The 72,089-nt window shown below is 42.3% G+C and overlaps 1 protein-coding gene, 1 long non-coding RNA gene and 2 pseudogenes across 3 annotated transcripts; 2 read left to right on the top strand and 2 right to left on the bottom strand.

The window, feature by feature from the left end:
- Positions 1-6,392: 6,392 nt before the first annotated feature.
- LOC148000829 (uncharacterized) lies at positions 6,393-15,408 on the bottom strand (annotated as a pseudogene).
- Positions 15,409-24,640: 9,232 nt separating this feature from the next.
- LOC148000830 (fibroblast growth factor 18 pseudogene) lies at positions 24,641-25,352 on the top strand (annotated as a pseudogene). The gene has a single exon (XR_015638239.1). The product of XR_015638239.1 is annotated as a fibroblast growth factor 18 pseudogene (transcript).
- A 360-nt stretch (positions 25,353-25,712) lies between these two features.
- Positions 25,713-35,020, bottom strand: LOC148000831 (uncharacterized). Its single transcript, XR_015638240.1, has 3 exons — positions 34,855-35,020; positions 27,587-27,642; positions 25,713-25,899 (listed from the first exon to the last, which is right to left on the bottom strand). It is a non-coding gene; the product is annotated as an uncharacterized LOC148000831 (long non-coding RNA).
- A 20,766-nt stretch (positions 35,021-55,786) lies between these two features.
- Positions 55,787-56,734, top strand: Or2t6 (olfactory receptor family 2 subfamily T member 6). Its single transcript, NM_001000534.1, has one exon. The coding sequence runs from the start codon at positions 55,787-55,789 to the stop codon at positions 56,732-56,734; it is 948 nt and encodes a 315-aa protein (NP_001000534.1).
- Positions 56,735-72,089: the final 15,355 nt, after the last annotated feature.

Below are 72,089 nucleotides of genomic sequence, written 5' to 3' on the forward strand. Positions count from 1 at the left end.
TCTGGCAAACCGAATCCAAGAGCACATCAAAACAATCATCCACCATGATCAAGTAGGCTTCATCCCAGGCATGCAGGGATGGTTTAATATACAGAAAACCATCAATGTGATCCATTATATAAACAAACTGAAAGAACAAAACCACATGATCATTTCATTAGATGCTGAGAAAGCATTTGACAAAATTCAACACCACTTCATGATAAAAGTCCTGGAAAGAATAGGAATTCAAGGCCCATACCTAAACATAGTAAAAGCCATATACAGCAAACCAGTTGCTAACATTAAACTAAATGGAGAGAAACTTGAAGCAATCCCACTAAAATCAGGGACTAGACAAGGCTGCCCATTCTCTCTCTACTTATTCAATATAGCTCTTGAAGTTCTAGCCAGAGCAATCAGACAACAAAAGGAGGTCAAGGGGATACAAATCCGAAAAGAAGAAGTTACAATATCACTATTTGCAGATGATATGATAGTATATTTAAGTGATCCCAAAAGTTCCACCAGAGAACTACTAAAGCTGATAGACAACTTCAGCAAAGTGGCTGGGTATAAAATTAACTCAAATAAATCAGTAGCCTTCCTCTACACAAAAGAGAAACAAGCCGAGAAATAAATTAGGGAAACGACACCCTTCATTATAGATCCAAATAATATAAAGTACCTCGGTGTGACTTTAACCAAGCAAGTAAAATATCTGTACAATAAGAACTTCAAGACTCTGAAGAAAGAAATTGAAGAAGACCTCAGAAGATGGAAAGATCTCCCATGCTCATGGATTGGCAGGATTAATATAGTAAAAATGACCATTCTACCAAAAGCAATCTACAGATTCAATGCAATCCCCATCAAAATACCAATCTGATTCTTCAAAGAGTTAAACAGAACCATCTGCAAATTCATCTGGAATAACAAAAAACCCAGGATAGCTAAAACTATCCTCAACAGTAAAAGGACTTCAGGGGAAATCACTATCCCTGAACTCAAGCAGTATTACAGAGCAATAGTGATAAAAACTGCATGGTATTGGTACAGAGACAGACAGATAGACCAATGGAACAGAACTGAAGACCCAGAAATGAACCCACACACCTATGGGCACTTGATTTTTGACAAAAGAGCCAAACCCATCAAATGGAAAAAAGATAGCATTTTCAGCAAATGGTGCTGGTTCAACTGGAGGTCAACATGTAGAAGAATGCAGATCGATCCATCCTTATCACCCTGTACAAAGCTTAAGTCCAAGTGGATCAAGGACCTCCACATCAAACCAGATACACTCAAACTAATAGAAGAAAACTAGGGAAGCATCTGGAACACATGGGCACTGGAGAAAAATTCCTGAACAAAACACCAATGGCTTATGCTCTAAGATCAAGAATCGACAAATGGGATCTCATAAAACTGCAAAGCTTCTGTAAGACAAAGGACACTGTGGTTAGGACCAAACTACAACCAACACATTGGGAAAAGATCTTTACCTATCCTACAACAGATAGAGGCCTTATATCCAAAATATACAAAGAACTCAAGAAGTTAGACCGCAGGGAGACAAATAACCCTATTAAAAATGGGGTTCAGAGCTAAACAAAGAATTCACAGCTGAGGAATGCTGAATGGCTGAGAAACACCTAAAGAAATGTTCAACATCTTTAGTCATAAGGGAAATGCAAATCAAAACAACCCTGAGATTTCACCTCACACCAGTGAGAATGGCTAAGATCAAAAACTCAGATGACAGCAGATGCTGGCGAGGATGCGGAGAAAGAGGAACACTCCTCCATTGTTGGTGGGATTGCAGACTGGTACAACCATTCTGGAAATCAGTCTGGAGGTTCCTCAGAAAATTGGACATTGAACTGCCTGAGGATCCAGCTATACCTCTCTTGGGCATATACCCAAAAGATGCCCCAACATATAAAAAAGACATGTGCTCCACTATGTTCATAGCAGCCTTATTTATAATAGCCAGAAGCTGGAAAGAACCCAGATGCCCTTCAACAGAGGAATGGATACAGAAAATGTGGTACATCTACACAATGGAATATTACTCAGCTATCAAAAACAATGACTTTATGAAATTCGTAGGCAAATGGTTGGAACTGGAAAATATCAACCTGAGTGAGGTAACCCAATCACAGAAAAACACACATGGTATGCACTCATTGATAAGTGGCTATTAGCCCAAATGCTTGAATTACCCTAGATGCCTAGAACAAATGAAACTCAAGACGGATGATCAAAATGTGAATGATTCACTCCTTCTTTAAAAGAGGAAACAAGAATACCCTTGGCAGAGAATAGAGAGGCAAAGATTAAAACAGAGACTGAAGGAACACCCATTCAGAGCCTTTCCCACATGTGGCCCACACATATGCAGCCATCCAATTAGACAAGATGGATGAAGCAAAGAAGTGCATGCCGACAGGAGCCGGATGTAGATCTCTCCTGAGAGACACAGCCAGAATACAGCAAATACAGAGGCGAATGCCAGCAGCAAACCACTGAACTGAGAATAGGACCCCCGTTGAAGGAATCAGAGAAAGAACTGGAAGAGCTTGAAGGGGCTCGAGACCCCATATGTACAACAATGCCAAGCAACCAGAGCTTCCAGGGACTAAGCCACTACCTAAAGACTATACATGGACTGACCCTGGACTCTGACCTCATAGGTAGCAATGAATATTCTAGTAAGATCACCATTGGAAGGGGAAGCCCTGGGTCCTGCTAAGACTGAACCCCCAGTGAACTAGACTGTTGGGGGGAGGGCGGCAATGGGGGGAGGGTTGGGAGGGGAACACCCATAGGGAAGGGGAGGGGGAGGGGGATGTTTGCCCGGAAACCGGGAAAGGGAATAACACTCGAAATGTATATAAGAAATACTCAAGTTAATAAAAAAAAGAAGAAATACTCAAGTTAATAAAAAAAAAAAAGATCAGTTCCCATCAGAGGCTACAGAGGCTAGGTCCCAAATAGAAACCAGAGTTGCTAAATTGGATGCCAAAGCTTGGGTTGTATAGGAATGGAGGAATCCATTTTGCCATGATCTGTCAAAGGCTATATCCCCTTTTCAGGGACACAGATGTTACAAGCTTCTAAAGCAGCACCAGGCCCATTGTCTGATGCCAGTATTCTCTACATTGTTGTCTTTCCCTATGGCAGTGTCAGTGGTGAGCTCTGCACTATGATTTGTCCCTGTTTCCTGGTGTTGCTGCCCCCAAAACCTGCTTCTCTGCCCCAAAGAGAAACTTCAATTCATATAATAAAGTTTTTACTTTGAAAACAATTGGATGGTACTGACTGTTTACAATGAAAAGCCTACAGTGGTCTTCCTGGAATCCTCCTGCTCTAGGAAGTAAGGCTTTTTTTTGTTGTTGTTTGTTTGTGTTTTGTTTTGTTTCCTTCTCAGCATTCATGAACTGAGCACAACATGATCAAGTACAAATTCACATGGGCTGGGAAATGCCACTCTGACAGGTCCAGGGTGTTTGCTGCATTAGGCCCATTTTCCTGTCTTTAAAGGCTACCCATTTCCTCTCTGTTGGAGCCCTTTCCAGACACAATTGCTACCAGACAAAATTATTTGAATTTAAAATTTCCAATAGTAGAGAAAGACAAGATTTTCCAAAAGGGTTTCTAACTACTCTACCTCCTCCAAGAGAGAGGGGGAGGGGTTGGTATTTAGTCCTATTTGAGCAATTCCATGGCCATAAAAGAGCCACTCATGACCATGAGATCTGGACCTAACCCAGACATATGTTTTGATGACAGCCATTCCTTCCTTCTGATCTTTTTGTGTACCATTTGCTCAAGATCTTATTGAAGAGGGGGATACAACTGTGATGGCTATTCTTGCTTTTCAACTTGACTTCATCTGGGATTGACTAAAACCCCAAAATAAAGGGCACATCTGTGAAGAAATTCTGCTTAATCTGAAGTAGGAATATCTACCTCTAAATTGATCTTTGAGTTAGGAAATTATACCTTTAACTCTAACTTTAATTTAGAGATAACCTGGACAATGCCTTCTGCTGGAAGTCTATAAAAACATGGAGGAACAGAATCTCACTTTTTGCCTGCGTCCACTCACCTTGCGAGCAAGTCTATTTCTTCACTGTTGTTAGAGCCCACTTCTTCAGGATTCCAGCAATACTGAAGACTGTCTGAGACATCCAGCCTTCTGCATTAAGAAACTACTGAACTGTTTCCATTAATAGCCAGCTATTGTTGAATTAGCTGGACCACAGCCTGTAACTCATTCTAATAAATTTATTTTCTGTATACAAAGATTCAATCTATAAATTCTGTTAGGGAACTATTATGCCCAGTTCCAAGGGTCCTCAAAGACCACCAAGAGTCAACTTTACATGGAAAAGCAAAGAGTCTTTATAAAAGCTCTAGCCCAGACCCTCAGACGCCTCCCACACACTGGGTTAACACAGAAGTCCCTTGCAGCCCCCAGCACCTAATTGTGTAATTGTGGTTACAGCAGGATTAGGAACTTTCCAACTTGGTCATATATGGTTGGTTGACAGTTAACACTACATAGCACATCGTTGGCTAGTAGTGAGCTAGGTAGGCTTGGGCAATCTTTCTGCGATGTCTGGAATTTTTGGTACTTTATTCCTAAGACTTCATTGGCTCCATCTAGGGGTGGAGAGATCCTTGGAACCGTTTTAGTTTTTCTAGTAACTGAGTTCAGGCTGAGGTCAGACCTAAGTCTGAAACGGAGCTTGTTCTAAGGTGGAGTTTGGCCTCCTAGGATTCAGGGTTCCTCAGACCCCTGACTAATACACTAGACACATAGAAAAGACCTCTAGAGCTGTTTGGACCTTATACGAGTCTCAGCTCAGTTACAAATTCCCAATGGCCACACTCCCTTAACCTGTCTTTCATGAGATGCTCTGACGCAGGTCTTCTTAGTTTCTATAGTTTCTTGACAACAAAATTGAAATAGGAAAAGAAATCTCTGAAATGAAATATCCAGCAATATATTTACATGAATGCATCAGGTGGAGGGATTCTAACATGAATGAGGAAGGGGAAACAAGTTGTCTTGGTTTCTGTGGGTCAAGACCTGGCATCCCCAGCTCCATGAAAATCAGAGGATAATTTGTGGACGGTTTGTTCTTTCCTTTGACCATGTGAGTCCTAGGGAATGAGCTCAGCTTTGTAGAGTTGGAAACAAGTTCGTTTACTAGCTAAGCCATCTCACCAGCTAATCACTGCTGTCATGGGACTGAATAAGCCCTCAATCTATATCAATGTTCTGTGTGTACATCTCTCCATCATTCATAAAAGGAGATTCTTTTTACTCCTAGTTTGACAGCACCAGTCTGTGGACCCTCAGGATTATTTCCTTCACTTACTTAACTCTCTGACACATGGTCAGTCTCAGGAGTCATGTGACTCAGGGGAGCTTCATAAGCATCACCCACTCACCTGGAAGAAACACTTCCTCATATACAGTGGGATCTATTGTGTTTAAAGTGGACTAGAATAAAAAAGAACATATTTCGCCAACAGTCTTGATATATCATCTTGAATAAAGAAAAGAAAAACAGTGTAGCAATGTCGATGCGACAGTCCAAAAGATATGTGAGCAAACTAGTAAACTAAGTGAAGAACCTCTGTGGAGCATGCACAGCACTGCAATGAAGGTTTCTCTTATACCTACGATGAGAAAATTGCCTTGGTTCAACTCGTTAACCCCAAAGCTTGCTTATAACCAGAGAAACTATCTCACAGAAAACTGATGGACGCTGCAGAGAGCCTGCAATCACCAGAGGTGTGCTACATACAAATACAAGTTCTTTTCTTTTAAAATTGTTTATTTTATTTACATTTCAAATGTTATCCCCTTCCCAGTCCCCCCCCACAAATATCCTATCCCCTTCTCCTGCTTCTATGAGGTGCTCCCATATCTGCCCACCCACTCCTACCTCAGCACCCTAGTGTTCCCCTACACTGGGTCATTGAACCTCTACAGGACTAAGGGGCTCCCCTCCCAGTGGTGCCTGATAAGGCCATCCTCTGCTACATATTCAGCTAGAGCCAAGGGTCCTCCGTACCATATTTGGTTAGTGGTTTAGTCTCTGGGAGCTCTGGGGAGTATGGTTGGTTGATATTGTTGTTCTTCCTATGGGGTTGCAAACCCTTCAGCTCCTTCAGCCCTTGCCCTAACTCCTCCATTGGGATCCTTGTACTCAGTCCAATGTTTGGCTGCATGCATTCACATCTGTATTGGTCAGGCTGTGGCAGAGCCTCTCAGGGGACAGTTATACCAGGCTCCTTAGAGGAACTGATCTCTAAAGGTGATCTTCCTGAAGGAAAAACTGGCAGAAGGACTCACTGTCTTCCACAAATAATGCTCCCTGCTAAGTTTGGGACTACCCATAGAAGAATTTGTGATGAGACCTAAGAGACAAAATGCTCAGATCATATCAGATAGCTAAAAAGGGAGGAAGGAGGACACAATCCCCAGAAACTCTAAGGATCAAACCTATTGTTTCATGGGCAGAAGTTCTTGTTGACTGCACCAGAACAATCCCCTGTGGTATTCTTTGAGAGCCATGTAGTTGGCCAGAAACCCAAAGAGGAGAGAGATACAGGTACAGGGAACCCACTTGGCTCCACTACGTTCTCCTACCCTAGGCTCTAACCTCATCACAGAGACATGGGAGTGATGCTGCACCTTTGCTGCCGAGTCCCGTGCTGGATGACCAGTTCTTCCTGCTGCAGCAGGTCCTGGGGCCTTCCCTCCAATCCATCCTGCTCCTATTCATTAGAAGATTGTGTTCTCAGTGCAGTGATACAATGCATACCCACACACAAGCTCCTGGGCACAAGTACATGTATGCCCACATACAAGCACAGAGGATCGCAGTAGCATGTTTAGTTTCCCAGGGGTCTTGACCTGTTTGTCAAGACTGCTTAGCAAGTCCCCAAGGCTGTGCAGACTAGGAGTTGTATCTAGCACAAGACCATTCGATGATGATGGACCAGCCTCTTACTCCTGCTCACTGTTTCTCAGTTGCTCCAAGATGAGCAGCTTCTTCTAAAGGAGCTCTTGTTACCATAACCTGCCTGACTTTGGGTCCAAAGCAATGAGCCTAGGCAACTAGAAAATATCCACAACAAGGAGACGAAGTAAAACTTTTCTCCCTGTAAGGTGATTGTGTCAGGAATTTTTCTGAGGAACAGAAGCTAGCTTAAGGCCAAATGCTTGCACAGTAAGTACCAGTCCATGGAAGGACTTCACCACATTGTACGTTTTCACTCCTTGGCTGATGGACATCTGGATAGTTTCTTCTTCAGAACTGCTCTGAGGACCACTACAACCCTGATAGTAGCATTGTAGACACCTACTTCTTGTTCTGGAATCGCTGGGTCAAAGGGGACTACAGTTCAGCTTTCTGAAGAGTTCTACATGTTTTTCACATGACTATCCCATTTTATGCCACCAGCAATATCTGAAGGTCTTTATTTCTCTCAACCCTCTTTGAGACTGATAGAATGATTTTTAATAACAGCAGTTACAGAGTGCTACAGACAGAACACAGGGCGATTGCTTTAGACAATCAAGAGCCTAAAGAGGCTGTCTGAGACATCCCAGTTCTCACAGGTGACCTATGAGACATCTGCTGTACTGAGATGCAACCCCAGGCAACTCAATCTCTTGAAGAATAAAATCCAGACCAAACTCCAAGGCCAAGGTTAACTGAGCCAATGTTAGGAAAAGCGGGAAAGAAAATGGTAGCAGGCAATGAGGAAAACAACCTGGGATGCTGAGAAGACAGAGTGTGCCACCTGGCCTCCTAGTGGGCAGCCCCTACTCAGGACATGGACCCTTCACTAGCCTCTTTGACTCTCAGGCAGAAGTATTTGACACAGCAGCCTCCTCCTCACCTCCATGTACCACATTCCTTTGATTTCCTCCAAAGAATTTCTTTGCAGATAAATATTTTTGCCTCTACAAACACTTAAATATCTGAGTTTACAGCAGTTTTTGTGTCCTTTTGTTCTAGGGCACTAGGTGGACATGTGGGAATATGGCTTGCTATGTTCAGTGATCGGTGGATGCAAAATGAGCTGATAGAGTCCTTTCCCACTAAAGTTGGTCTCTATCGTTGTTTAAGATGTTTCATGAGCAAGAAAGCATATACATATATGCAGAAACACACAAGTGCAGGCATGCTGTCTTAGTTAGGGTTTTACTACTGTGAGCAGACATCATGACCAAGAGAAGTCTTATATAGGACAACATTTAATTTGGGCTGGCTTACGGTTCAGAGGTTCAGTTCATTATCATCACAGTGGGAGCATGGTAGCATCTAGGCAAGCATGGTGCAGATGTAGATGAGAGATCTACATCTAAAGGCTGCTAGTGGAAAACTGACTTCCAGGCTGCTAGGAGGAGGGTCTTAAAGCCCACTCCCACAGTGACACACCTACTCTAACAAGGCCACACTTCTAAATAGTGCCACTCCCTGGACCAAGCATATACAAACCATCACACTCCACTCCCTGGCCTCCATAGGCTTGTTAAAATACATGAGTCTATGGGGGCCATACATGGCCATAGCATAATAAAAAAGTACATTTAGTCCAACTTCCAAAGTCCCCATGATCTATAGCAGTATCCATTTGATGATTCAACTGTAATCCCCAAATCAAGACAGGAAACTAGCTGACAAACTCCAGATTCTGCATCTACAAGGCAAAGCAGTTTCCAGATCTCCAACTTCTTTTTCATCTCTGTTGACTGCAACAAACTTCTTTTCCTGGGCTGGTTCCATTGCTCGTTAGCAGCATTCCTCAGGTGATATACTATGACTTTGGCATCTTGAACATCTTGGGGCCTCCAAGGCAGCTTCAATGTTACAGCTTCTTGTTCCAATGTCTGGGATCCACACATAATCTTCTGGGCTCCTCCAAAGGACTGAGTCACTTCTGCAGCTCTGCCCTCTGGAGCACAGGTTGATCCACTCCTCTGCTGCTGCTATTCTTGGTGATCATCCCATGGTACTGGCCTCTCCAATACACTGGAGTACTCAACTGTAACTAGGCATTACCAATAGATTCTCTTCATGGTGTCAAGCCTCAAATCCTTTGCATGACCCCTTCAGTACTGAGCCATCAACTGCAATTGAGGCTGCACCTTCACCAATGGCCTTGCATTGCCTCTCACAGTGCCAAGCCTCAGCTGCTCTTCATGACCCCTTCGTGCCTTCAAGACCAATACTGTCTGGGTGACTCTTACACATTACCAAGTATGTCTAGCTGCAGCATAAGGTGTAACCTTGGCTATCTCTGGAACACAGTTTCTTTGTACTCACAGAAAACAGTTTCCAAAAGATTTCACCTCAATGATGCTGGTCTCTTCTGAATCACAGCTAATTTCTTAGCTCCAGCTGACCAGCATCAATTTTCCCAGTAGTCCCTTCTATTTTTACCCTTAAAGCCAGATCACATGGCCAAAGCTGCCATTTTCTGCTGTTTGCTGGACCTGGAACATGGCTCCCCTTATTCTATTACCATATTTCTCTTTTCCGACTCCCTCTCTGCCTAAACTTGGCTTTCTTGGAACTTGCTCTGTAGATTGACCTGAAGTCAGAGATCTGCATGGCTCTGTCTCCTCTAATGCTGGGATTAAAGGTGTGTATCGCCATGCCTGAATTTAAGCTCTTCTTCACCTAGAACCTGTTTTGACCCAGGCTGGCCTTGAACTCAGAGATCTGTTTGGCTTTGTCTCCTAGGATTAAATGTAGACCCTTCAGAAGCAGCCACATTCTTTACCAAAATACCAAAAAAAACCCCCACTTTCAGCCACATTCTGAAATTCTTCTCCACTGAAGCCTCTTGGTCCAGTCTGTACTCCCAGTACCAGCTTCTGCTTAGTTAGGGTTTTACTGCTAGAGAAAACACCATGACCAAGGCAAGTCTTATAAAAGACAACATTTAATCCTGGCTTACAGGTTCATAGGTTCAGTCCATTATCATCAAGGTGAGAGCATGATAACATCTAAGCATGGTGCAGACAGAGCTGAAAGTTCTACATCTTCATCTGAAGGCTGCTAGTGGAAGACTGACTTCCAGACAGCTAGGATAAGGGATTTTAAAGTTCATGCCTACAGTGACACACCTATTCCAACAAGGCCACACCTTCAAATAGTGCTCTTCCCTGGGCCAAGCACATTCAATCCATGACACATGTGCACATGTCCACACACGCGCGCGCGTGCACACACACACACATATTTGTACATACAAACATCCATACCATAATCACCTACAAAATCACACATCTCTATACGTATAGGCAACACATGCTAACTCACACCCGGGAACATGGACCCTTTTTTTTTTTTTTATTAACTTGAGTATTTCTTATATACATTTCGAGTGTTATTCCCTTTCCCGGTTTCCGGGCAAACATCCCCCTCCCCGCTCCCCTTCCTTATGGGTGTTCCCCTCCCCACCCTCCCCCCATTGCCGCCCTCCCCCCACCAGTCTAGTTCACTGGGGGTTCAGTCTTAGCAGGACCCAGGGTTTCCCCTTCCACTGGTGATCTTACTAGGATATTCATTGCTACCTATGAGGTCAGAGTCCAGGGTCAGTCCATGTATAGTCTTTAGGTAGTGGCTTAGTCCCTGGAAGCTCTGGTTGCTTGGCATTGTTGTACATATGGGGTCTCGAGCCCCTTCAAGCTCTTCCAGTTCTTTCTCTGATTCCTTCAACGGGGGTCCTATTCTCAGTTCAGTGGTTTGCTGCTGGCATTCGCCTCTGTATTTGCTGTATTCTGGCTGTGTCTCTCAGGAGCGATCTACATCTGGCTCCTGTCGGTCTGCACTTCTTTGCTTCATCCATCTTGTCTAATTGGGTGGCTGTATATGTATGGGCCACATGTGGGGCAGGCTCTGAATGGGTGTTCCTTCAGTCTCTGTTTTAATCTTTGCCTCTCTCTTCCCTGCCAAGGGTATTCTTGTTCCCCTTTTAAAGAAGGAGTGAAGCATTCGCATTTTGATCATCCGTCTTGAGTTTCATTTGTTCTAGGCGTCTAGGGTAATTCAAGCATTTGGGCTAATAGCCACTTATCAGAACATGGACCCTTTAACACACACTCTCAGGCATACACACACCCTACTGTCCACACATGCATAGACACACACATACATTAACATACACACACACACAAACGCACAAACACAAGCACAATAAAGTATCACAGTTGTACACCCACAGAGATTCACACACATGCACCACACACACAAACACAACACACATACACACATCATATACACACACACACACACACACACACACATACACACACACAACACAACACACACCAGAGAAAAGGTAACTGTGTGATAGCACATTTCCTGCTACATACTAAAGTAGTAGAACCTATGCTGTGTACAGGCTCTAAGATTCAGCCAGACACTGCTGCCCTGGCCTGTACTTATTTCCTCTTCCAGGATCCTACAGGTAAGTTACGAATTCTGCACAGCAAAGCTGGAGCACACCAGACCAACTTCCCAAGAAAGAGGGTTTCAAAAAAAAGCCTCCAGCAAGGTCCAAGTTAACCCATCATAGTCCCCTCACTAAACCTACCCTGAGTCCTGCACAGAAGCACCAGAGCAAGACATATATATGAAGGAAAACCATCATGTTCTTCCTTTCTCTGAGTAATTGAAACTTGTAGCAATTAATTGGGACAAAACAAGACAGGGAGTACCACCTATGAGGGACAGGAGACCCAAAGATTGCTGGCCATCTAGCTCATTGAGACCTGAGCTCAAGGAAATAAGAAGCATGAAAACACTGAATGTCATTATCTGGCCTCCCAACAATTCCACCAAGATACAGGTTGGCACAGACATGCAAACACACACACACACACACACACACACACACACACACACACTACAGAAATCTAAGTGAGCAGAAAGCAATGAGGAATCCACCATGCTGGAGGAACAGTTGAATTTAGACAGTGCACACCAATATTTCAGGAGAGGCTCACAACTCTGCTAACCAGCCTTTCAGGACTAAAACTGACTAGAGAGTATACTGCTTGGTCAGACCATGTTGAGGTAGTTAGAATTTTTCTTTTTCTTGAAGCCTCAAATCTCCACCCTGTCAGAAACCCTTCCCATATCCCTGGAAAGAATTCTCCAGCAGCACTCACAGAAAGCACGACTGACAAGCTGCTACTCAGTTTCTGTCAGTGTTATCCAAGATCTGGGCAGGGTAAAGAGACCACCTCGGGATGCAGGGAATCAGCAGGAGAAAGGCTGCATGCACCTAAAAGGATGAGAATAAGAAACTGCTCATTTGGCCTTTCCACTAGGCTCTCATCCTTTCAAGTTGCTTCCTACCTGTGATCTCACATGACCCCTGCAAACCAAATGAGCTCCAGGCTCTGACTTCATCACTCAAAGTTCTGTGCTACTCCCTAAGTGGTCCCCCACATAGCACCCCTCGGACATAATGGTTTGTAGGGGTGTGATGTGTGATCCTCATCTCCCTCAATGGACTGCAGCTTCTAGCACGGCAGGAGGGTGTGCTGCCAATCCTCCAGTGTCTTGAAAGAGGCTAAGCTCCCAAAAATGCCTGTCAACAATCACAGAGATGAATAGTTGGACGAGGCATAGGTGAATGCCTGGATAAGTTGGTGGTTACATGGGCATCTCTATGTTTATGGTTGGACAGGGGGGCAGCCTGCCTCTCACGTCTCAGCCTACCTGGTACTGCTTGACACACAGCCATAGCACTTCTCACGGGCCTCCTCACAGAGAACTTGCAGTGCAATCTGTTCACCTAGCAGTTTCCTGTTCTCATTCTGGAATATGTTGACTGTACGCGTCAGCTGAGTGTACTCAATCAGGCTGTGAAGGATGCTGAACTACAACCAAAAAAAAAATTGCCTTCCTCTGTCTCCCACTTCTACAAGTACCATCATTCCCTGCAAGGACCCTGGTCCCCAGATAGCCTCAAACTGGAGTCTACAGTAGCCATGTCAGCGTTACCCAGGGGCAGCCTAAATCCAGAGAACAGCCAAATTGCAGAGATACTCAAAGTACTTCTAAAAACCCTGACACCAAAATGTATCCATGTACCTCCAAAAGCAGGAAGTGTCCCCCAGCTGTGCTTATCTGTCCAGGGTATGGGAAAACCATCAGTGGGGAGATGGCAAACCCCTTCTGAGAGAGGACAGAAGACCAACCCATCTATGAGTCCCATGGAACCCAGTTCTGTAAATCTCCTGTCAGAACCCCAGAGACCGCAGGCTGATTGATATTCCCCTCATGATGCAAATCTTTTTCTATTTAGAGACTGCTGAATTGGGCAGGATAATGCTTGTAGGAACACACCAGTTCTTGTACAAAGTCTGACAGCCACAAGGAAGGTGGACAGGGTAGAACCAGAGCCCTCATTTCAGTTCAAAGAAAATAGAAGGACTGAAACAGTTTCTGCCAAGACTCCCAGACAAGCCAGTCACTCCCCAGTAGGATTCTGTCTCCTCTAATTAGCTACTTGTGCTTGTCCAAGGCCTCATGTAACTCCTTGGGTAATTTATACATGTCAGACATCACCTTCTGATGCTTCAGGTTCAACTCTCAAATTCAAAATTCAGCCTGTGGTAGGGCTTGGCCCCAGAAGAAAAAACCCTATGAACACAAGCCTCAAGGATCACATGAATTATGACTGCCTGCTGGACTGCTCCAGCCCAGAAGCCCAATCCAGGATCTTCCTGGTACTTATTAAACTTATTATCCTGGTCCCAGGCCAGTGGAGGTAAGGGTACCAAAAGGAGGGATCTGGGCTGTATAAACTTCCTCACTGGGCTTGAAGGAACAAACTAGCTCTTCAGGAAACTTCCAGGAGTCTGCCACAGGCCTGGGCCCACCAGAAAACTCTGATGACGTCTCTCTTGTCTTCAGATCAGGGATTCTTAACCAGCCTTTCTAGAGAAAAGGCTTTATAAACTCCCCAGGAGACTCCAATATGCCACCAAAGTGAGGACAGGGGCCAAATGCTGCACTGATCAAAGTGGGGCTCCACAGACTCACTGCTGGCATCACCTGAAAACTCTAAGACAGGCTCTATCACTGACTCCTGACTATCTGAAGGATACTAGGACACACACACACACACACACACACACACACACACACACACACACACACACACACACACTTAGAATCCTAAAGAAATAGAGAGATGTGGTATTGTCTCAGAACAAGACCAGAGAGGAGCAGTGAGGAGCTCCAGACTCTCAGTCACTGAGAGGCACCAAATGAGATCTGACCCTTCCTCCTGCTTCCAGGAGCAATCAGACCGCCAGCACTTGCACTTGCTGGGAATTACAAAGATTCACCACAAACCCACAGCACCTAGCATCTCCCACATTCAGTACCCGTCAAGGCCTCTTAAAATGCATGAGGAGAGCTCACATACTACTGCCCTGTTCCTCATACTATGACTGAGAGCTCACACACTGCTTCCCCTGTCCCTGGACCTTTGTCTCAGACCACAGGGCCAGGAGAGACCATGCTGAGTCCCAGGAAGAAGCCTGAGAAATAGTGAATGCTAGAGACACAGGAAAACCCTCAAAGAGCAGAGCAGCTTGCTCCAAGCTCTGCCTATAAGCCATGCCCCTGGCCCAATCAATGTGACTAGACATGTGCCTCACTTTCTACTTCAGTCCTGCTGGCCCTGGAAGGTATATGCTGTCCCAGACATGAATATTTAGAGGACAAGGTCAGCTCATATCTGATGCCATTCAGGTAAGTCCTGGAGTCTCTTGTTCAGGACCAAAGTGTCTGACTGTCTGAGACCTTGATACATGCCCAGGGGAGTATCCCTCTCAGTTCTTGGCAGGAGATACCCATGGGAGGATGAAGTGCTTCAATACCCTAACCTGAGAGAGACACTTTGTTAATCTCCCTGATCCTCCTGGTGGTTTCTTTGCCAGAATGAAATTGAGGAGCTCCCAGCACAGCAGCTCTGTCAATTTCTGGCTCTCTGACAAACTAACCATCAGAAATCTTTTTTTTTCTGGGTCTTCTCTTTAGTGACTCAAAGGCTCCAGTACTTAAGCTGCTCTCCTGGAAGACCCAGCTGACGCCCACCTCCTCCATGACGTTCATCACTCCCTGCCCAGGACTCACTGTGCCTCCCCAGGACCATTTATTTTGTGATCTTCTACACCAAGACTGAAGGCCAACTTCTTTCTGACCCTCACTGGTCTCTCCATACTTTCCATTTTCCTTGCCAAATAGCCTGCTCAGCCTTGCCAACATGTCTTTGGGCAAAACCTTTAGGCACTGACTGAACACCCCAAGAACATTTGCTGTTGCCACAATACTGGTGACACCACACAGAACACCAAGGGCTCTCCAGGATACAGTAGAATGCCCAGGAGGACATTGTATAGTGCAGTCCACTCTACTTACTAACTAGCTCTTCACCAAATACCAGAATCCAAACTTCCCTTTCTAGGCCACTTCCCTGAGACACAAAGAACACCATTTACCACTCTCCCTTCCAAAGCCAGAGAGATCTCTGTGGTTCATTAGAATATTTTTACTCCTTCATATATGGATGATAGTGAAGACTCAATTTTCAAACACAGCTCAGGAATGGCTCTGCCCCTCCTTAAGATCTCTAATCAATACAATGATAAACAAATGTGGAAAATTAAGTCAGGATTATGAGGAAGAAAGATCAGTCCCCTGAAGTGAATATCAAGGTAGAGACACAGCTGTTACAATGTGGTGGGGTAATGGGGATTGTGGGTGTTCTGTCAGAACATAGCTAAGTCCTATAAACAATGATCAATGTTCCCCAAATACTTCAGCAGAATGCATTGCAGCCATCAGGATGTTGGCAAAGGTGTGATGACCTATTGATAGGTCAGGCTAGAGATACATACGGACTGGTGCTCCCCAGATGAGTCCTCAGACACCAAGAGCAAACACAGAAAGAGTGATGGTGCATTTCTGCACTTGGGTTTAGGGAAAGATGATTGGCTAATGAAAGGCTAGCCAGGGGTACGTAAAGGCATTCTCAGTGGGAAAATCCAACGTGCCACACTTGTGGAGAGAGTATATGCTGTGTCACTGATATGATGCTTCACCCTCGGATACACAGAAGCCAAATTTCTTGACCTGCAGCCACTTGTGACAACACATATGCCCTTAGGAAAGGTGACTCAGACAGCTTTAAGGACAATATCGCAAGTATGAGAAGGGCAGGCAAAGGGCACAAGAGAACAGATTCTTGGGGCTCCTTTCCCTCAGCTCTTTACCTGAGCCCTACCTCACCCTTTTAAATTTACTGACAGCCCTGGATTGTAAATTCTCCAGGATTCTGAAATATGGCTTCAGAAGTGTACTTGGTGGACCCCAAAATAAATGAGTGATGTGGGGTGCACGGTGTCTTTTCAGATGTTGTATCACACTGACAAGATAATGCTAGATAATTAGCTATCTCTGGAATGCCAAATTCTAGAAGTAAAAGGCCAGGGAATGCCCTACATGCTACTTTCTCTAAGCCCAAACCTGACACACTGAAGGGTGTTAGACAAGTAATTCAACACAAGACTGCCCTAGCTGGTTCTGAAAGCCCAGTCCTTAGTCTGCCACCCTGGGGATGTCAACTCTCCCATCTGTCTATAGGGAGGTGGCTGTCCCACAATTAGCTGGTTTCTTCTGCCTCCCTGTACAAACTGACCCTGGAGACAACCTTCTCAGACTTACCCAGAGCTGCACAGGATGTGGTTTGGCTTCACAGTCTTCAGTCATGTGCTTTCAGAAGCCAAGAAAAAATTGATACTGTGTATGAGCTGTCAGGTAGTATAAGGACGCCAAAGTTACTTGCCAAATCATTCAGATTCATGTTAATGAATAAACCACACTAGGGCAGAACATGGTCAAAGTGAAAACTTAAGGTTTTTTTTTTTTTGGAGAGTCAGTTGTGTTAGATGGTGTTTTGGTGTGGCAAAAACATGAAGAAGTGTTTTCCTGAAGTAGACACAGGTACGAGACTAAGGCAGACTTGCAAAGAAATGTTTCACGGAAGCAGACACAGGAGAGAGGAAATTTTGCTAAAACAAACACATGAAAGGACATTGTGCTGAAAGATAAGTTCGAGGTTGAGCTCCATTTGTCACGATGGTTGGATGCACATGACGAAGACACATGCCGACTCAAGGCATTGGGAGGACAAGTGATGTTTGGAGGGTATGAGTAGAACTCCATGGAGTAATGGAGAGAGAGTTTGATTTGCTGGTACAGCTAGCTGTGCAATGCTTGTGGGTCTCACATCTTTGCTGATCTTCACTGATCTTTACTTCCCTGAAGCATTTAAGAGCCACCATCAAAATATGATTTGAAAAAAAATTAAAGTTACACATGATCACCAGATTCACAAACCTGTCTTCACTGATAATCCAGGAAAACTCAAAGATGTCAGGATGGGGTCAAGCTTTTAGAAAAACAGAGAAGCATGATAGACCTCTTGCTTCACGGAAGCTCTCAGTGCCTAAGCCACACTCCTCAGAGTCTCAGCTCAAGCTGATCTCCTACTGGAATCCCTGTATCCCCTGTACTCATGGCAGCTTTCTCAGGACCATTTGTTTCTTCCTTTTTTAAAAAAAGCTTTACATTTATCACATATATTTTCCTTTCTTGACTTCACATCATGGTTGTTATAATAAAAAATTTTCACCTAATTGAGTTCTATCAATACTAATTTTATATAAGCTAACATTTCTTGAGTAATTAAAATTTTAGGATTATTTTCTTAAGTTTCACTTACAAGAAATTGCTTCGCTGAGGCAAGAACACTAGAAGTGCTATTGAGCTCTCAAAGTAACAGTTAGATCCAAAACAAACCTTTCTATTTGAATGGCATACTCACACATTACAGCTTGGGGGTTATAGAAATGGTTACTGTAATAAAATATTTGGTCAGAGCAGCTCAAGAAAGAAAGGGTTAATGTTGGTTGTTGTATGAGTGGATGTAGCCCATTATGTTGGAGAAGGTATCATTCAGAAGTAGAAGGCTGATTTCCAGGACTAAAAGATACATGAATGCTGGTGGTCAGATCACTTCTCTTCATTCAGTCTGGAAGTTAAAGTGGATTATCCTACCCGAACCAAGTCAGTCCAGATAACACTTCTCAGACATTCCAAGGATGTCTCCCTGATAACAAATCCTGCCAAGCTTACAATCAATATGATGTGTCACAAATCTCTCTGTCAACTTGACATGCAAATATATCACTTTGATGTTATAACATTTCATCATCCCCAAAAGCTCATGACCATGATATAATTTACAGTGTACTTTGTCGTCTCTAAAATTCCCCAGAGACTTTAACAGTCCTAACGCTGCTTAAAATTCCAAAGTCCAAAGTCCAAAGGCCATCTTCCTTCAGCCTCTGTGTGGATTCCCCACATTCTCCATTCTCTTTCCCAAATAGCCTGATCAGCTTTGAGAACATGTCTACGGGTGAACCCTGCCCTGACTGACTGACTCCAATGCTTCTTTGCCACACTAGAAAACTGACTGCCAATCATAACTGCTGATTCAGAAATCTAAGGGGACCACTGTCAGAGAACGCAGTCAGAGGAATTCTGTTGTAAACTTGATATTATATGATCTTGGCCAGAACCATTTTTCTCTCCTGGTTACTACTGTTAGACAGCTACTGCACCAAAGGAATCCAATGGGGATGAAGTATAGTAATGGCCTGGCTTGAGCCGGGTCGCCACAGAAGTCTCTCCCACCCCATCTTCCAGATAACCTTTGTGCACTCCACAGTAAGAGTAAAAGCCAGGAGCTCCCAGCACATCTGTGTCCTTCTCAGCTCCTGGCTTTTGGGACAGACAAACTAATGATCTAGAATTTCTAACTTTCAGGAACCATCACAAGCATGGAAATCCAGTTGTTCCCAGAGGCTCCCAGCTCCTGATCCCCATACCTGGAAGGCCAGTTTCTTTCTGCTCCTTCACTCCTGCACTCTCCATTCTCTCTCTCTCAAATATCCTAATCAGTGTCAACAATATCTACATTGGTGAACCTTATCGACCCTGAAGGAATACTCCACAGGCAGTTGGTGTCACCATGACACTGGTGACATCACAGAAGGTGCTAAGGTTCTTCAGGATACAAGAGAATGTCCAAAGAAGGAACTGCTGCTGCTGTCACTGGGAAGTGTCCTGGCCTACTGTCTCAAGTCATACCCAGCTTGAGGCTGGGAAGGAAAGACAAGAATCCAGATAACATTTGATCTCAAGGTTTATTCACTATAATGACAAGCATCAGTTCATAACACCTGCGTGGGGTGCCTGACTCAGAAGCAAGAGGCACGCTCATAAGCAAGACTCTCTAGCTCAACGTCAAGCATCAACTCACAGCATACACAATGGGTACCGGACGCAGAAGCAAGTGGCAGAGAGGCTCACAGGCAAGGCTCAAAGTCTGTCCATTGCTTGGACGTCTCAGGTGGCAGCTCTTTTCTCTGGATCCTCTTATCTCTATGCAGCTAGGGTAGCAGTCAGTTGTCCTCTGGTTGGAGAACCAGAGACAGTCTTTACTGTGACAGTATCAGGGTCTCTGCCTGCCTGCTGTGAGCCTCTTCTTTAGCTACAAAGGGTGGTCCTTCTCTAGCATTCCATGGGGTCTGGAGAGAAAGCCAGACAGCATGAAGGTCTTCATGGTACAGCATCAGAATCTTTGGCTGCCTGCTGTAAGCCTCTGCGTTTATTAGCAACAATGGGTGGTCCCTCTGTAGCATTATATCATTGCACAATGCTTCACCTTATCTGCTACACACGGAATTGATATGAGCTGGAGAGCTGACAGTGAGCTGTGAGCTCCTCACTGTAACTTACAACACAGTCCTGCTCTTATTTCTTTTTTTTTTTAACTGTGTCCCCTAAGCTTGGGTATGCTGTGCCTTCATTGTCATTAATTTCTTTATTTCTTTTTTTTATTTTTTTTTATTAACTTGAGTATTTCTTATATACATTTCGAGTGTTATTCCCTTTCCCGGTTTCCGGGCAAACATCCCCCTCCCCCCTCCCCTTCCCTATGGGTGTTCCCCTCCCATTGCCGCCCTCCCCCCATTGCCGCCCTCCCCCCACCAGTCTAGTTCACTGGGGGTTCAGTCTTAGCAGGACCCAGGGCTTCCCCCGTCCACTGGTGCTCTTACTAGGATATTCATTGCTACCTATGAGGTCAGAGTCCAGGGTCAGTCCATGTATAGTCTTTAGGTAGTGGCTTAGTCCCTGGAAGCTCTGGTTGCTTGGCATTGTTGTACATATGGGGTCTCGAGCCCCTTCAAGCTCTTCCAGTTCTTTCTCTGATTCCTTCAACGGGGGTTCTATTCTCAGTTCACTGGTTTGCTGCTGGCATTCGCCTATGTATTTGCTGTATTCTGGCTGTGTCTCTCAGGAGCGATCTACATCCGGCTCCTGTCGGTCTGCACTTCTTTGCTTCATCCATCTTGTCTAATTGGGTGGCTGTATATGTATGGGCCACATGTGGGGCAGGCTCTGAATGGGTGTTCCTTCAGTCTCTGTTTTAATCTTTGCCTCTCTCTTCCCTGCCAAGGGTATTCTTGTTCCCCTTTTAAAGAAGGAGTGAAACATTCACATTTTGATCATCCATCTTGAGTTTCATTTGTTCTAGGCATCTAGGGTAATTCAAGCATTTGGGCTAATAGCCACTTATCAATGAGTGCGTACCATGTATGTCTTTCTGTGATTGGGTTAGCTCACTCAGAATGATATTTTCCAGTTTCAACCATTTGCCTACGAATTTCATAAAGTCGTTGTTTTTGATAGCTGAGTAATATTCCATTGTGTAGATGTACCACATTTTCTGTATCCATTCCTCTGTTGAAGGGCATCTGGGTTCTTTCCAGCTTCTGGCTATTATAAATAAGGCTGCGATGAACATAGTGGAGCACGTGTCTTTTTTATATGTTGGGGAATCTTTTGGGTATATGCCCAAGAGAGGTATCCTGCTCTTATTTCTTATTAACATGCTCTCTACCTACCTGCTAGCTAGCTATCCACAAATTGACTATATGGTGACATGCCCTTCCTAGGAGCATCTCCTGGGACACAGAGGGAAACCCTTCAGCACCTGCCAAAGCTAGAGATGGAGTTCATTTTTCATATCTCATGTACACACAGAATTTAGGCCACAAGCTACTTGCTAAGGTACTTGCTCTCACAGCTAATCCATCTGAGTTGCCTTAAGGCTGGAAGAAGCAGCCTCTGATTACCACCTCAAAGTGACAGCAGGAAGCTAGAGAAAGCAACCTTTAGGGAAGTGGCTCTGTGTTGAAGTACAGGGGGAAAAGGGGAAGGGGACATATCTCTACCCTTTGTTCTCCCGTACTTGTAAGACTCTCAGAGCCTGTGTTCACATGGTGAATAGCCCACTTTGAGTCTGCACATAGGTCTACATGCATATGCACTAGGAACAATTATCTGGCTTAACTCACTATTTGTTACTATCTTACCGGGTCATGGAAAGTTTAAGACAAAGTTAAAATTTTGTTTAGAAAAACCCAGTCAATGCCTTATCTCCTGTTTTTGCACCTGGGATCCTGCGGTGTATATCTTCTTTATGACCTTCAGTTAATGGTTCCTGTAACCCCTTGGAACGTGCCCTAAGTTTTAGAGGTCTGCCGGTTATCTCAGATGCAATTAAGCAGTTCTGTTATAAGAGGTATCAAATGTCTCTATCTCCCTTGCTATTCTGAACAATGGTAATCCTTGCATGTTGGATGTTTCTGCAGAATACATGCTCTTTGTTTTTTACCCACTATCTGAGTCTGGGGTCTTCCCTCACTGATTTTTGAACCCTTACAGAGATTCCATTTTCTTTCATGTTTTATTCTTACCCATGCGAAGTTGAGTGCTGACTTTCTAAACACTGTGAAGGAATGATCTTTGCTCCTTAAGATTCATACACAATCAGATAAGTAAAGCTGAGATATTCAGGATGATGAGAAGAGGGGATGACGATTACCTTGAACTGTGCAACCACTTGGGGAAGATCCTGAGACTGTTAGAGCCTGTGAGGAGGAATCAATGACAAAGAGAAACCATGTATATAGTGAAGACAATTTCCCCCAGAGCCTCAACAGAGCTTGCTCCAGCCATGGAGCTGTTAGTGAAGTGCCAAGGACCAGCCTATGCTTAGAGAGGGTTTCTGGGAGAAGGAAGTACCGACTGAAGTCAAATTGGGATTGAAATCAAACTGTGGGACCAAGCATCATGGGAGGCTAGGTTTTGATGAGATGGCTTCTGCTCTCTCTCTCTCTCTCTCTCTCTCTCTCTCTCTCTCTCTCTCTCTCTCTCTCCCCCCCCCCGTGTGTGTGTGTGTGTGTGTGTGTATGTGTTTTCTCCTCTGCCCCTGATAGATTTTTCTTGTTATTTTTAAAAAAAGTCTCTGCTTAGTAAAACAGCTCTCTCTGCTAGTAAATATTCTAAAAGCTATCTGGATAGCTCACAGGTTTCTGACGAAAGCCAGAAAAGCTGAACAAAGGTGTGTAGCAATGGGCCATGGGGAACTGGGGGGTAGCAACCAAAAAACCCCAGATCCCAGGAAAGCAAGAGCCTCCCAGGACCCACAGAGGGATGACATTAGCTGAAATACCCAACAAAGGGGAGGGAAAACCTGTGGAGACCATATCCAGAGGTTAGGCATGGCTCCCCATTTGACGAATAGGGCCACTCACTCATCTCCAAAATTTTAACCCAGAATTGCTCCTGCCTAAAGGAAATACAGTGACAAAGAGTGGGACAGAGACTGAAGGAAAGGCCATCCAGAGACTGCCCCACCTGGGGATCCTTCCCACAAGCAGACACCAAATACAGACACTATTACTGATGCCAAGAAGTGCTTTGCTGACAGGAGCCTGATACAGCTGTCTCCTGAGAGACTCTGCCAAATCTTGACCAATACTGATGCAGATGCTCAAAGCCAAGCATCAGACTGGTCACAGGGACCACAATGGAGGAGTTAGCGGAAGAACTGAAGGAACTGAAGGCGCCTTATCTGGCATCAGTGGGAGGAGAGGCCCTTGGTCCTGTGAAGGCTTGATGCCCCAATGCAAAGAAATGCTAGTGCTACCAGTGCGGCAGGAGAGGGTGGGAGCTGGGGGTGCACTCTCATAGAAGCAGGGTGAGAAGGGATGTGATAGGGGATTTGCAGAGGGGAAACCAGGAAAAGGGATAACATTTGAAATGTAAATAAATAAAATATTCAATTAAAAAATATAAATTAATGCCCAATACAGCCCTGCCAAACAAGGCATGTTCCCTAATTTATCTTAAATACATAGTGGTGCTTTTCATAATTCTGAGAGAGAGAGAGAGAGAGAGAGAGAGAGAGAGAGAGAGAGAGAGAGAATAAACAAACAAAAACAAATTATTGGCTCTTTGAACCAAGTCAGAAATCTGTTAGAAAAAAATTCTTGAAGAGCTGTGTTTGCTCTTCAGAGGTCTATAGACAGTTTACCTTTCGGTAGAGAAAATTCTAAAGAACTTCTACTGCTTTCTGCTAGCTCATCTCATGCAAACCCAGGATTTTATTTACACATCAACTCAGTCGTTCACTTCAGGTTTTCTTTTGATTATATTGTGAATCAGCATCTGAGCACCCCAGCCCTTGATTCTTAGGAGACAACAAGCATTCATTTTATTTTAACGTTGCAAAAAAGAATTCACAGATAGGCCAGCGCCCGTTAAGCACAGAGCAAAACCTAGATTGGTTGGGACCCTACCCAGAAATTACCATTTATACCACACCTGAGCCTAGCCTTCCTCTGCCCTTATGTGATGCTGAACTTAGGAATCTGTCTGTCTTTGTAAGCATAAGCAAACAAACTTAGGTGGGTGGGATCTCCTACAATCGCCACTCCCTGAATCATTTTATCTCCTTCCTAAGTGATTTTCTAGTAAGTTGGCGCACGGTGCAGCTGCTTTTGTTCCTTTAGATTCACAAAACCTCTCATATAATTCATAATGCATCCTTAATTTTTGCATAATTAAGAAATTATGTATTTTCGAGGCGGCGATGTGCACGGCCGGAGAGACACGGAGGAGGAGACATGAGCCGGCGGGCGCCCAGACGGAGCGGCCGTGACGCGTTCGCACTGCAGATGCGCGCCCCAGCCTCGGAGCGCTGACCCCGGTCCCGCCAGCCTCGCGGCCCGGCCGCGGCGCCTCAGCCGCAGCCCCCGCCGTGCATGCTGCCCCTGGACTGAACCGGCTGCCCACGTCCCGCGAACGCCCAGACGGCCCTCCCGTCCGCCCGCTTCAGTCCAGCTTCCCCGCACCGGCCGGGCGCCTCCGGCACCGCGGTCGCCCCACAGCCCCCGCGCCGGCTCGGAGGGCGCAGCGCTCGGGAGGAGCCGCGCGGGGCGCTGATGCCGCAGGGCGCGCCGCGGAGCGCCCCGGAGCAGCAGAGTCTGCAGAAGCAGCCGGCGAGGAGGGAGCAGCAGCAGCAGCGGCGGCGGCGGCGGCGGCGGCGGCGGCGGAGGCGCCCAGTCCCGGCCGCGCGGAGCGGACACGTGCAGGCTGGGCTAAGAGCCGCCGCCCCCCCCCCCCCCGCCCCGCGATGTATTCAGCGCCCTCCGCCTGCACTTGCCTGTGTTTACACTTTCTACTGCTGTGCTTCCAGGTTCAGGTGTGGGCAGCCGAGGAGAACGTGGACTTCCGCATCCATGTGGAGAACCAGACTCGGGCTCGCGATGATGTGAGTCGGAAGCAGCTGCGCTTGTACCAGCTCTACAGCAGGACCAGTGGGAAGCACATTCAAGTCCTGGGCCGTAGGATCAGTGCCCGTGGCGAGGACGGGGACAAGTATGCCCAGCTCCTAGTGGAGACGGATACCTTCGGGAGTCAAGTCCGGATCAAGGGCAAAGAGACAGAGTTCTACCTGTGTATGAACCGAAAAGGCAAGCTCCTGGGGAAGCCTGATGGTACTAGCAAGGAGTGCGTGTTCATTGAGAAGGTTCTGGAAAACAACTACACGGCCCTGATGTCAGCCAAGTACTCAGGCTGGTACGTGGGCTTCACCAAGAAGGGGCGGCCTCGCAAGGGTCCCAAGACCCGCGAGAACCAGCAAGATGTGCACTTCATGAAGCGTTACCCCAAGGGACAGACTGAGCTGCAGAAGCCCTTCAAGTACACCACAGTTACTAAGCGATCCCGGCGGATCCGCCCCACTCACCCCGGCTAGGTCCGGTCACACTCACCCCCCCCCCCCCAGAGAACTACATCAGAGGAATATTTTTACATGAAAAATAAGGAAAAAAACTATTTTTGTACATTGTGTTTAAAAGAAGACAAAAACTGAACCTAAAAGTCTTGGGGGGAGGGGTGATATGATCCCACTGTTGACCTGAACCCCATGACGAAGGACTCACACAAGGGGACCACTATCAACCCACAGGTGCTTGCCTCTCTCTAGGAGGTGACAATTCAAAACTCATCCCCAGAGGAGGACTTGAACGAGAAAACTGACGCTGCGAGAAACCAAAGTCCTTTCCCCCCCAAAGGTTCTGAAAGCAAACAAAACAAAAACAAAAACAAAAACAAAAACAAAAAAAAGGAAAAGTAGTGCCCTACCCCCACCCCCTCCCTGCCCCAGACTCCAACAAGAATCGCTCTCTGGTTTGCAGTCATTTATTTATTGTCCACTGCAAGCTGTCCCGCGACACCGTGCAGGGAAGGCGCCCCTGAAAATTCTCCGCGCCTCGACCTTCCGACGACAGACGCCTCGTCCAATCATGATGGCCTGCCTTGCCCGCAGTTCTGGAGGATGCTGCTATGGACCTTCCGTGACTCACGTGACCTAGTACACCAATGATAAGGGAATATTTTAAAACCAGCTATATTATATATATTATATATATAAGCTATTTATTTCACCTCTCTGTATATTGCAGTCTCATGAACCAAGTATTACTGCCCCAACAATTAAAAACAACCCACAAATTATTTAAAAAAAAAGAAATTATGTATTTTCAAACTCATGTATTTAAAGCTCTATCCCAAAGCCTTAAGGGTCGTCCTGAAGGTCCCAGTGTTTACCATTTTTCTGAGACATGGACATACCTTCAACTACTAGACTCTGCTGTTTCTAATTATCATGGAGTCATTAATGTTAACAGGGATAATGTTCATCTGAGGAAAAGAGCCCTCTGTTGCTAATGGGTCCAAAAATACATACATTATTATACAAATAAGCCTTATGCCCACAACAGCCATCGACATTCATGGAGGGTCACAGCTGGGCCCTGTCCCAAGAGTAGGAATCATGTCACTGTCCCCACAAGGGTCATATGGGTCTCACTAATGAAGATGTGGTAAGCTATTCACTGGTCAAGCTGGAGACAGCTGAGCACTGTGTCAACAAATTCAGTCCCTAAGACATCAAAAGCAAATGCTCACTGGAGGCATATTCTTAGCATTTCTTCTAGGCTCTGCCCAACAGTTGTTACCTAGCAACAGCCAGATAGGAGCCTGGATGCTATAAAAGGACTGTTTCACCTCTTAAACTCTCTCTCTCGTTCTCTGTCTCTCTGTCTCTCTGTCTCTGTCTCTGTCTCTCTCTCTCTCTGTCTCTCTCTCTCTGTCTCTCTCTGTCTCTCTCTCTGTCTCTCTCCTCTCCTCTCCTCTCCTCTCCTCTCCTCTCCTCTCCTCTCTCTGTCCCTCTTTCTCTCTATCACCTCTGCCCCATGCGTTTCTCTCTCCTCTTTCTGTCCCTTTTGGTCCCCTATCAAGTTCTTTGCCTCTGCTCCCTTCTTGACCCTCCTCATGCCCCAAAATAAACTTCATTTTATACTTGACCCATTATATGCCTGTTACCTCAAAGAGGGATGCTGCAGCATGAGCCCGCTAAGGCATCCCCTCCTACCACATCGTGCTACCACAATACAAAACATATTCCAAACCTTGCATCAGGGGGCTTAGAAAAGAATATTGGTAAGCAAAAGGTCAGCTTGGGTTATGGAGAAGTATCATGAGTAGATAAAAATACAAACACAAACAAAACATTGCCAATGAAAGGGCACACAGCCATGGGCTAGAACACGTATATCAGTGCTAGGTGCTTCAACCAGGGAACAAAAGCCAGATTCCCTGGTCCAGAGTCATGTGTGACAACTGACATGCTCTTGATAAGGTGACAAATTAATAAACAAGTTCAAAGAGAAAAGGCTCAATAGTTAAGAGCATTGACTGCTCTCTTCCTGAGGTGCTGAGTTCAATTCCCAGCAACCACATGGGGGTTCATAACTATTTGTAGTGGGATCCGATGTGGGATCTGATGCCCTCTTGTGGTGTGTCTGAAGACAGGTACAATGTACTTATATATACATTAAATAAATTAACTAGTAAATCAATGAATAAATAGAAAAGGTGACACTACTAGTTTGGGGGACAACATCCATTAGCAAACCACAAGGGCAGGGAAGCAGCAGACAAGGGAAGAGACTCAGAGTTCTCCCACCACACTGCTTGATTAAGTCTCACCTCACCTGTCTTCCTGTTTATCCTGACAGTCCCTGGAAAGAGGAGACAGGCCATTGTCAACCTGGAATGCATGTTTTCCAGATCTCTGAATATGTTTATCCAAAGCATTTTCCTTGAACCCTAAGTCTGATGATGGTGATCTGTGTCTTTTCAGATGTCGAGTTTCTAATCCAGTAGAGTTGGATGTCAAACCTATTTCTAGATAGGGTCTTATAGACACCAGCAAGTAGAGGCCAAATGAGAGTTTAAAAGAAAATCATGTTCATAAACTGATATGAAATGAGTCTTTATGGACATAAAGGTTGGAGAGAGGAATACACAAATACACACACACACACACACACACGTGGGGGAGGCAAGGAGAAGACAGAGAGAGGGGGGAGGGAGAGAGGGGGAGAGGGGGAGAGGGAGAGAGAGAGAGAGAGAGAAATATGTTTTGTGCCAAAACATGAAGCCAGAGATAAAGTTGTGAATCTAGGATGTGAGTTATAGAAAGAAGATCGCCTGCAAATACCAGCAACTAAGAAAGGCTTGGGTCCAGTTGCATCATTTGGGACTTTAGACAGCTTGGCCTTTGGGGGGGGGATATTTACATTTCAAATGTTATTCCTTTTCCCAGTTTCCTGTCCATAAACCTCCATCCTACCCTCCCTTTCTTCTATGAGGGCAGTACCCCACCCATCCACCCACCCCGTCCAACCTCCCAGCCATGAAATTCCCCTACACTGGGGCATAGAGTCTTGGAGGGACCAAAGGCTTCTCCTCCTACTGGTGCCCAACAAAACCATCCTCTGCTACATATGAAGCTGGAGCCATGGGTCTGTCCATGTGTACTCTTTGGATGGTGGTTTAGTCGCAGGGAGCTCTGATTGGTTGGTATTATTCTAATGGGGTTGCAAAACCCTTCAGCTCCTTCAATTCTTTCTCTACCTCCTCCAATTCATTGGTTCTCAGTTCATTGGTGGGCTGTGAGTATCTGCCTCTGTATTTGTCCTGTTCTGTCAGAGCCTCTCAGGAGACAGCTATATCAGACTCCTGTCAACATGCACTTCTTGGCATCCACAATAGTGTCTGGGTTTGGTGGCTGTATATGTATGGGCTGGATCTCCAGGTGGGGCAGGCTATGAAAGGCCATTCCTCCACTCTCTGCTCCAAATTTTGTCTCCATATTTCCTCCTGTGAATATTTTTGTTCCTCCGTCTAAGAACAACTGAAGCATCCACAATTTGGTGATCCTTCTGCTTGAGCTTCATGTGGTTCGTGAATTGTATTTTGGATATTGCAAGCTTTGGGCTAATATCTACTTATCTGCGAGTACATACCATGTGTGTTCTTTTGTGATTAGGTTACCTCACTCAGGATGTTATTTTCTAGTTCAATCCATTTGCCTATGAATTTCATGAAGTTGTTGCTTTTAATAGCTGAGTAGTATTCCACTGTGGAAATGTACGACACTTTCTGATCCATTCTTATGTTGAGGGACATCTGGGTACTTTCCAGTTTCTGGCTATTATAAATAAGGCTGCTATGAACATAGTGGAACATGTGTCTTTGTTATATGTTGGAGTATCATTTGGATATATACTCAAGAGTGCTATAGCTAGGTCCTCAAGTAGTACTATGTCCAGTTTTCTGAGGAATTTCCAGACTGATTTCCAGAGAGGTTGTACCAGTTTGCAATCCCACCAACAATGGAGGAGTGTTCCTCTTTCTCCACATCCTCACCAGCATCTGCTGTCACCTGAGTTTTTTATCTTAGCCATTCTGACAGGTATGAGGTGGAATCTCAGGGTTGTTTTGGTTTGCATTTCCCTGATGACTAAAGATGTTGAACATTTCTTTAGGTACTTCTCAGCCATTTGATATTCCTCAGCTGAGATTTCTTTGTTTAGCTCATTTTAATAGGTTTATTTGATTCTCCGGAGTCTAACTTCTTGAGTTCTTTGTATATGCTGGATATTAGCAATCTGTCACATCTAGAATTGGTAAGGATCTTTTTCTGTTGGTTACCATTTTGTTCTAATTACAGTGTCTTTTACCTTACAGAAGCCTTGCAGTTTTATGGGGTCCCATTTGTCGATTCTTGATCTTAGAGCATAAGTCATTGGTGTTTTGTTCAGGAAAATGTCCCCAGGGCCCATGTGATAAAGACTCTTCTTCACTTTTTCTTCTATTAGTTTGAGTATATCTGATTTTATGTGGAGGTCATTGATCCACTTAGACTTGAGCTTTGTACAAGGTGATAAGAATAGATCAATTTGCATTCTTCTACATGCTGACCTCCAGTGGAACCAGCACCATTTGTTGAAAATGCTATCTTTTTTCCACTGGATGGTTTTAGTTTCTTTGTCAAAAATCAAGTGACCATAGGTACGTGGGTTCATTTCTGAGTCTTCATTTCATTGATCTACCTGCCTGTCTCTATACCAATATCATACAGTTTTTATCACTATTCCTCTGTAATACTGCTTGAGGTCAGGGATGATGATTTCCCCAGAAGTTCTCTTACTGTTGAGGATAGTTTTTGCTATCCTGCATTTTTTGTTATTCCAAATGAATTTGCAAATTGCTCCTTCAAACTCTATGAAGAGTTGAGTTGGAATTTTGATGTGCATTGCATTAAATCTGTAGACTCCTTTGGGAAGATGGCCATTTTTACAATATTAATCCTGCCAATCCATGAGCATGGAAGATCTTTCCATATTCTGAGATCTTCTCAACTTTCTTTCTTCAGAGACTTGAAGTTTTTATCATACAAATCTTTCACTTGCTTGGTTAGAATCACACCAAAGAATTTATATTATTTCTTACTATTGTGAAGGGTGTCATTTCCCTAATTTCTTTCTCAGTCTGTTTATCCTTTGAGTATAGGAAGGCTACTGATTATTTTGAATTAATTTTATATCCAGCCACTTTGCTGAAGTTGCTTATCAGCTGGAGGAGTTCTCTGGGGACACTTAAGTGTACTATCTTATCATCTGCAAATAGTGATATTTTGACTTCTTCCTTTCCAATTTGTATCCTTTTGACCTCCTTTTCTGTTCTGATTGCTCTGACTAGGACTTCAAGTACTGTATTGAATAGGTAGGGAGAGAGTGGGCAGTGTTGTCTAGTCCCTGACTTAAGTGGAATTGCTTCAAGGTTCTCTCCATTTAGGTTGATGTTGGCTACTGGTTTCTGTATATTGCTTTTACTAAGTTTAGATATGGTTCTTGTTCCTGATCTCTCCAAGACTTTTAACATAAAGAGATATTGAATTTTGTCAAATGCTTTCTCATCATCTAATGAGATGATCATGTGGTTTTTTTCTTTGAGTTTGTTTATATAGTGGATTACATTGATGGGTTTACGTATATTGAACCATCCCTTTATCCCTTGGATGAAGGGTCCTTGATCATGATGGATGATCATTTTGATGTGTTATTGGATTTGGTTTGTGAGAATTTTTTATATTGATATTCATGGGGGAAATTGGTCTTACATTCTCTTTGTTGGGTCTTTGTATGGTTTAGGTATAAGTGTAATTGTGGCTTCATAGAAGGAATTGGGTACTGCTCCATCTATTTGTATTTTGTGGAATAGTTTGGACAGTATTGGTATTAGGTCTTCTATGAAGGTCTGATAGAATTCTGCACTCAGGCCATCTGGTCCTGGCCTTTTGGGTTGGGAGACTTTTAATGACTTGTTTCTATTTCTTTAAGAGTTATGGGAATGTTAAGATGGTTTATCCAGTCACAATTTAACTTTGATACCTGGTATCTGTCTAGAAAATTGTCATTTCATCCAGATTTTCCCGTTTTCTTGAGTATAGGCCTATGTGCTAGGATCTGATGATTTTTTTTAATTTTCTCAATTTCTGTTGTTATGTCTCCCTTTTCGTTACTGATTTTGTTAATTTGGATACTCTTTCTGTGCCCTCTGGTTAGTCTGGCTAAGGGTTTATCTATATTGTTGATTTTCTCAAAGAACCAACTCTTGGTTTTGTTGATTCTTTGTATAGTTCGTTTTGTTTCTACTTGGTTGATTTCAGCCCTGAGTTTGATAATTTCTACTCCTCTTGGGTATATTTGCTTCTTTTTGTTCTAGAGCTTTTAGATGTACTGTCAAACTGGTAGTGTATGCTCTCTCCAGTTTCTTTTTGGAAGCACTCAGAGCTGTGAGTGTTCCTCTTAGAACTGCTTTCATTGTTTCCATAAATTTAGGTATGTTGTGCCTTCATTTTCATTAAATTCTAAAAGGGCTTTAATTTCTTTATGTCTTCCTTGACCAAGTTATCATTGAGTAGAGCATTGTTCAGCTTTCATGTATATGTGGCCTCTCTGTTGTTTTTGTTTGTTATTGAAAAACAACCTTAGTTCGTAGTGATCTGATAGAATGCACTATTATTTCAATATTCTTGTATCTAATGAAGAATGTTTTGCGACTAATTTTATGCTCAATTTTGGAGAAGGTACAATGAGGTGCTGAGAAGAAGGTATATTCTTTTGTTTTAGGATGAAATGTTCTATAAATATCTGTTAAGTCTATTTTGTTCATACCTTCTGTTAGTTTCTCTAGGTCTCTGTTTAGTTTCTGTTTCCATGATCTGTCTATTGGTCTGTTGAAGTCTCCCACTATTGTTGTGTGAGCTGCCATGTGTGCTTTGAGATTTAGTAAGTTTTTTTTATGAATGTAGGTGCTCCTGAATTTGGAGCATAGGTATTCAGGATTGAGAGTTCATCTTGGTAGATTTTCCTTTGATGAATATGAAGTGCCCTTCCTTATCTTTTTTGCTAACTTTTGGTTGAAAGTCACTTTTATTCGATATTAGAATAAAAAAATAGATATATAGAATTTTGAACTCCGGCTTGTTTCTTGGGACCATTTCTTTGGAAAAATTGTTTTCCAGCCCTTTACTCTGAGGTGTATTTTCCTGTATGCACCCAAATGCTGGGGCCTCTTTACTTATCCAGTCTGTTACTCTATGTCTTTTTTAGGGGAATTGAGTCCATTGATCTTAAGAGATATTAAGGAATAGTGCTATTGTTTCTTGTTATTTATGTTGTTAGAGGTGGAATTATTTTTGTTTGTCTCTCTTCTTTTGGTTTTGTTCCAAGGAGATTTCTTGATTTTTCTAGAGTGTAGTTTCCCTCCTTATGTTGGAGTTATCCATCTAATATCCTTTGTAGGGCTGGATTTGTGGAAAGATATTCTATAAATTTGGTTTTGTCATGGAATATCTTGGTTTCTCCATCTATGCTAATTTAGAGTTTTGCTGGATTTAGAGTTGGGCTGGTATTTGTGTTCTCTTAGGGTCTGTATGACATTTGCCCAGGATCTTCTCGCATTCATAGTCTCTGGTGAGAAGTCTGGCGTAATTCTGATAGGCTTGCCTTTTTATGTTACTTGACTTTTTCCCCTTACTGCATTTAATATTCTTTGTTTAGTGCATTTGATATTTTGACTATTATGTGATGGGAGGAATTTCTCTTCTGGTCCAATCTATTTGGAGTTCTGTAGGCTTCTTGTATGTTTATGTGCATCTCTTTCTTTAGATTAGGGAAGTTTTCTTCTATAATTTTTGAAGGTATTTATTGGTCCTTTAAGTAGGGAATCCTCACTCTCTTCTATACCTATTATTCATAGGTTTGTTCTTCTCATTCTGTCCTGGATTTCCTGGGTGTTTTGGGTTAGGAACTTTCTGCGTTTTGCATTTGACTGTTGTGTCAATGTTTTGTATGGTATCTTCTGCCCCTGAGATTCTCTCTTCAATCTCTTGTATTTTGTTGATAATGCTTGCTATGATTCCTGACCTCTTTCCTAGATTTTCTATCTCCCTTTGCGATTTCTTTGTTTCTATTCCCATTTTTAGATCTGGGTGGTTCTGTTCAATTCCTTCACCTCTTGGTCGTGTTTCCTGTACTTCTTTAAGGGATTTTCGTGTTTCCTTTTTAAGGGCTTCTATTGTCCTCTATTTCTTTAATGGAGTTATTCATGTCCTTAAAGACCTCTATCATCATCATGACTTGTGATTCTTAAATTAAAATCTTGCTTTTCTGGTGTGTTGGAGTATCCAGGGCTTGCTGTAGTGGGGGAACTAGGTTCTGATATGCCATGCAGCCTTTGTTTCTGTTGCTTTGCTTCTTACCCTTGCCACTTCCCATCTGCTTATCTCTGGTGTTAGCTGGTCTTGCTGTCTCTGACAGTGACTTGACCCCTCTATAAGCCTGTGTGTCAGCATACCTGGAGACTGGCTTTCTCCTGGCAGGATCTGGGTACAGAGAGCTGTGTCAAAAGGTTACCTCTGGGTGCAGGCAGAAACTGGAAGGATCTTGTCCCAGTCTGCTCCTAGGTGCCTATGTCCAGAGTGCTCAGGTACCTCAGAGCAGACGTGGTGTTCTTACCTCTGCTCTCAGGTGTGTCAACACTCCTCAGCTGGCCTTTACAGTTATGAAACTTCACACTTCCATGATCAAACCTCAGCCTGGAAAATTTGGTTACTGTAGCCTAGACAAAAACATACAGAACCAACTCATCTATCTGCCTGCCTCTTATAACACTGATCTCCCTTAGAGAAGAGGTTGAATGGTTTTCCAAATACTCTGAGATCCAGCTGACAAAGGACACCATGCTTTATCTGCAACCCTTGGCACCTTTTTGGTATTCTGGAAGTGAACTGACATATGAAATTTTGTGTAGCTGGTTCTCAGAGTTCAGATTTCAGGCTCCCCTTCTGTGAAAATCAACTCTCCCATGTCTTGACAGGAAGAGAAGTATTTCAGTGGTCAGCTGATGGCTTCTCCCTCTATTCAGAGAGCTCATTCACAGCTCCACAGCGTACAGCTTAGCTTCAGAGCCCAGAAGTCTGGCCTCAAATGCCAGGAGAAAAATGGCACAGTTCACAGAGATAATGTAGACATTCCAGGGCATTTCCTTCATGTCCTTGCTTTCAAGTGCATGTAATTCTTTTTGGAAGGGTACCTTGTGGGTATAACATTCTGACTCTGCCCCATTCATAGTTTATAGTTTTTTTGAACAGGTTCACACAGAATTTTAATAGCAATGTGTCCCTAAATTTGCATGAAAACACACACACACTCACACACACACACACACATACACACAGAGAAAGAGAGAGGGGGGAGGGAGAGGGAGAGGGAGAGGAGAGATGCACAATGAAGGAAGGATAGGACAGTGGATCTAGAAGATAAGGTGTGAAGGGTGTGAAGGGTGTGAAGGGGCAGCTCAGTCCCACTTCCTCCAGGAAGCTTCCCATCTCCTGCCCAGGACTCACGGCACATTCCCCTGGGCCATTTATTTCTTCTTTTTTAAAACCAAGACTGAAGGCCAGTTTCCTTCTGCCTCCCTCTTGTCTTCCTGAATTCTTCATTCTGTCTTTCAAGTAGCCTGATCAGCCTCAACAATCTGTACATTGCTGAATCCTACAGATACTGAAGGGATACCCTACAGGCAGGTGGTGTCACCACAACACTGGTGACATCACAGAAGGTGCTAGGGTTCTTTAGGATACAAGAGAATGTCCAAAGAAGGTACCGCTGCTGGTGTCACTGGGAACTGCCCTGGCCTACCTAACTCTCCCCAAATTGACTAGATGCTGAGGTGTTCTTTCCAGGAGCCTCCCCTGTGATACAGAGGGAAACCATTCAGCACCTCCTCCTGTCAATGCTAGAGATTTCTCTGTTTGATAAGAAGTCAAGTGCTTTATAAGGGGAGAGTTGGCAAGGACCTTGTCATGAGTAGGAGATCTTTATTAGAACCCAAAGGTCTAGGGACCTAGATGGGTGGAAGGTTCTTCTGGATAATAAGTCTGTTACGGGGGTCCATTCTTGTGATATACAGGCCAATTTCTAATATTTTCCCCATTTCCCAGAGGGTCTGTCTTTCTTCCAGACCTTTAATTTTATGACCATTGGATTGCATTTTCTTATTGTGTATTCCTTGAGAGGGGACTTTCTTTCTCTGTGTTCATCCATGTATCTTCAGGAAGCCTTTGTTTTACTGTCCCAAATTTTGCAATGAACACTCCTTTATTATTGCCAACATAGAAGGCCCAGATGCAGGGCGAATACAAATTGTAAACTTTGTGTTCCTACTTCAAAAGATAAACTCCCACATTATCTCTGATACAACCAGATACTTAAAGTAGGCATCAATGAGCAGAGGTCAACATGGAATATGGGTTGTTGGACTATAGTCATATTAGCTATCACTTCTCAAATATCTACCTTCCTGAGTTCCCAGGTGCAGGCATGAGGCTTTGGTGGCTGGACCCTGATTCTATATTTATAACAAACATGAGACTCAGGAGGACAAGCAGGGAATAGAAGGGTCTGAGGTCTGATAAAACTTCTATTTAAGTGTATCCATAAGTTCGTAAGGCTGTCCATTTAGCACTGTGATCTGTGCCTTCTGCATTCTTAACCTGTATGTGCTGAATTTTTAGTATAAAGCCACCTAAACTCACAGCTGTAGGAGTGGAAACAAATCACTCTGTATGTCCTTTCCAAATTGAGCCATGCAATATCACTATCGTCAGTCTCAAACAAGGGGAAATTGGTGGGTAGACTCAGAGCTCTACTGGGTCAATCAGATAGTGCAGTGAATAGACTTTATGGAAAATGGAAGACCTATATGATGAGAAGGAAATGGTTAAGATTTCTACCAACTGATGTTCTCTGAGCCTGGGAATCAATGGGGAAGGTCTTCCAAATGTATTAGAAAGATGAATCCCTCCCTATATGAAACCCGGGAGGCTCAAATTGAGAAGAAGGTTTATCTACCCTTTACCAGACTCTAATGAGAGTTTTTCTAGTATTTCCTCTAATATCCTGTTCATTATTTCCACTGCCCCATAATTCTGAGGTCTGTATGCACAACGAAGTTTCCAATCTATGCATAAATCTTTTACTGCTGGTTGAGAGGTTTTAGCTATGATATCTGAGCTATTGTCTGACACCATTCCTAGGGAGTGGCAGAATTGGAGGACCAGTTCCTGGAAGGGCTTTTTATCTACTATTTGAATAGTTTCAGTCCAGTGGGGAAAGCTTCTACACACCCAGAAAAGATATCTATAAAAATTAGCAAGTACTATTATCCTCCCCTTACAGGCTAGATTTTGGTGATGTCTGTTTTCCATAATTCACAAGAGTGTTGACCCATCATACGGATATCCCTTTGAGTAAAGGCTCTTTGATTTGCATTTATTGAGTATTAACCAGTCATATGACTTAGACATTTTATACCTGGCAGTCCTGTTTAGGTATTATATACATTGGTCTGAACACCTCAGAAAATTTTCTGGGCCCAGCAAAGTAGCCTAGTGAAGGTTGGTTAACTTCCCTTTCAATATTTTTGACATTCTGGTGTCCACGGCCAACCTGTGGATTCAAGCTATCCATTCCTTTTTTTTTTTTTTTTTGGTTCTTTTTTTCGGAGCTGGGGACTGAACCCAGGGCCTTGCGCTTCCTAGGCAAGCGTTCTACCACTGAGCTAAATCCCCAACCCCATCCATTCCTTCTTTTTGCATCCTTTATTTCCTCTTGGTTAAACCATGGAATCCTGGGCAAAACTGCATCAAGGGATGTCACCAGAATATCAGTAGGCTCTGCTGGTCTTGGGGCCACTTTTTGGGCAGCCAGGTCAGTGTTCTGGCTAACTCTTGTCTTAAGAGAGTCATCTCGTTGTCTAGGATGTCAACTCATGGGGGAATCCAAATAGCCTGTAGGATAACCAAGACTTCCTCTTTGTTTTTAATATCCTTTTCCCCCCAGAAGTGAGGAGCCCACTTTCCCTACAGATTATACCATGGATGTGTGCAGTAGCAAAAGCATAGTAACTGTCCATGTATATAGTGATAGACTTTCCTTTTCCCTATCTGACAGTCAGGGTGAGAGTGATCAGTTCTGTTCTCTGGGCCAAGGTACATGGCCCTAAAGTTTGGGTCCAAATCATTTCAGTTATAATAACCAGTAAAGTCCATGTGTGCATGGTCCCATCACTGTAGAGCACTGCATCAGAATCTTTTAGGAAGTTATTCATTAGGTCTAGATAGAACCTCTTGACCATGGTTGCTACCTCAAGACAAATCACAGATGAGCATCTAGGGCTCATCATCAGCAAGAACACAACAGGATCAATCACAATTGGTTGCTCAAATTGGACCCTAGGATTGTCCAGTAGTAGGGCATGGTACTAGGTCATATGAAAATTAAACAGCCAGCATTCTGACGTTCCTTGGAGGAGGGCTCCAACTGCATAAGGTGCTATGAGTATAAATACTGACCCAGAGTTAACTTCTCTGCTTCTTTTAATAAAATAGTGGTAGCCATTACAGCTCTTAGACAACTTGGCCACCCCGAGGCTTCAGGGCCCAAAAGCTTGGACAGGTATGACACAGAGCATTTTCATGACCCTAAAGTTTGTGTTTAAACAGCTTTTGCAATACAATTTACTTCATGGACAAACAGATGAAAAGGTTTGAGACATCTTGAAGTACTAGGGCTGGAGCCAAAGTCAGATGTCTTTAAAGCCTAAAACACCTTTTGTTTAGTCTCAGCCCAGATTAGGAGCTCAGTGCTGGTGTATAGAGGCTTTGCTATTTCTACAAACCCTGGGATCTAGGGGACGCAATACCTAACCACACTGAGGAACTCTACAAGCTGTCTCTTAGTCTTTGTAGTTGGGATGTGAAAGGTGGCAGCAGCAATCCTTCTCCAAGACAAGCTCCTTTGCCTCCCCTCAATTGCTAGCCAAGATATGTAGCCTCTGATATACAAAGTTGGACTTCCTTATCTGATATTCCATAGGTACAAACCTCTTGCAGCAGTCCCTCAGTGACCCCTTTACAATCTAGTTCAGGTTCAGAAACTAGGAGGAGGTCATGAACACATTGTAAGAGGATGGTTCTGGGAAACTTCTGACAGGAGGTCAGATCAAAACGTCTCTCATCACAGAGCTGGAGAATTTTTAAATCCTTGGGAGAACCTGGTCTAAATACATTGCCTACTTTAACCTTCCTTTGATTCTGTCATTTAAAAGTAAAACTAGGTTTTATCACCTCTGCCAATGGGAGAAGAAACAATGTATCTTTCTGGTCCAGGACAGTCTACCCCTGTTTTCCTGGAGGATCCTACTCATGAGTATATGGGCTTGGAACTGTGGAGTAGATAATCTCAAGTCTCTTATTCACTTCCCTCAGATCTTGAACTGGTCTATTGTTAGGGATTGGTTCTAATGCTTTGCCTTAGTTTGGCTCCCCAAATCTGATGGGAATCTACATGTCCAGTTGCTGAGGATCCCTATCTCCCATTGGTTTTTGATTAATCAATAAAGAGACAAAGACAATGACTGGGTAGAGTGAAAGAGGGAGGACTTTCAGGATTCCTGGACAAGAAACATGGGGGAGATAAAGAAGGATTTCCACCATGAGACAGGCATAGGATGGAGTCACCATGATAGGGAAGCAGAGGGATGAGACTTAAAGACCTGCTGACGTGTAAGAATCTGGGAAAGGGGCCCCTTGTGTCTAGGGTAGCAAAGATAAAATATAGATTTAGAAGGTGTTAACTCGGGAGGAGAGTATGTACAATGGAAGTGACCAACCATTGAACTGGTCAATGCATATCAAAATTAAGCTGACGTGTGTGTGTGTGTGTGTGTGTGTGTGTGTGTGTGTGTGTGTGTGTCTGTCCATGTCTGTGTCTGTGTCTTTTCATTCGTGAATCCAGAGAACTCTGGTAGGTGGCTGGAAGCACAGTCACTCACTGGAAGCCAGAGCAGATTAACAATTAACCACTATAGTATGTAATCAGAGCATAGACAGGAGGAATGCATTCCAGGGAGACTGGCAGGGCACCAGGATACCTGTCTCTCTAAGCCAGTAATATGGAATATAGTTCCTGTTTTTTTAATCTGACAAGGGTAACTGAACTGGTTAGTTGAACAATTATAGGAACTCACTTTAGGGCCAGTACTAGGGGCTTAGTTTCTACCCATATCCTTGGGAATCTTTGCTAAAAATCTGAGAAAGTCCATCTGTATTTTTGATTTGGAGCAAGACTTTCAGCCAAAAGATATTCTTTTGACAGATGACAAGACACATCTCTATCTATCTATCTATCTATCTATCTATCTATCTATCTATCTATCCATCCATCCATCTATCTATCCATCCATCTATCTTTATATCTATTTATTTATCTATCTGCATTTTTTTATCTGGAAGTCTAAGTGTGTCTCGCTATTCGAGATGACAGTACCTTTCAGTTTAAGCAAGAGGTCTCATTACAGCAGGGGATAGCTGCAATCAGACATGACCAATAACATATGAGTTATTGTCCCCTTCTCTAGGCCAATGGAATGGGTGGTAGTCTAGAGATGGTAAGGGAGTTTTTGTTGCACTTTGGACTACAATCTTTTGATCAGTCAGTTGGCCTAGGGGATTCTTAAAGAATGAAAATATCAACCTAGTGTCTATTAAGTAGTCAATTGCTTCATTGTCAACTTTAAGTATTACCTTAGACTCCTGGGGACTTAAAGTGTAGAAGTATGGTTGATGTCACTTTTAAAGCTATAGTTCTTACAGGGCCTTATACTTCCAATTAGAGTACTTACCTTTCCAACTTCCTTTTTCCTTTTCCATACAGTAGGGACATTGGCCTTTCTCTGTTGTGGCTTGCTTGTCTCCTGGCCCCCTTCTTGCCTGTTGCACCAGACTTGTTTATTACTCAAACTTTCTCATAAGAATGCCACTATGGCCTTGGTAAGTCTCTTGTCCATTTGGCTTTCAATTATTTCTGTTATTAAACACATTATGAGCTACCTTCAGACACTGAAACCTAGTCATACTTCAAATCCCTCTAAATTTTGTAACTTCTAATATCTGGGGCCAAGTGAGTGGCAAGAGCAATGTGGAATACTAGCTGATTCTCCAATGCATCTGGGTCTATGAGGGTATAGGCATGATAAGCCTCTAGGGGGCACTATAGGGATACAGGAGGATGCACTGAGTCCCCTTTGTGACCTTACTGACCTCTGACAGGTTTGTGGGCTGCTCAGAGTTTAGCCAGAAAACCTGGCAATAGATGTCTAACACTTCATTTCCTTGGCCAGGACCCCAGTGCCATTATGTTGGATGGAAACACACTCTCAGTATGCAGCATTATCAGTCAGAGATCTTTCTGACCCAGTGCCACTTTTTTGGTTTCCAATTTTATTCAGTCCCTTTCTTCCAATGTGAACTCAATGGCCAGTAACTGTTGGCAAGCATGCCAAGCAGTGTTATGGGTATTAAAAAGTCTTTAAAACAGAGAAGGGTGTGTGAGGCTTCTCAAAGAAGGGAGTGACTGTGAGCTCCAGTTGTACAGGTTACTGGTCCAGAAGGGAACATATATAATAAGTAAGGTTTAGGGATTCTCGGACCCTTTGGCTGAAAAAGACCCTTGTGAGTCTAGGAACATAGAGGAGGGGGGACCATGAAGGTTTAAGTGACGTTGGGAATATTCAGGGAACAAAGAGAATAATTAGAGCCACTGCAGGTGTGCCAGGGAGACACTGTAGGGAAAGAAAAGGAAAAGTTTCCTAGGATGAAGCTGATGCCCATGACGGGGTCACCGTTCTTCCAGGAAAATAGGGCAGTGGTAGTTCTTCCACCTCTGGATCGATGGATAGAATTTTTGTTTCCTTTTTTTTTTCCTTTGGGGCTTAGTTACCAGAACTTTAATACCAATTTTAAGGGAACAGGTCCTAAGCCACAAAGAAGGTTACTATAATAAACTTAACTGAACATCTATGTAAGGAAACTGATCAGGATGGCCAAAAGTTCCTATGACAATCAGACATAGTGTTCTGCTGGCAAAAACAGACACATAATATAAAGCAATGGGATGTGCATGTACAAGTGACCCTTGTGAATACCCTGGATGATTTCCTTCTACAATACTTCCTTAACAAATTCAGCTACCGCTTTTAGCAGATACAGCTTAAGATTTTTGACCAATCAACTTGCTATAGCCTTAATATTTACCACTGTCCATAAGACACATTAATTCATAGCCATGTGCATGTTCAGTTGAAGTTGTAATTAAACAAATAATTGCATCTTTGTTCTGGTGTGTGTGTGTGTGTGTGTGTGTGTGTGTGTGTGCAAGTCCATATGCATCCATGTGTATTGTACATATATATATATAAGTACAATACATATATATATATATACACATATATATTATACATAACTTTAGGTAACATAAAATGATATAATTCCCTTTGGCCTTTTCAAATACCCTTAGTATCACTCTTCCCTCCCCCTCCCTATTTTCTACTATTCCCCATCCCCAACTAAAACCCCATCTTTCATTTCTGCTTTCATAGTACCTGTATTCTGCTCATATCCTCGCTAACACTCTCCCCTCCTGTGGTGGTTTTTGCTTTTTTGTTTGTGCACTTACTCCAGGTTATGTACACACATGTGCAATTCTCAGTGAATAATATTGCTTCCAAACAAGAAGTCTACTTAAAACATCTACCTCTTGGAACTAGAGCAATTATCAGCAATCAAGAAATTTTCCAATCCATTGAAAATATGAACTTTCTTGTTCAAGAAAATATGAACTTGTATCCTGACTTAAATGTTTTATTAATTACATGATATTTGTATGGTATCCACGTGAACTTCTTGTATATATGTTAGTTTACTTCATTCCTTCAATTCTGTTATGTTTGGCTTTCTACTATTCACTTCTTAAAATTTCCTTTTCAATAATAAAGTACAGGCAGTTGGAAATATAGCTTAGTTGGTGAGTGGCTTGCTTAATATGTGTAAACTCCTGGGTTCAGGTCCAAGAATTGAATAAAACTGGGAAGATAGATATGGGAGGATAAGAAGTTTCAGCCTTTTCTCTGCCTCCTACTGCTTATCTTATAGCTGGGATTTCTTCAGTTGGGGTTCAGTTACTTACTGTTGGACTAGTATATTTCAAAAGTGCCTTTTGATCTATGATATTATGGTATTGATATTTTTTAAAATGTCAAATAGTTACAACATTGGAACACTTTTCCCAGCCAATAGTCACTTATATTTATCCTCAAAATAAATTATCTCTTATCCTCTTTTAGGTGAAAACTGTCTGGTTTTGCATAGACACCATGTCCCCTTGGTGGTTACCATTAGTTCTTTAACTAAAACACGGGCTTTCTGGATTTCTTCTTAGTGGACAAGGGGAGAGAAAAGTCCTGACATATGAAGCCCCTCCTGGCACATCTCTTTAACAAATTTACTTCTCCAAAGGTTTCTGTTTGTTCAATGGGACCCCACATGAAGAGGAGTTCCCTTAGTCTTCAGTTATTACAAAATTACTTACTACCTTTAAAAAGAAAAAGGGAAAACTACTTTGTAGACCTGGAGAGATGACTCAGGGAGATGGCTCGGGGGTTAAGCATACTGGCTACCATTGCAAAGGTCCTGAGTTCAATTCCCAGCACCACATGTCAGCTTACACCTGGCTATAACTGTAGGGATCTGATGCTCTCGTCTTAGCATACAAATGTGCATGCACATAAAACATACATATATATACATACATAATACATAATATACATAAATATTTTTTAAAAACTGACTGTAAAATTGTATATTCTTTATGGAATATGAACTCTCAATTAAGGGTAAAGTGTTTTTTTTAACAATTTGTTCTGAATTGTCACTTTAGTTCAACTATTAAACAAAAAGTGGCCTGGTCTGTTTTCTTAGAAGACTGCTCATTGTCTCTGTTGAACTGATGAAAAATGGGTTAACGACATCAGCAGACTAGTTTCAAAAGATGAAATACAAATGTTCAATAAACACATGAAAGTAATGTTCAACCTCACTGGCCATTAGAGAAATTCAAAGACTACAATGAGATTATATCTCATCTCATTGAGAATGTCCCTCATTAACATCCTTAGTCATCAGGGAAATGCAAATCAAAACAATTCTGAGATTCCACCTCACACCAGTCAGAATGGCTAAGATCAAAAACTCAGGTGACAGCAGATGCTGGCGAAGATGTGGAGAAAGAACACTCCTTCATTGTTGGTGAAATTGCAAGCTGGTGCAAGCACTCTGGAAATCAGTCTGGAGGTTCCTCAGAAAATTGGATATAGTACTACCTGAGGATCCAGCTATACCACTTCTGGGCATATACCCAAAAGATGCTCCAACATATAACAAGAACACATGCTCCACTATATTCATAGCAGCCTTATTTATAATAGCCAGAAGCTGGAAAGAACCCAAATGTCCTTCAATAGAGGAATGGATACTGAAAATGTGTTACATTTACACAATGGAGTACTACTCAGCTATTAAAAACAATGACTTCATGAAATTCATAGGCAGATGGATTGAACTAGAAAAGATCATCCTGTGTGAGGTAACCCAATCACAAAAGAACACACACAGTATATACTCACAGATAAGTAGATAATAGCCCAAAGCTCGCAATATCCAAAATACAATTCATGAACCACATGAAGCTCAAGAAGGAAAGTGTGGATGCTTCAGACCTTCTGAGAAGAGAATAAAAATACCCACAGGAGGAAATATGGTGACAAAGTATGGAGCAGAGACTGAAGGAAAGACTGAAGGATCCAGAGACTGCCCCATCTGGGGGATCCATCCCATATACAGAAACCAAACCCAGACAATATTGTAGATGCCAAGAAGTGCATGTTGACAGGAGCCTGATATAGCTGCCTTCTGAGAGACTCTGCCAGAACCTGACAAATTGCGGTGTGTGCTAGCAGGCAACCATTGAACTGAGAACAGTGTCCCCAATGGAGGAGTGAGAGAAAGGAGTGAAGGAGAGCTGAAGGGGTTTGCATCCCCATAAGAACAACAACAACATCAACTAACCAGACACCCCAGAGCTCCCAGGGACTTAAACCACCATCCCAAGAGAACACAGGGATGGACCTATGACTCCATCTGCATATGTAGCAAAGGATGACCTTGTGGGGCATCAATGGGAGGAGAGGCCCTTGGTCCTGTCAAGACTCGATGCCCCAGTGTCTGAGAGTGTCAGGGGGAGTGGATGGGTGAGGGAGCACCCTCATAGAAGCAGGGATAGGGAGGATGGGAAAGAGGGTTTCTGGAGGGGAAACCTGGAAAGGAGATAACCTTTAAAATGTAAATGCAAAATCCAATAAAAGAAAAAAAGGAAAGGAAAGAAGACAAAGTGACGAGTGCTGGTTGGGATATGGATAAAGGGACCTTACACTCTAGTGAATAGTGTCAGCTAGTCCAGCCAATCTGAGTCAACATGGAAGGCTTCAAAATGCTACAAATCACCCAGTAACAGAGTCACAATCATGAGAATGTGGTATGTGTGTAAGACTGATTTTTTTTTTCTCATAAGAATGAAATTGTGCCATTTATGGGGAAATGGACCCAACTGGAAATAGCTATATTAAGTGAATTCAGTCAGTCTCAAAAAAGACAAATATCACATTTTCTCTCCTTCTGGGGTCCTAGGATTTATAAATATATAAAATCGTATGGGCATTGATGACGTTAAATTGGATTGAAACTGTCCACGGGAGCAGGGGAGCCTAGTGTGAATGGGAAGAGAAGTGGTGAAACAAATGTGGCATGAGAGACAGGCGGGAGGAGTGGGACTGAGGTGCAGCATGAGGGGTAGGCACGAGAGGTGGGCATAAGAGGTGGCTATGAGGGGAAGGCATGAAGTGTATCAAACGTGTTTGAAAAGAGCCCCGCACTACCCATCTAATGTCTGTTAAAAAAAAAAAAACTTTACTTATTTGTATTTAGTTACTGAATGATGTCATTGGGAAGCTACTTCATAGAAGAGGAAAACGGGGGCACTAGAGTCCTAACTAATATGACCAACTAAACACAGGAACTGCTTCTTCTGCTTGGCAACACTCCAAACACCACTAAGTTAAACTCTAGAGAAATGAGAGACATAAGGATTCTTATGAGGAAACGTCTAGTAAACAGTTATCCTCAAGCTGTTAATTGAACATGAAACAGCTGAAGGGAAGATGGCCCAGTCAGCTGCTTCAGCGCCCATTCTCTACTTGCTATCTGACATAGTGAGTGAAGGGTCTGCTTTCAGGCTGGGGCAGTTTAATTGATACCCACTGGATTCTCAGACGTTTTTCTCCTGGGAGACATTTCAGGCTTATTATGATGACATTTTCTAAGTTATTTAAACTTTCCTTTCCTTGGTTGCCTAATGCTGTGTGCCCCGACCTTGTGTGGTGATCAAGTGAAAGCTAATGGCTCAGGTGAGTGGCCATCTTCACAGATCTAAGTAACCCTCTCCTTCCTTGATGTTCATTTCAGCTAGATCATCATTATCGTGTGTGTGTGTGTGTGTGTGTGTGTGTGTGTGTGTGTGTGTGTCAGAGAGAGAGAGAGAGAGAGAGAGAGAGAGAGAGAGAGAGAAAGGGGGGGTTCTTTTATCTTTTCAATTTCATATGTCTTCTGAAGTTTATCATAACTGCTTTAGCTTTAAACAATATTTCTCTTTCGAACTATCTTATACCTAAAAGTGATTCAGTGTTGTCATCATCCTTCACCTCCATTTTGATTGCGAGGTCACACATCTGCCTTGGATCATGTCTAGGTAGAACTATGGGTAAGATAGATTGCCCATTTGAGATCATTCAGATAATCTGTACTCTTTGAAGTGATATGGACTTTCTCTAAGTTTGACACACAGAGACACTGGCGAGAGAAGAATATAATCCCATTGGATAGAGCTGTGAAGTAAGGTCTTTTCTGTTGACGTAACAATGATACTCACTTTGCCGAAGCTGGGTCGGAACCAGACATAGCATATCCAGGAGTACGGAGATAAATTGTTTGTTTGGATACAATACAGTAAAATCTTCAGTCCAAAGCCTAGCTCTCAAACACAGAAGTGAATTTCTAGCTCACTCAGATACACTTCTAATAAGAGTGAAATATTTACAGTCTACAGTAGAACATAACAGTAGAAAGATGGGAAATTTTTCAAACGTTCTGGCACTCTATGTGCCAAATGAAGAATTCGCCTGTCTGAGAGACAAACCTGACTTCAGTACACAGTAGCTGGACTGGACAGAGGATGGATCACCTTGCAGGCTTTGTGATACTGCCAGCTGCTATAATGGGGACAGGTTTTATTTATTGCTTTTGACCCATTCAGGATACACCAAGAAGTGGATCTGGAGAATAGAAGCCCTCCCACTGTGATATGGTATAGGTTGGTCAGATGTCATCAGTTATACTGCACTGAAACCACAGGCTCGACTTACCCCATGGAGTTAGAAGAGAGCAAATGAGCGGCGCGTTTTTCCTGCCTCTGATTACTGCTGTCAGCTTTCTTTCTGATCTCAAGGTCTTTTTTCAGACTCCGGTTAGTTCTTTCTGTGAGGTGAGCTCATAAAGAACAAGGTAAACATTCACATCTTTAGGCCCTTGTTCTCTCATTTAAGAGTATCGAGTCAGGGGTGGAAATTGATTGCCTATAGAGTCATTAAATTCTAAAAGTGATCAGTGTATTGACTGGCTAAAGACTGTGGATGTAGAGACCATTTGAAGAGGACTGCGTCATCAAACACAATGCATTTAAAGGTATATAAACGTGGAGTCAGTAACTCGGGACATCAATATGACTTGTAGAAGAAATATAAAGACATATCCTGGGGACAGGGGCAGTGAGGATTTCTCTTGGACAGAAGTCAGAGCGCTATAAAGAAGTGGGCAGTGTCCTCACAACCACTGTCAAACAGCAGCTTCTAGTTTTATTAGGATTCAAAGCATAACATATAGTTAATATCATTCAACTAAGTAAATTGGCCCAGCATGCTTTGAGAAAGTGTATTCCTAGCCATTCCATCTCTGTTCATCCCAGTGGAGTTTCTGAGTCTCATTTCTGACACATGGCTCATTTTTTTTCCCTATTCCAACTTAACACCTGTTAGGGCGAATGCAGAAAATTGTTATTTTTTATACAGTTACAGACCTGTTTCTTGCTCAGACATACTGTGTGCATGTCTACAAATCAACAAACCACCATTATCATTGGTAAGTTCAATGAAGATTGAACAATGCTTAATTTAGTAAACTTGAAATACTACTTAAAATAGTTTGAATTTATTTTCACTATGAATTTTAAAGGTTTGTTGATTATTTTCACCTATACCTGTGCCTTGGCTTTATGTTATGCAGTTTATGCTTTAGACTAAAGTCCTAAAAGCAGCTAAAGCATAGATAGATGATCTTTAAATGACTTTAACACATTTTGCCAGTCTCACAAAATTGTTCGTTTAAACTCACAGTAGCAATGTGTGACGCAGCTCAACTTGAAACTCATAAATGATGCTGTAATTCACACACGAACATGTACAGACATGTACCCATATGCATAGATTCAAATATGCATATGTTCTTTGTCACTTTGCTATATTGCATAGAAATATTCTGTTGATAGTTTGGCAATGTGAAACTTGTTGGCTTACACACACACACACACACACTTCCATTAAAATAGTATACTTTGCTAAAGAGATTTAAACAGTATACAAAATTTGTTTTTAAATATGTATTTTTACTTTTACATTTTGACGCACTTTGTCTAAAGATTTTAGTATGTAAAAGTCCTATTCTCCACCGTGAAGCTTCAAATTTTTTTCCATCTACATATTGTAGAATCTGTCAAATGATTTTTGAGTTACGCATGTGAAGAAAAATCAACATATCAATTATGGGGATTTTGTATAGTTTCTTTGGCAGGTTTGATAATTATTTCTAGACCCTCTTTTTCTGTCCAGTTGTTAGTTTCTGTCATTTTGTTGCATTTTGTGGGTTGTAGTTATGTTTTTAGATCCTCCCAGAGGGGAGAAAACAATTAGTATTCTTCAGACTGCATTTTAGAATCATTTTATAATTTCCTAGAAGAATTTCTGTTGGAGTTTAAGACTGCAATTTTATTAGCTTTTAGCTTTAGATGTCTCCAAGTTTTAGTAGCTGTACCAGCTATTTCAGTTTGTGTTGTTATTGCAATGACACTTTGTTGGTACCGTTGAAATGAGCTTGCTGGCATATGATGAAACACGTGGAGCAGTTATGCTCCCCGGGATGGCTTCCTGAAATACACATAGAGCAGTCAAGACCTGAAACTGCTCAGACAGATGAGGTGAGGAGATGGGGAGACTGTTGTGAGCAGAGAGCTCCTCAGTCAGTTTGTTTCCCAAAAGCCAAGCATCAGTGATTGAAATCACTGGAGAGCCCAAAGCCCTGTGACCAGATCTCTTACCAACCTATGAACTGCATTCAAGACTTAATCTTTACCCAACAATTACTGCAGAAAGTTGTAGAGAAGAGGGCAGTGGACATATACAGACAGGTTTGTATATGTGTAGATATTAGTGAACTGCTGAGGTGAGACAATATTCATATGTGAGATCGTTTCATAGTTGTGGATGGTTATAAATAGCATGAGAGCTCTCCAATTTCTTTATGTAGGCACTAAATGCTATGAACTCTCCTTTTAACACTGTTCTCATTGTGTCCCATGAGTTTGAGTATGTTGTGCCTTCATTTTCGTTGAATTCTTGAAAGTCAATAATTTCTTTGCTTCTTCCCAGAAGGTTCTAGGAGGTGCTGATGAGAAGGTCTATTCTTTTGTGTTGGGGTGAAATGTTCTGTAGTTATCTGTTAGTTCCATTTGATTCCTAACCTCTGTTAGTTTCATTATTTCCCTGTTTGGTTTCCGACCACTCCCGTTATAACGCTCCCCTCCTTTCCCTTCTTTCACCGTTTGCTCCTCTCCCCCCTCTTGCATAGATGACCTCGTTTTCTGCTTCTCCACCCCACTGTATCCGGCATATGAAAAGGGACGCACTCAGTGCTTGCCTTCCTGGATCTGAACTGTTTCATTTACCACGCTTTGCAGCTCCAACTTTGTTTCCTGCAAATTCATTCTACATTCTGGCTGACAAAACTCCACTGGGGGAGCTAGAAAACGCCTCTCTGTGGTAGACCACTTTCTTGGGTCTTGGGTTGCTGGCTCACCAGAATGGATAAAAATGGAGGTTTCTTCCTATGTACCGTATTTTCTACCCATCCAACCAATGATTAACACTGAAGTTCATTCTGTGACTTTGCTCTTATAACCAGTAGGGTTAAAACACAGGTAAGAATATCTTTGCCATGTATATCTGGCTTTGATATGTGTAAGGACAGAGCAATAATATAGCTGGCTCATTTTGTATTTCGACTGTCAGTTTTGTAAGGAACTTCCAGAATGATTTCTAAGGTGGCTACAATAATTTAAGACAAGGGTATCTTGTTTCCTGAGGTTTACCAGTTCCTGTGTTCTTAATTTTTAATTTTTCTTGATGATAGACATAGAGTAAAATGGATCTCAGTGTAATATCATTGTGTTTCCCTGATGGGTAAAGGTGTTAAACATCTTTAAAATGTGTCAGTTGATAATTTTTACTTCCTTTGAGAACTATTTCTTCATTCGACCATTTATTGATTGGATGATTTGGCGTCTTGGTGCTTGGTTTTCTGAGTTCTGTGTTTGTTCTGCTTGTTGATACGCAGTAAATGGGTAGCTTGCGAAGTCTTCTGTTTGGAAGCTGTCTTCACTTGTATCTTCCATTGCGCAGTGTTTTTAATTTAATGTGGTGTGTTGTTTTGACTTGTGATTTTCTGGGCTACTGGACAACTGCAGAGCCTTGTAACTACATGTTGAAGTTTCCTCCAGGTAACTCCAAACCTTCAGACTTTCATATCTAAGTCTTTAATTCGTTTTAGTTGATTTCTTTGTTTTTCACAAGATGAGAGACAAAAGCTCTAACTTTAATCTTAGGGATATTTTAAATAGTTATCTCAAGTAGTAAATTGAAAGGATCATAATTTCATTATTTAAAAAAAAATCCCATGTCTTCCAAACTGGATAGCATTTTTAGACTTTATTTATATATGCATGTGTATACATTGTACCAATATTTAACATGCATGCATGTCATATATACACATGCTCATGAACACATAAACAGCTTCATTGGAATTTGCATTTATATTTATATAAACCTAACATATTTCCATATATATACATTGTTCTTGCATTATCTATGGTTTAATTGTTTATTTTTCTTAAATCATTTTTTCCAATCATTATTAGCATGGAGAAATTTGGGTAAATCTTATCCTCATTTCAAAGAAATATTTTTTATTTTATTCATTTATTTATCCATTGATTTCATTTTGAGTGAGGAGGTTCCTTTTACTGGGATGGATAGTGTGTATGCTATCTTGACAAGTGACTTACTTAAGAAAAAGTTTGCGGAGGGCAGTGCCAAATCCACCCATTGTGAACATCAGGGAGGTCTGAATGGAGTCCTTGGAGATGGAGTAAGTCTCAAAGACAGGTGATACCCACCCACCCCAGCCCTCAGCCACAGGACCCACCTCCCCCCACCCAAAACCACCACAGGGAGGCCACAGTGCCATGTGTGATGGCCCTTTATCCAATGTCTTTTGCATGACAGTGCAAGTGAATGCCACGATAAAGTTTGTCCAGTAGAAACTGGCTTTTAGGATGTACACAAGTTAGCCTGACTGAACACTTGAGTGTCCAAGCATCCCTGTACCCATGTATCTACTCTTACCCTCCATCTTTTTTTAGTCCTGCCGTACTGGTGGCATTCCGTCTCTCAACAGGTGATGAAGGTGGGAGGTTCTCTCTCCCACAGGTCTGGTTCCATAGCAACCCATAGTGAGTACCAAGCAGCGATGCAAATCCAGACTCTAGCGACTTGAGATGAGGTGAACTGCACTGGTGAACACGGTCCCTTTAATGGGCCTGCACAGACCAACATCAGCTTCTGCATTTACCTTAAAGCCCACGAATGTCTGTTGCATATTTTTAACTTAAGTCTATTTGTCAAGTTTCCTATATGAGTACTACATGTACATCGTATACCTCTATGAGTACTACATGTACATCATTTCTACCTCTTCCTTTTTCACCCTCAACTCTTACTACGCCTCCCGATTCCTCTCAAACTCATTAGGATACATGTAGCACGTGTTACTTGCACTTCAGTACAGAGCGATAGGTTGGTGTGTATATGTGTAGTGTAGTGAAAAAACCTTAAAAATTACCATTATCATTTCTGCAAATGTCCCCCATCCACTTGTACATACTTGTGTGTGTGTGATGAGAACATCGAATTCTTCTTTTCCAGGTACTTTGCACAATAAACTCTTGTTCACCTTGGTTGTCCTGACATAATCACAAAACTTGTTCTTCATATACAACTCTACTTTCTATACGAAGGTGACCAATCTCCACACCCTTGACCCTTTCCTTGTCCTTGCTATCCACTAGATCTATCTACTCTGAACTTCTAGGGTGTCAATAATTTTAGGTTCTGCATATGAGAAAAAGCATGTGTAAGTTAATGTCACTTCATCCAAGTTATGTCCTAGCTGCTGTATTCTGGTGTGTGTGTGTGTGTGTGTGTGTGTGTGTGTGTGTGTGTGTACACATATCCTGTATGCCTGTATCCTTACTCACTCTTTCCTATTTGGACAGTTAGGTGAGTTTCATACACTGCAAGACTGTGCTGCAGTGAATATGGGAAGGTAGCTGTCGTTATGACACTAGCCATTATAACTGGCGATGAGACCGCATCATGGTTTTGATTTAAATTTCCCTGATGATACTGAGCATTTTGTGAATGCTTTTTGTGGTGCTGTGGATAAAATCCAGGGCCATATGCATGAAGTGTTTGGATATAAAATATTCCCCAAAACGTGTGTTTAAATACTTAGTCTCCAGATGTTTGTAGGGGTAGGATTTGTGGAATTTTTGCAAGGTGGGCACATCTGGGAGTCAGGCTATGAGATGTATAATCTGGCTTGTATGTCTGTACCATCTGTGTTTCCTGATGTGCCCAGGTGTGAACGAGTACTTTCCACCACAGCTGAAATCTATCACTTACAGCCATGCCTTCACAGACATGATGAGCTGCATCCTTAGAGATGCATGGAAATTACCCTTTCCTTTATGTTGCATCTTCTTCGTTATTTATCCACAGCAATGAGAACATTATTTGTTAAGCTAGACACACGCTCTGCAACCAAGGTCATATCCCAGGCCTCTGAAAGTCATGTATGATTTGTCTTTAAAAGTATTTTTGTCCCCAATCCTACACAAAGAACTACACGTGGATAGGGTATGGTGGTGCACACCTTTAATTGCAGCACTCAGGAGGCAGAGGCAGAGGCAGAGGCAGAGGCAGAGGCAGAGGCAGAGGCAGAGGCAGAGGCAGAGGCAGAGGCAGAGGCAGAGGCAGAGGCAGAGGCAGAGGCAGAGGCAGAGGCAGAGGCAGAGGCAGAGGCAGAGGCAGAGGCAGAGGCAGGTAGATCTCTGAGTTTAAGGTCAGCCTTATCTACATAGTGAGCTCTAGGATAACTAGACCTTCATAGTGAGATGCTGTTTTGAAATAAACAAACAAAAAGACAAAAAAAAAACAGAAAAATGACCTATAAGCACCTGAGAAAAGCTTGGAGTTAGAGAGGTGGTCTTCTCCAGGGAAGTGCACACCAATTGTTATCCAGGAGCAAAGGTCATCCCTGAAAACATCCATTCGAGTTACATTATATGGACTGAGCATGTTATATTTAGAAATATATATATGTCTAAAATATATAAACACATATATTTATATATAAATAAATACACAGACAGACAGTGGGATGTATGGGAGATTACAGAGGGAGGAAAGGGAAGAGGGAAATGTTATCATTATATTCTAATTTCAAAAAATGTAAAGAAATAGTTTAAACATCTGTCCTCAACTTTGATTAGTTTACTGTCTTAAAAAAATATTTCGAAGTTGGCAAGATGGCTTAGTGTAAGAGCAGTAGCTGCTGTTCCGGAGGTTCTGAGTTTAATTCCCAACAAACACATAGTGGCTCACAACCATCTATAATGTGATCTGATGCCCTCCTCTGGCATGCAGGTGTATATGCAGATAGAGCACTCATATGCACTAAAATAAATAAATAAATATTTTAAAAAATTAAAATTTATTTTCATTTTTAGTACAAAAAAGTGAAGTTTTATTGTGACATTTTTCAAAGTTTTTTCTGTCTTATAAATGGTTTCTCCGTTGTTGATTGCTTTCTTTGTCCTTCAGATGATTGTTCTTTGTTTATTATTATTATTATTATTATTATCATTATCATTATTATTATTAATTACTGGGGATAGAGTGGAGCCAAAAGTCTTGTACATATCAAACTGTCACTGAAGAACAACCCTATCATGGAGGTCTTTAATTTGAAATATTCCAATACATTTTCGCTCTCGTTGCCTGTGTTTTGTCATACCGAATTTGTATCCAGTCTACAGAATGCTTTGGTTTTCGTCCTTTCCCTCAGTGAGTCTTTCATTCACATTGATGCTCATCCTTCCGGGGACCCTGTGTGCTCCCCAACTGGAAGAACCTTCAAGCTTTTTGTCACATCACCTTCTCTAGAGCTTATGATTGGCTCAATAAATCAAGAATAAATCACTTTTGAGAGCAAAAGTGTCCCAGATGTTTAAGGAGACTGGTGGTCAAAGGCACAGCCGGAACTGTGGCTGTCAGACCTAGATGTATGTTTTCCTCTTGCAAACCTTAAAGGTTAAGAGAAATGTTAAAGTAATAATGACGTTGATGATAAATATGGTGATGATAAATAGCACAAATGTTGAAAGGGGGGAATTTCTTAAAAGATCCAGACAAAATGTTAAATGTTCTGTAAATATGTTAAAATGTGGTGTTACGTAATTATTGAACTGCAATTCATTCCATTGGTAATACTTAAAAATTAATTTGTTCTCCATGCTCTGGCCCACTTACTTTGAGAAACTGACTACCTAGCCCTCACCATCTATTGCACAGTTGTTTATTTGTTTAATACGGTGCTAAGATGGACCCAGGGCCTCATGCATACTAAGTAAATGCCCTACCACTGAGCTTAGCCCTCAGCTCCTCCCTCAAAGTCGGTTCTCTTCCTGAGTTGACTTTTGTTTCTTCAATAGTCTGAGCTCTGTTATGCTTAAGGGTATACTACTGTCTTCTATTCTGTAGTAAAAGCCCAAATTCAAGTCTACTAACGGGAGTTTTATGTCCATCCTCTTTTACTGTCTGTGATGTTTCCACTGTAGCTCTTATTAGCACTAGCCAAACATATTTCCCTCCTCTGCTACTGCTTTCAGTGTTTATCTTCCAAGGAGATATTAAAGTGCAAGAAAACACTCTCTGATGTCTACTACAATATAAGCAAAATTATTGCAATTGTATCAGTGCAAAAACAAGATATAGCAGTATATTAATGAGAAATTGGCTAACATGGTCAATAATGAGTGATATTTTTATCCCACTCACTACAACTTATTATAGTTTTCAATAGAGTCCACAGCTTCATAGTTATTTCTAGTGGAATTGGCAAAGTTTTTTATATTTCTTTTAAAAATATTATTACATTTATTTATTTATTTATCTATCTATCTATCATATATGGGGGTATCATGGCATGCATATGGACATCAGAAGACAACTTTCAGGAGTCAGTTCTCTCCTTCCATCATGAGTTCTACTGCTCAAATTTGGGTTATCAAGCTTCATGGTGACCTTCCTTATCTGCTGAGCCAAATTAATTTCCAGCCTTGGATTGGCACGTTTTTAAACTGTGAAGAGAATTCACAATCTGATCAAATATTGTTCTAAGTTACTTGGCTGTATAAAATTAATTTAACACTTTTGTTTTGCTGTTGAATACATATTTTAAGCAATCATATTGTAGTCAAGAAGGGGAAGAAGGAAGAGAAGGAGGAGGAGGAAGAGGAGGAGGAGAAGCCATCTCTATAGGACCCAAATACTATGCAATAATAATCAAACTTATTTTGCATAAAGAACTGTTTATCAAATATCCACTCAATTTCATGCCAGGAGCCCTGACTTTCAGGTTACTCTTCAACAAGAAGATATGGCCAAAAGGGAAGTTACAATGGACTTCCCAGACAGCACTTGGCATCAGACAAAGAAGTTTAATTTAAGGATCTCATACATTTGTAATGATTACTCTTACCTTTGGAATTTTCATTTAACTCCTCCTTCTCTCTTTGTACTTGCAGCTCAGATATAAACACATGGATGGAAACAAAACCATCCCCAGTGACTTCACCTTTGTGGGGCTCTTTACTCACAAAGCCTCGGGATTCCTCTTCAGTGTTATTTGTGCCGTGTTCTTCCTGGCCTTAGTGTCCAATGGAGTCATGATCTTTCTCATTCACATAGACCCTCATCTTCACACCCCCATGTATTTCCTCCTCAGCCACCTCTCCATCATCGACATGATGTATATTTCCACTATTGTACCTAAGATATTGATTGATTACATTGTAGGCAAAGGGATCATCTCTTTCGCTGCCTGTACAGCCCAGTACTTTCTATACATGGGCTTTGTAGGGGCCGAGTTCTTCCTGCTGGGACTTATGGCCTATGACCGCTATGTGGCCATCTGCAATCCTCTCCGTTATCCTGTCCTCATGAGTCGGAGGGTGTGCTGGTTTATTTTGGCCAGCTCTTGGTTCGGTGGGGCTTTGGACAGTTTCCTCCTCACACCCATCACCATGAGTCTCCCGTTCTGTGCATCCCACAAGATCAACCACTTTTTCTGCGAGGCTCCTACGATGCTGAGGCTGGCCTGTGGTGACAAAGCCATATATGAAATGGTGATGTACATCTGCTGTGTGGTGATGCTGTTGGTCCCCTTCTCTGTGGTGATCACATCCTATGCCCAGATACTGGTCACAGTACATCAGATAAAGTCTGAAGAAGGGAGGAAGAAGGCCTTTGCCACCTGCTCATCACATGTGATTGTGGTAACATTGTTTTATGGGGCTGCTTTGTACACCTATATGCTTCCCCAAGCCTATCACACCCCACTCAAGGACAAAATCTTCTCAGCCTTTTATACCATCCTCACCCCCTTGCTCAACCCTGTTATTTACAGTCTGAGGAACAGAGATGTGGCAGGGGCTTTGAAGAGGGTGATAGCAAGACATAGAGGGACCTGTGGTATGGAAAGGAATTAATTAGAAGCTAACACACTTCTGCCTGTCTGGGATAAAGCATGGATAATGTGGATGGATTATGCTGAAGCAATTTCAAAAGCCAGTTCCATGAAAAGATGCATCAGCAATGTTTCCATCAAAGATAAGCAGCCATGACAACATTTTGTGTCTAGATGATGCTAGCTTCCCATCCATTAGTGCCACTGGTTTTCTCCTTTTTTGTTTCCATAACTGACTCTTGGGAATTCTCACATTGCCATTCGTGTACATGGAGGTCCCAAATTGTGTGCCTAATATTACATATCAACCTTCAGTGACCTTATAAGAACCTGTGAAACACTTATAAATGTCAACATTCAAATGACAACATGTTATAAAGTGCCACAGGGAATACCTACAGACACTCAACAATGCAATTTATAATATTCAGACATCTCTTTCCAGAGTAACAATTGCCTTATCTAAAGTTGAATGTGCAAAAAAGAACCACATGTATATGGCAATTCAAAGACCAAAGTACTGCAGAGCAAGGGTTCTATTGGATTTCTTATTCATTATATTGGGGTATTGTGATTGTATGTTTGACCCTTGGAGGTGTGGCCTTGTTGGAGTAGGTGTAGCCTTGTTGGAGTAGAGGTGTCACTGTGGGTATGGGCTTTAAGACCCCTGTGCTAGTTAGGTGCCTGGGAGACAGTCTTCCACTAGCAGCCTTCAGATGAAGACATAGAACTCTTAGCTCCAGCTGTACCAGGCCTGCCTGGATGCCACCATGTTCCTGCCTTGATGATAATGGAGTGAACCATTGAACCTGTAAGCCAGACCCAATTAAATGTTGTTCTTTGTAAGACTTGCCTTGTGCATAGTCTCTGTTCATAGAAGTAAGACCCTAACTAAGACAGGTATGTAGCAACATATATTTGAGGAAGAAATAGTTCATACAAGAGCAATTCTACAATTGTGTCCCAGGGTCTTGTCTAAATCACTGTCATTCTTGGACTCTCAGTGTAGATGTTAGTGATAAGAGAAGTAATGCCGCCTTCTTTCCACTTCCAGAGAAATGTTGGCTAGAACATTTTTTTCTCCATAGGACTATCTTTTTCACTAGATTTAATGTAAAATAAGAAAAATATAACTCAGCTTTACATTTGTAAGTTACAACTAGAAAATCCTTTTTGGAGACAAACTAATATCATCTCTGTTTTAGTAATTAAGGGCTGGGAAAAATATGTAGAATGGATCCAGTCATAAAATCTACCTTCCCATCCTCTTGGATCAACTCTGTCTGGTATAGTGTTGGGCTTTGACTCCTGCCTGTTGGACAGAATTCAAGTTGTGTCTAGTGATGCCCATCTGCTCTGACAATAGTGGGAGAGCTATATAGAGACAGACTGCCCATTGTACTGAAAATGCTGCTGGGGATTAGATACAAAGTTAGTCAAACTGAGCCGTCTTCTCTGAGTCCTATGCTGACCTGACTGGCTAGTTTGGGAGGCAGAGCTGACCCTGTTTGAGTACAGTTAACCACCTTCCAAAAGAGAAGTGGCCTTGGGGAGACTCCATATGGAGAAATGTATGTACTTCAATTTGAAACTTAAGACTAGCTGAAAACACACCACAGGTGGACTGTAAAGTTGGCCAGCCATTATGGAAGTCAGTGTCGAAGTTTCTCAAAAAATCAATAGGTGTACCATATTACCCATGTATATCCTATTGGGTAGACACCTCTACGCTGATGTGATACTTGTATACTAGTTTACTGCAGCACTGTTCATAGCAGTTAAACTATGGAGCCAACCAGCATCCACAGCAGACGAATGGAAAAAAAAACATGGGATAGACACAATGGAATTTTTTAAATCTATTTAGGAAAATGAAGTTATGTTGTTTTAGGAATAAGGAATGCAGAATAAGATAATCATACTGTCTTAGTCAGGGTTTCTATTCCTCCACAAACATCATGACCAAGAAGCAAGTTGGGGAGGAAAGGGTTTATTCAGCTTACACTTCCACATTGCTGTTCATCACCAAAGGAAGTCAGGACTCAAACTAAAGCAGGTCAGGAAGCAGGAGCTGATGCAGAGGCCATGGAGGGATGTTTCTTACTGGCTTGCTTCCCCTGGCTTGCTCAGCTTGCTTTCTTATAGAGTCCAAGACCACCAGCCCAGGGATGGCACCACCCACAATGGTCTGGGTCCTCCCAACTTGATCACTAATTGAGAAAATGCTTTACAGCTGGGTCTCATGAAGGCAGTTCCACACCTGAGGCTGCTTTTTCTGTGATAACTCCAGCTTGTGTCAAGTTGACACACAAAACCAGTCAGTACACATACTAAGTAAAGTAAGCCAGTCATAGAAAGACAAATATATGCTTTGCTCATTTGTAGTTTTTAGATTGTTTATAGGAGCACAAAATCATATGCACACACACACATATACATACACATATATGTAAAATTACCACTGCACTGTAATGTCCAATCTAGGAAATAAGGTGATAATCCTAATAAATGAGAGAGTATGGAGAACACTAATGGATGATAGCTATATATCAATCCTGGTATATATTTATATTCGGTAGGGTTCCTTATAGAAGAGAACCGGTAGGGTGTGTGTGTGTGTGTGTGTGTCTGTGTGTGTGTGTCGGTGTGTGTGTGTTTGTGTGTGTGTGTCTGTGTGTGTGTGTCTGTGTGTGTGTGTGTGTGTAGTCATACAAAGACAATTCATTAATTGGCTTTGATTATTGAGGCTAATAGCCCCAAATAATAGTAAATAAAATTTTATTTTAAAAATAGATATTTCAGGCTGGTTTTCATTTCATATCAGGCCTCCTTTCCTAGGGCCACATACTGTTGGGAGCTGTTTCAAAAACATCTCAAGGAATCAGTTCTGGTAAAGAATGCTAAAACAAAAGCTAGTAACTGTAGAATTGCCCATCTTGACAGCTACTTCTGCCATTGACTGTTGGTAAGGACGATCACAAAAACTAGCTGGACTCCCACCAATGCAAGAAGGCAATGACCATGAACAATGCTGCTTTGGGGAATGAGAGCACCATACCCAAACCCTGTTTTACACCACCAGGAGAAAATCAATGCACAGAGGGCCAGTCCTCACAGACATAGGTGATGTGCCTTCTTCCCAGGGCTATCTCAAATGAAGACTAGTGTCCACATGAAAAGTTAAGTCAAGTTTTCTAGAAGCCATGCCAGTGTAATATATTTTACCCAATAAGTCATGGGAAGCCATCTTCAAAGAACTGTGGAAGTTTAGGAAGTAGGGTGGACCTGGGCATGTCAAAAGTTGGTTCATAAAACTATGCTCGGGTTTATGAATATTTAGCTAATGACACTGTAGCCAATATTTATTGGACAGGGAAAGTAACTGGAAGAAAATGAAATAAGTTTTAGCTTCCCTCATTGGAGATATATTAGTGTTATATTTTGTAATTTATGTTCCAAATTAGTTTCTGTATCGGCTTGTACAGAGAAGAAACAGGTGGTCTATTTGGAGAGAGTAAAATGTCCCACCCCAAATGTTTCTTGTCAGATTTCAAGTTTTTCAGATGCTGCAGACTTCCAATGACAGGAAAAGCTCTAATTGCTGTCTCTTCTTAAGAAGAAATTTGCATGCATCTGCATTACAAAGGCAAAGGGTTTGCTGTGACCCTGCCATCTCCACCTCCTGGCAAGGGTTTGCTGTGGCCCCGTCATCTCCACCTCCTAGCAAGGGTTTGTTGTGACCCTGCCATCTCCACCTCCTGGCAAGGGTTTGCTGTGACCCATACAGGCACCTCCCAAGTGTTGATACCTGGACATCTACCTTCATAGTGACAACAGCTCTTACGGTACACATTCTCCACACATCTTTATAGTGCTTCATCTTTACTCTGGACACTTAAAACATCCCTCTGCTCAAATCTACACAACGTTAAGTGACCACTTTGTCTCTCATTGGGTTTCTCAGTTCCAGGTCTTAGTCTTGTAATAAAATATGCATACATTTTTTAAACTGTTGTCTATTGTCCATGTATCTTATCGACAAGCATTATTTAACCTTCAAAGGAGAAATAGTACATTTAAAACATAAAATACCCTGCTGTGTATTCTGATAGTTTTCTTCTTACCAAGGTAATGGGCCTTTTGAACCAAGAATGTTAAAGGAAATAGCCTTTTCAAATTGAGGTGACTAGTTATTTGACTTTGTGTAGAGGTGTTTCATACTCCAGTATAAGTCCTAACCGCTAAAAGTCCTCTCAAAGGACTATGTAGTTTAAGTAATTGTAGCTGTGGAAAGCTACATGGGATTTTAGATCAGCCTATGTTTTTCCTCTCAACCACCATAGGAGAACTTGAGCTCCAGTGCGTAAGATGTGCTTCCTGTGATCTAACTGTCAGTAACTGCACTGCAAACCCTTTAGGTATGCCAGAAGAAATAAGACTTATCAAACTTCAGTGTCTAGGACCATGAAAATCTTAGAATTTTGTATTCTAGTACAAATGAGCTAATTAGGGCTGGAGAACTGGTTCCCAGGTTAAGAGCACTGACTGCTCTGCTTTTCCAGAGGTCCTGAGTTCAATTCCCAGCAACCACATGGTGGCTCACAACCATCTGTAATGGGATCTGATGTCCTCTTCTGGTGTGTCTGAAGAGAGTGACAGTGTACTTGCATACATAAGATAAATAAATCTTTTTTAAAAAATGAAAGTGAAAAGTGTAATTTGTTCATAGAAGAATCACTAAAGAATGGAGAAGGTGTGCTAACGTTAAATCAGCAGTAGCTCTGATACATGTTGGCAGCCTTTTACTCTCCTCTTCCCTACTCTGGCCCCTAATATCTAGGGGAGAATGGAAGAATCGTAACCTGGCAATGATACAAGAATGCAGAACTGTAGAACACCAACCCAAAGAGAGAAGCAACAGAGAGCAAATCAGAAAGATCAAACGCCTATTAGGCATTAAGGAATTAGCATTTAAGGCAGACTGGAACTTCCTTGGAGATTTGAGGTTTTTTTTTTATTTTTAATTCCTGGACAACTATGATGAGTCATATTACAGCAAGATATAATTCCAAATAACTTTATGGTACATGTACATAAAAAATAAATCTATATTTCTTATTTACATCATCATAGTACCAAGAGCCTGACATTGTCAACGGGGTGTTTACATATGACCTGCTATTTCTCCTTTCATGTATATTCCTTTTAACACATAGGTGAACACACCTCCAGAGAAAACTTAGCATTGTTTTCAGCTCAACACATCACTGGTAGTGTTCAAGGGGAGCCACATGAAGAAAATGTAGATAGGGTGTTGAAGAATCTATGTAAAAATAAAAAATTATATTATAGCATTCTTTTTTTTTTATTTTTTATTAACTTGAGTATTTCTTATATACATTTCGAGTGTTATTCCCTTTCCCGGTTTCCGGGCAAACATCCCTCTCCCCCCTCCCCTTCCTTATGGGTGTTCCCCTCCCAACCCTCCCACCATTGCCGCCCTCCCCCCATAGACTAGTTCACTGGGGGTTCAGTCTTAGCAGGACCCAGGGCTTCCCCTTCCACTGGTGCTCTTACTAGGATATTCATTGCTACCTATGGGGTCAGAGTCCAGGGTCAGTCCATGTATAGTCTTTAGGTAGTGGTTTAGTCCCTGGAAGCTCTGGTTGCTTGGCATTGTTGTACTTTTGGGGTCTCGAGCCCCTTCAAGCTCTTCCAGTTCTTTCTCTGATTCCTTCAATAGGGGACCTATTCTCAGTTCAGTGGTTTGCTGCTGGCATTTGCCTCTGTATTTGCTGTATTCTGGCTGTGTCTCTCAGGAGCGATCTACATCCGGCTCCTGTCGGTCTGCACTTCTTTGCTTCATCCATCTAGTCCAATTGGGTGGCTGTATATGTATGGGCCAAATGTGGGGCAGGCTCTGAATGGGTGTTCCTTCAGTCTCTGTTTTAATCTTTGCCTCTCCCTTCCCTGCCAAGGGTATTCTTTTTCCTCATTTAAAGAAGGAGTGAAGCATTCACATTTTGATCATCCGTCTTGAGTTTCGTTTGTTCTAGGGATCTAGGGTAATTCAAGCATTTGGGCTAATAGCCACTTATCAATGAGTGCATACCATGTATGTCTTTCTGTGATTGGGTTAGTTCACTCAGGATGATATTTTCCAGTTCCAACCATTTGCCTACGAATTTCATAAACTCGTTGTTTTTGATAGCTGAGTAGTATTCCATTGTGTAGATGTACCACATTTTCTGTATCCATTCCTCTGTTGAAGGGCATCTGGGTTCTTTCCAGTTTCTGGCTATTATAAATAAGGCTGCGATGAACATAGTGGAGCACGTGTCTCTTTTATATGTTGAGGCATCTTTTGGGTATATGCCCAAGAGAGGTATAGCTGGATCCTCAGGCAGTTCAATGTCCAATTTTCTGAGGAACCACCAGACTGATTTCCAGAATGGTTTTACCAGTCTGCAATCCCACCAACAATGGAGGAGTGTTCCTCTTTCTCCACAACCTCGCCAGCATCTGCTGTCACCTGAGTTTTTGATCTTAGCCAATCGCACTGGTGTGAGGTGAAATCTCAGGGTTGTTTTGATTTGCATTTCCCTTATGACTAAAGATGTTGAACATTTCTTTAGGTGTTTCTCAGCCATTCGGTATTCCTCAGCTGTGAATTCTTTGTTTAGCTCTGAACCCCATTTTTTAATAGGGTTATTTGTTTCCCTGCGGTCTAACTTCTTGAGTTCTTTGTATATTTTGGATATAAGGCCTCTATCTGTTGTAGGGTTGGTAAAGATCTTTTCCCAATCTGTTGGTTGCCGTTTTGTCCTAACCACAGTGTCCTTTGCCTTACAGAAGCTTTGCAGTTTTATGAGATCCCATTTGTCAATTCTTGATCTTAGAGCATAAGCCATTGGTGTTTTGTTCAGGAAATTTTTTCCAGTGCCCATGTGTTCCAGATGCTTCCCTAGTTTTTCTTCTATTAGTTTGAGTGTGTCTGGTTTGATGTGGAGGTCCTTGATCCACTTCGACTTAAGCTTTGTACAGGGTGATAAGCATGGATCGATCTGCATTCTTCTACATGTTGCCCTCCAGTTGAACCAGCACCATTTGCTGAAAATGCTATCTTTTTTCCATTGGATGGTTTTGGCTCCTTTGTCAAAAATCAAGTGACCATAGGTGTGTGGGTTCATTTCTGGGTCTTCAATTCTATTCCATTGGTCTATCTGTCTGTCTCTGTACCAATACCATGCAGTTTTTATCACTATTGCTCTGTAATACTGCTTGAGTTCAGGGATAGTGATTCCCCCTGAAGTCCTTTTATTGTTGAGGATAGCTTTAGCTATCCTGGGTTTTTTGTTATTCCAGATGAATTTGCAAATTGTTCTGTCTAACTCTTTGAAGAATTGGATTGGTATTTTGATGGGGATTGCATTGAATCTGTAGATTGCTTTTGGTAAAATGGCCATTTTTACTATATTAATCCTGCCAATCCATGAGCATGGGAGATCTTTCCATCTTCTGAGGTCTTCTTCAATTTCTTTCTTCAGTGTCTTGAAGTTCTTATTGTACAGATCTTTTACTTGCTTGGTTAAAGTCACACCGAGGTACTTTATATTATTTGGGTCTATTATGAAGGGTGTCGTTTCCCTAATTTCTTTCTCGGCTTGTTTCTCTTTTGTATAGAGGAAGGCAACTGATTTATTTGAGTTAATTTTATACCCAGCCACTTTGCTGAAGTTGTTTATCAGCTTTAGTAGTTCTCTGGTGGAACTTTTGGGATCACTTAAATATACTATCATATCATCTGCAAATAGTGATATTTTGACCTCTTCTTTTCCGATCTGTATCCCTTTGATCTCCTTTTGTTGTCTGATTGCTCTGGCTAGAACTTCAAGAACTATATTGAATAAGTAGGGAGAGAGTGGGCAGCCTTGTCTAGTCCCTGATTTTAGTGGGATTGCTTCAAGTTTCTCTCCATTTAGTTTAATGTTAGCAACTGGTTTGCTGTATATGGCTTTTACTATGTTTAGGTATGGGCCTTGAATTCCTATTCTTTCCAGGACTTTTATCATGAAGGGGTGTTGAATTTTGTCAAATGCTTTCTCAGCATCTAATGAAATGATCATGTGGTTCTGTTCTTTCAGTTTGTTTATATAATGGATCACGTTGATGGTTTTCCGTATATTAAACCATCCCTGCATGCCTGGGATGAAGCCTACTTGATCATGGTGGATGATTGTTTTGATGTGCTCTTGAATTCGGTTTGCCAGAATTTTATTGAGTATTTTTGCGTCGATATTCATAAGGGAAATTGGTCTGAAGTTCTCTTTCTTTGTTGTGTCTTTGTGTGGTTTAGGTATAAGAGTAATTGTAGATTCGTAGAAGGAATTCGGTAGGGCTCCATCTGTTTCAATTTTGTGGAATAGTTTGGATAATATTGGTATGAGGTCTTCTATGAAGGTTTGATAGAATTCTGCACTAAACCCATCTGGACCTGGGCTCTTTTTGGTTGGGAGACCTTTAATGACTGCTTCTATTTCCTTAGGAGTTATGGGGTTGTTTAACTGGTTTATCTGTTCCTGATTTAACTTTGATACCTGGTATCTGTCTAGGAAATTGTCCATTTCCTGGAGATTTTCAAATTTTGTTGAATATAGGTTTTTATAGTAAGATCTGATGATTTTTTGAATTTCCTCTGAATCTGTAGTTATGTCTCCCTTTTCATTTCTGATTTTGTTAATTTGGACGCACTCTCTGTGTCCTCTCGTTAGTCTGGCTAAGGGTTTATCTATCTTGTTGATTTTCTCAAAGAACCAACTTTTGGTCCTGTTGATTCTTTCTATGGTCCTTTTTGTTTCTACTTGGTTGATTTCAGCTCTGAGTTTGATTATTTCCTGCCTTCTACTCCTCCTGGGTGTATTTGCTTCTTTTTGTTCTAGAGCTTTTAGGTGTGCTGTCAAGCTGCTGACATATGCTCTTTCCTGTTTCTTTCTGCAGGCACTCAGCGCTATGAGTTTTCCTCTTAGCACAGCTTTCATTGTGTCCCATAAGTTTGAGTATGTTGTATCTTCATTTTCATTAAATTCTAAAAAGTTTTTAATTTCTTTCTTTATTTCTTCCTTGACCAGGTTATCATTGAGTAGAGCATTGTTCAATTTCCACGTATATGTGGGCATTCTTCCCTTATTGTTATTGAAGACCAGTTTTAGGCCGTGGTGGTCCGATAGCACGCATGGGATTATTTCTATCTTTCTGTACCTGTTGAGGCCCGTTTTTTGACCGATTATATGGTCAATTTTGGAGAAAGTACCATGAGGAGCTGAGAAGAAGGTATATCCTTTTGCTTTAGGATAGAATGTTCTATAAATATCCGTTAAGTCCATTTGGCTCATGACTTCTCTTAGTCTGTCGACATCACTGTTTAATTTCTGATTCCATGATCTGTCCATTGATGAGAGTGGGGTGTTGAAATCTCCCACTATTATTGTGTGAGGTGCAATGTGTGTTTTGAGCTTTAGTAAGGTTTCTTTTACGTATGTAGGTGCCCTTGTATTTGGGGCATAGATATTTAGGATTGAGAGTTCATCTTGGTGGATTTTTCCTTTGATGAATATGAAGTGTCCTTCCTTATCTTTTTTGATGACTTTTAGTTGGAAATTGATTTTATTTGATATTAGAATGGCTACTCCAGCTTGCTTCTTCTGACCATTTGCTTGGAAAGTTGTTTTCCAGCCTTTCACTCTGAGGTAGTGTCTGTCTTTGTCTCTGAGGTGTGTTTCCTGTAGGCAGCAGAATGCAGGGTCCTCGTTGCGTATCCAGTTTGTTAATCTATGTCTTTTTATTGGGGAGTTGAGGCCATTGATATTGAGAGATATTAAGGAATAGTGATTATTGCTTCCCGTTATATTCATATTTGGAAGTGAGGTTATGTTTGTGTGCTTTCATTCTCTTTGTTTTGTTGCCAAGACGATTAGTTTCTTGCTTCTTCTAGGGTATAGCTTGCCTCCTTATGTTGGGCTTTACCATTTATTATCCTTTGTAGTGCTGGATTTGTAGAAAGATATTGTGTAAATTTGGTTTTGTCATGGAATATCTTGGTTTCTCCATCAATGTTAATTGAGAGTTTTGCTGGATACAGTAACCTGGGCTGGCATTTGTGTTCTCTTAGGGTCTGTATGACATGAGTCCAGGATCTTCTGGCCTTCATAGTTTCTGGCGAGAAGTCTGGTGTGATTCTGATAGGTCTCCCTTTATATGTTACTTGACCTTTTTCCCTTACTGCTTTTAATATTCTTTCTTTATTTTGTGCGTTTGGTGTTTTGACAATTATGTGACGGGAGGTGTTTCTTTTCTGGTCCAATCTATTTGGAGTTCTGTAGGCTTCTTGTATGCCTATGGGTATCTCTTTTTTTAGGTTAGGGAAGTTTTCTTCTATGATTTTGTTGAAGATATTTACTGGTCCTTTGAGCTGGGAGTCTTCACTCTCTTCTATACCTATTATCCTTAGGTTTGATCTTCTCATTGAGTCCTGGATTTCCTGTATGTTTTGGACCAGTAGCTTTTTCCGCTTTACATTATCTTTGACAGTTGAGTCAATGATTTCTATGGAATCTTCTGCTCCTGAGATTCTCTCTTCCATCTCTTGTATTCTGTTGGTGAAGCTTGTATCTACAGCTCCTTGTCTCTTCTTTTGGTTTTCTATATCCAGGGTTGTTTCCATGTGTTCTTTCTTGATTGCTTCTATTTCCATTTTTAATTCCTTCATCTGTTTGATTGTGTTTTCCTGGAATTCTTTCAGGGATTTTTGCCATTCCTCTCTGTAGGCTTCTACTTGTTTATTAATGATTTCCTGTGTTTACCTAAGTGTGTTCATGTCTTTCTTGAAGTCCTCCAGCATCATGATCAAATATGATTTTGAAACTAGATCTTGCTTTTCTGGTGTGTTTGGATATTCCATGTTTGTTTTGGTGGGAGAATTGGGCTCCGAGGATGGCATGCAGTCTTGGTTTCTGTTGCTTGGGTTCCTGCGCTTGCCTCTCGCCATCAGATTATCTCTAGTGTTACTTTGTTCTGCTATTTCTGACAGTGGCTAGACTGACCTATAAGCCTGTGTGTCAGGAGTGCTGTAGACCTGTTTTCCTCTCTTTCAGTCAGTTATGGGGACAGTGTGTTCTGCTTTCGGGCGTGTAGTTTTTCCTCTCTATAGGTCTTCAGCTGTTCCTGTGGGCCTGTGTCTTGAGTTCACCAGGCAGCTTTCTTGCAGCAGAAAATTTGGTCTTACCTGTGGTCCCGAGGCTCAGGTTCGCTCATGGGGTGCTGCCCACGGGCTCTCTGCAGCGGCAGCAACCAGGAAGACCTGTGCCGCCCCTTCCGGGAGCTTCAGTGCACCAGGGTTCCAGATGGTCTTTGGCTTTTTCCTCTGGCGTCCGAGATGTGTGTGCAGGGAGCAGTCTCTTCTGGTTTCCCAGGCTTGTCTGCCTCTCTGAAGGTTTAGCTCTCCCTCCCACGGGATTTGGGTGCAGAGAACTGTTTATCCGGTCTGTTTCTTTCAGGTTCCGGCGGTGTCTCAGGCTGGTGTCCTGCCGCTCCTGGGCCCTCCCCCACGGGAGCCCAGAGGCCTTATACAGTTTCCTCTTGGGCCAGGGATGTGGGCAGGGGTGAGCAGTGTTGGTGGTCTCTTCCGCTCTGCAGCCTCAGGAGTGCCCACCTGACCAGGCGGTTGGGTCTCTCTCTCACAGGGTCTGGGAGCAGAGAGCTGCTGCGGGCCGGGATCCGCGGGTGTGGGACTTCCGGTAAACACAGACCGTGCCTCCTAGAGAAATTCTGCTTCCGTGTCCCAAGCTCACCAGGCAGCTTTCTTGCAGCAGAAAATTTGGTCTTACCTGTGGTCCCGAGGCTCAGGTTCGCTCGTGGGGTGCTCATATTATAGCATTCTTATAGGCTCTTTTTAATGCTTAGTTTTCAGTTATGACTTTTCTAAGGTCATAAATTAATTTGGAGCATGGACCTCCTTTTCAATTCTTGCCTATTTGAATGTTTTCTCAAGATTCCAGATCCTTGCCCTCTCAGGACCAATGGAACAGCACCCTTTGCTGTCAAGGAGTCCTGGTTTCCCAGTTCTTCTGACACTGACCAACTCTCATAGAAGCATGCCTCTCATGACTCAAAGAAAGATCTTTCTGATGACTCTACTCAGGGCAGTATGATAAGAAATGCTTTCTGTGTTGTTTCATGATTATTTTGCAGATCACTATTAATATTCAGGCTGTTAGATATACAGTGCATTGTCCTCACTTGCCATAGGTTTCCAGTATCAGACAAGGTTTTCTCCCTGCTGAACAAACCCTACATCCAGTTAGACAGATATTTGTGGGTGTCCCTTCTTCTCAAGGGTCAATGGCTACCAGCCCACAAGAGATAAGGGAGCAGAATCAGCAAGTAGGGTTCATATGGCTATGAGTATGACCAAAGGACTTTCAGAGACAGTTTCAGTGAGACAACTCTACACTACTTTTCCAGAGAAAGGATATATAAAGTCTCTTAGGAGTATGAGTCGAAAGGGCTGATTGGTTGTAACACAGCACCTAATTATCATATGGGCAGGAAGTTAGAGCAAAACTTGTATGCCAAGTTATGCAGCATTTTTAGAGAACACTGCACAGGGTCATCCTCCAAAGGTCAGGCATCTGTGCTCAGAGACACCCTCCAACCAAGACCAGGTAGAGAAAGGGATGCCTCCCTGAGAAAGTGAGTCTTACAGTTATTTATTTATTTATTTATTTATTTATTTATTTATTTATTTAATGTATGTGGGTGCACTGTAACTGTCTTCAGATACACCAGAAGAGGGCATCAGATCTCATTACAGATGGTCGTGAGCCACCATGTGGTTGCTGGGATTTGAACTCAGGTCCTCTGGAAGAGCAGTCGGTGCTCTTAACCGCTGAGTCATCTCTCCAGCCCGAGTCCTACATTTTACAACAAGCTCTGAGAGCCATCTGAGCATGTTGGACCACAACTTCAATAGCAGAGTTCTCCAACAGATATTAATGGCTACCAAGATATCAGTGGTTCTGAGCTCTAAATCTTCAGATGTGAGTATATGATCTGGGTGACTGCAGAAACCAAGAAAGTGAATGTCTATGATCCAAAGCAAGATATCCTTAAAGATGTCAAAATGACTCTGGTCCAGTTGAAGTCTGTACAAAGTATGATACCGAGGTTTGGTTTCATTCCTCTTGATGGATTCATTCTGTGATGTAGCAGGAATTCGGCTACTGTGTGAGATCATTCTTCTACCCTTCTCCCCCCCTTTCTTCCACCCTTTCAATTCTTTAACAGTTTATGGAAGAGGAAAAAATGATAGAGGGGGTTGTGGTTTGAGTATGCTTGGCCCAGGGAACAGCACTATTAGAAGGTGTGAGCTTGTTGGAGTGGGTGTGCCGTTGTTAGAGGAAGTGTGTCATAGTGGGGGTAGGCTTTGGGACCTTCCTTCTAGCTTTCTGGAAGTCAGTCTCCTCCTAGCAGCCTTGAGATGATGATATAGAACACTTTACAACTCTTGTACCATGCCTGCCTGGACGCTGCCACGCTCCTTTCTTGATAATAATGGACTGAACCTCTGAACCTGTAAGGCAGCCCCAATTAAATGTTGCTCTTATAAGAGTTGCCTTGACCATGTCTCTTCCCAGCAATGAAAACCTCAACTAAGATAAAAGTTGACAAGAGGTGACATTATCATTAGACTACTTCCCGCTGATGAAGTTCCGTAAGTTCCTTAAGGCAAGTTTAATATTCAGTGTCAGGGTATTTAATTTCTTCTTGTTTCTTTGTGCATGACCACTTAACAAGCCTCAACCAACAGCAACCAAACAACAACAAACCAAGCAACTCTCTCAGGGGCCTAGCATTTATAGACGATCTAAAAAGTCCCCAGAAGAGAAGCAGAGGGGTGGCTCAGAGGCCAAACCGCTTGCTGCTGACTCTGTCAACCACAGTTCAACCCCCAGGAGCTACAGGAGTGGACGGATAGAACTCGACCCTGCCAGCTGTCCTCTGCGCTTCATACATGATTCTAGGTGTGTGCACCCCACCCCAGGCTAAATAAATGGGATTTAAAGCTAAAGGAGAAAATTGTAACAAGAAATAAAAGGAAAAGGTGTCAGAACTATGAGTTAACGGGAGTCAATCCTATGTCAAAAAGTGTCTTCTTTTTGTTTCGTTTATTTTTATTATTTTGTTTTTTTTTCATTTGGTTTATTTGTTTGAGACAGAGTTTCTCTGTGTAGCCCTAGCTGTCCTGGAACTTGCTTTGCAGACCAGGCTGGCCTCAAACTCACAGAGATCAGCCGGCCTCTGCCTCTGGGTTTAAAGCGAGTGCCAAGATTAAAACTGTGCACCACCACACCCCACAAAAATGTTTTCTTAATGGCCACTGCTGTGTTTTGTAGTATTTGAGCTATGAAGTGCTTAAAGATGAAGGAGATTCGAGTCTTAATCTCCTACCACATCCAGTCCTGTCCCTTCCCCCTTCCATTTTGTTTCCTGGACATTCAGAGACTATATTCTTGCAAATTTTCTCCCTGCCTTCTTGCTTTGAATATGCTGCCCCTCAGTCCCGTGTCCGTACACATTCTGAGATGTAAGGCTGATCGTGTCCTGTCACTAACGACTTACCCATTCATTCTCCTCAGGAGTCCGGAGAGAGGACTCAGCTAAGAGCACACGCTCTTACAGAGGGTTGGCGTTGAAACCCCGCACCTACATGGTGGCTCACAACCATCTTACCTCCCATCCCAGGGGATCTGACACCCAATTCTGACTTCCCAGGGTACCAGACACACAAAGGGCAGTCAGATGTATATGCAGGCAAAACACTCATACACATCATTTTTGCTTATTTAAATATGTGTGTGTGTGTGTGTGTGTGTGTGTGTGTGTGTGTGTATTTCCAGAATAAAATGGAAACCCAGTAAAAAAAGAAAAGTCCCCAGAATTCCAATCATCACACAATCGCAGAAATTATCTGCTGCAGACAAAATCATGACCCTGCTGGAGCACAAGGCAAATAACAGCTGCTGTGGGCAGTCTGCAGCAGCCCCATAACCACACATCTGGAATGAAAACAGAAGCATATTTTTTAATAAAATTTCTGTTTTTTAAATAAATCGATATTCCATAATTTTCATTACACTGTTGTTGTCCAAGATTTCCCTCAACATTTGCTGAAGGTGCTATATTTTCTTCAATGCATGTATTTTGCTTCTTTGTTAAAAATCAAGTATCTTTGGTTTTGAGGACCTATATCTGAGACCTCCATTCTACCCCATTAAAGTATGGGTCTGCTTTTATGACACTACCATGCTGTTTTTATTACT

Source organism: Rattus norvegicus, chromosome 15, assembly GCF_021556685.1.
Source record: "Rattus norvegicus strain SHRSP/BbbUtx chromosome 15, alternate assembly SHRSP_T2T, whole genome shotgun sequence".
Classification (NCBI taxonomy): Eukaryota; Metazoa; Chordata; class Mammalia; order Rodentia; family Muridae; genus Rattus; species Rattus norvegicus.

Excerpts from the sequence above, each read along its gene's own strand:
- Or2t6 (NM_001000534.1), top strand. The coding sequence starts at position 55,787 with ATGGATGGAAACAAAACCATCCCCAGTGACTTCACCTTTGTGGGGCTC.